General features: G+C 38.0%; 8 protein-coding genes, 1 non-coding gene and 1 pseudogene across 9 annotated transcripts in view; 3 read left to right on the top strand and 7 right to left on the bottom strand.

Annotated features, from left to right (window-relative positions):
- The window catches only part of LOC124395949 (extracellular calcium-sensing receptor-like), a 7486-nt gene extending 6618 nt beyond the window's left edge, over positions 1-868 (bottom strand). Inside the window, 1 exon segment of the mRNA XM_046864845.1 lies at positions 845-868. Coding sequence (XP_046720801.1) covers positions 845-868 — 24 coding nt within the window.
- Positions 869-1999: 1131 nt separating this feature from the next.
- Positions 2000-5291, bottom strand: LOC124395950 (extracellular calcium-sensing receptor-like). Its single transcript, XM_046864846.1, has 6 exons — positions 5140-5291; positions 4712-4997; positions 3780-4535; positions 3467-3694; positions 3050-3173; positions 2000-2904 (listed from the first exon to the last, which is right to left on the bottom strand). Exons 1-6 carry the CDS (start codon positions 5271-5273, stop codon positions 2000-2002), a joined length of 2433 nt encoding a protein of 810 aa, XP_046720802.1. The 5' UTR covers positions 5274-5291.
- A 7094-nt stretch (positions 5292-12385) lies between these two features.
- Positions 12386-19538, bottom strand: LOC124395858 (extracellular calcium-sensing receptor-like). The gene is made up of 6 exons (XM_046864736.1): positions 19399-19538; positions 18971-19256; positions 18090-18845; positions 17777-18004; positions 13444-13567; positions 12386-13299 (listed from the first exon to the last, which is right to left on the bottom strand). Exons 1-6 carry the CDS (start codon positions 19530-19532, stop codon positions 12386-12388), a joined length of 2442 nt encoding a protein of 813 aa, XP_046720692.1. The 5' UTR covers positions 19533-19538.
- Positions 19539-24461: 4923 nt separating this feature from the next.
- Positions 24462-29529, bottom strand: LOC124395951 (extracellular calcium-sensing receptor-like). The gene is given in 9 exon segments (XM_046864847.1): positions 24462-25375; positions 25540-25663; positions 25747-25974; positions 26066-26295; positions 26298-26750; positions 26753-26819; positions 27423-27711; positions 27836-27997; positions 29519-29529. Coding segments are annotated over 9 exon segments (2478 nt in total).
- A 575-nt stretch (positions 29530-30104) lies between these two features.
- LOC124395952 (extracellular calcium-sensing receptor-like) lies at positions 30105-36922 on the bottom strand. Its single transcript, XM_046864848.1, has 7 exons — positions 36797-36922; positions 33274-33323; positions 32885-33173; positions 31566-32318; positions 31253-31480; positions 30892-31012; positions 30105-30727 (listed from the first exon to the last, which is right to left on the bottom strand). The coding sequence occupies exons 1-7, from the start codon at positions 36920-36922 to the stop codon at positions 30105-30107; spliced, it is 2190 nt and encodes a 729-aa protein (XP_046720804.1).
- A 2521-nt stretch (positions 36923-39443) lies between these two features.
- On the bottom strand, positions 39444-44272 carry LOC124395953 (extracellular calcium-sensing receptor-like). Its single transcript, XM_046864849.1, is given in 8 exon segments — positions 39444-39748; positions 39751-40344; positions 40507-40630; positions 40730-40957; positions 41066-41821; positions 41925-42213; positions 42334-42495; positions 44268-44272. Coding segments are annotated over 8 exon segments (2463 nt in total).
- Positions 44273-45202: 930 nt separating this feature from the next.
- trnae-cuc lies at positions 45203-45274 on the top strand. Its single transcript has one exon. It is a non-coding gene; the product is annotated as a tRNA-Glu (tRNA).
- A 764-nt stretch (positions 45275-46038) lies between these two features.
- LOC124395759 (extracellular calcium-sensing receptor-like) lies at positions 46039-53609 on the bottom strand. Its single transcript, XM_046864572.1, has 6 exons — positions 53521-53609; positions 48805-49093; positions 47700-48455; positions 47389-47616; positions 47114-47237; positions 46039-46952 (listed from the first exon to the last, which is right to left on the bottom strand). The coding sequence occupies exons 2-6, from the start codon at positions 49057-49059 to the stop codon at positions 46039-46041; spliced, it is 2277 nt and encodes a 758-aa protein (XP_046720528.1). The 5' UTR covers positions 49060-49093; positions 53521-53609.
- Positions 53610-60821: 7212 nt separating this feature from the next.
- Positions 60822-64653, top strand: LOC124395954 (extracellular calcium-sensing receptor-like). The gene is made up of 6 exons (XM_046864850.1): positions 60822-60934; positions 61294-61579; positions 61702-62523; positions 62842-63063; positions 63233-63356; positions 63755-64653. Exons 1-6 carry the CDS (start codon positions 60879-60881, stop codon positions 64651-64653), a joined length of 2409 nt encoding a protein of 802 aa, XP_046720806.1. The 5' UTR covers positions 60822-60878.
- Positions 64654-68591: 3938 nt separating this feature from the next.
- The window catches only part of LOC124395955, a 4268-nt pseudogene continuing 1524 nt past the window's right edge, over positions 68592-71335 (top strand).

Here is a 71335-nt window from a genome sequence, read left to right on the forward strand (position 1 = left end):
ATGGATGTGGTGAGGGAAGACATGCAGGTAGTTGGTTGGAAAAAGGCAGATGTAGAGGACAGGGGAGTATGGAGACAGATGATCCGCTGTGGCAACCCCTAAGGGAAGAAGCCGGAAGATGAAGAAGAATGAGGCAGGCCATCTCATTGTTGTTGAAGATCAGGCCCACCACAACAGTGTTGTCAGCAAACTTGATGTTGGTGAATGAGTTGAAAGTGGATATACAGTCATGTGAGTACAGTAAGTACAGGAGGGTGCTCAGAACACAACCCTGGGGAGCGCCAGTGTTGAGGGTGAGGGTGGATGAGGTGTGTTTGGCCACCCGTACGGCTTGTGGGCTGTCTATCAGGAAGTTGGAGATCCATGACACAGCGGCAGGGTGAGTCCTAGAACCTCCAATTTAGGGGTGAGCTTGGAGGGATTTATGGTTTTGAATGCTGATCTGTAGTCCACAAACAGCATTTTTGCATAATTCCCTTGTCTGAAGTTCAGGTGGCGCATCGTAGTGTGAAGAGCAATGGTGCGGTTCTGGTTGTATGCGAACTGTAGAGGATCTAGTGTGTCTGGTAGTGATGAAGTCTCTGACCAGTTTTTAAAAGCACTTCATCACTACTGAGGTAAGGGGTACAGGGCAGTAGTCGTTGAGGCAGGCAGGCTGGGGTTTCTTCGGGACAGGACCAATGGTGGACTGTTTAAAGCATGAGGGAACAACAGACTGTTCCAGTTTCACAAAACTAGACTTGCGTTATGTCTACCACCTGGTACTCATAAAGCAGGGAGATGCATGGAAGAGTGCTTTCAACATCCCCATATGAGACTACAAATATCATGCAATGCGGCTTACCCTCACAAACTCCCTAGCAGTCATCCTCGCATGGATCAACAACCTTCTCAGGGACATGCTTAACACATTCATCTTCGTATATATAGATGACATTTTTATCTTTTCATGGTCCCTTCTGGAGCATGAAGAGCATGCCAGGAGAATCCTGACCCACCTTTTAGATAATGACGTGTTTGGAAAGCCCAAGAAGTGAGTGTTAAATGTTCCTTAAGTTTTGTGATTCATTATAGCCACAAGCAGCATTCAAATAGACCCACGGAAAGGGCAAGCTGTCGCTGAGTAGCCCACCCCAAACACATTCATGTACAATAGTTCCTTGGATTTGCAAACGTATATTATAAGTTTATTTCAGCTTCGTCGCTGCATCTCTGTCCCCACCTCAACAATCTACCTTTTGGTGGACACCCATGGCAAACGTGGCCTTCCCTGAAGTAAAATAACAGTTCAACTTGACTCTCAATCTGAATATACCAGATCCAGGCTTGCCTTTGGTGGTAAAGGTGTATGCTTCCGATGTTGGGGTGGGGGCTGTGCTGTCCCAAAGAGGGGCTGACAATAAGCTACACCCATGTGCCTTCCTCACCCACAAGCTCACCCCTACCGAGATGAACAATGAAGTGGGGATCAGACGCTGCTTGTGGTCAGGCAGCACCCAGCACCCTTTCCAGGTCTTTACAGACCATAAGAACTTTTAGTACCTTCTTTGATGGGTTTTAATTTACCCTCACATATCTTCGTGGGTCCAAAAACCTTAAGCCTAATGGATTTTAAGCATTGTTCTGCAATTAATTTTTTATTGACTTGTTTCTTTAATAAAATGTATGTCTCAAAATTATTATTAATATCATAAATTATCATAAATTATGTCAATAAATATAATTTAATACTAATTATAAACATTATTGTTATTTTTATTTTTTTCATAGACATAAATAAGACAGTTGTTTTTTTTTTTAAGTTTATTAAGTACTCATCCATATCCATATTATTTGTGATTACATTTATATATATATATATATATATATATATATATATATATATATATATATATATATATATAAACATTATTGACTTGATTACATTTGATATACTGTGTGTAAAAGTAACATCAGCAAAAAAAAATAAATAGATTAGAGCAATAAAGTTTAAAGGGATTTAGAAGCCCATTTTGCCCATCATATTTTTCTTGGTGTTTAGTTCAGGTTTAAACAGAATAATATAACATTTAGGAGTAAATATACAGAACAGTAGAGCAAAACTGGAGGCCAAAATGGCAAATATCTCCACAGCCACAGTGAATTTTCCAGGAGAGCTGACATAAGCTGGAATAAAGGTGATCCACACTGCACAGAATATGAGTATACTGAATGTGATGAATTTTGCTTCATTAAAATTATCTGGCAGCTTTCTAGCTAGAAAAGCCAAAACAAAACAAAAGAAAGCCAGAATTCCAATATACCCCAGCACGGCCCAGAAACCTATAGCTGAGCCCAAGTTACATTCTAATATGATCTTTTCCTTGTAGTAGTTCATGTTCTTGTAGGGAAAAGGAGGAGAAATTGTTAACCAAAGTACACAAATAAGGACCTGTATGAGAGTGAATGCAACTACACTGAGTCTCTGCTGTAGAGGCCCAAACCATTTCATGACATTGCTGCCTGGAAGTGTAGCTCTGAAGGCCATTAACACCACTACTGTTTTTCCCAGAACACAGGAGATACAGAGGACAAATGTGATCCCAAAAGCTGTGTGGCGCAACATACAGGACCACTCAGATGGTTGTCCAATGAATGTAATTGAACAGAGGAAACACAGAGTCAGTGAGAAGAGCAGCAAGAAGCTCAGCTCAGAGTTGTTAGCCTTAACAATTGGAGTGTCCTTTTCTTTTAGAAATAAAACAGCTACTAACACAGTCAATGAAGCTCCAAATAAAGAAAAGAGAATTATTATTATACTAATGAGCTCTGTAAATGAAAGAAACTCAACAACTTTCAACACACATTTATCTCTATTTGCATTAGACCAAAAGTCTCCTGGACACTGCTTACAGTTATTGGAATCTGCAAAGTAATCATAGTTATTATCATTAGGAAGGAAATATCTTATAACTGTATTTTTTTAATACCAGTTTTTAGAAACTGTAAGCTAAATAGTAATATGATGATACACATTGAATTATTAACAACTTGTAAAAGCTGAAATTACCTGTCTGGTTACTGATCTCTCCCTCTGCACATGGTATACAGTCGTAACAGCAGACAGGCCTTCCTTTCTGTGCAGCTTTCCTGGTTCCTGGAGAACAGCTTTCACTGCACACAGACCTTGGCTTCTAATGTGAACAATGTATTATGACTTTACGTTTTTACATTTGTGTAATCTGTCAAAACCCATGAATTTCTTAAGCCATTGTTTGTTTACTGCTGAAATCCAAGCAGCTCATTGGCAATGTACATTTTACATTGAAACACTACACTATAGCAATTTGGTGAGAATTTAATTGGGAATGTTTCATGTATATAGAACATTATGCTTATATTTAAATATAGATTGTAGTTAACAAATGTTTAAAAAAATAATAATTATATTTGTATGTTATTAAAAATCATGAAACAATGTATTTACCTCTCTTTTGTCTCCAGCCCAAACTATATCTTCAGTATTTAGAACAATTTGTTGTCCATGTGGCAGAGAGGCATCATAATAGCCTACAACCTTAAACTCCACTTCTCCATTTAACCCTCGTTGCCAGTTCACCACATCATACTTTGCAGCTGTTGCCCCAGTGCTGTCAAACCAAATCTGTTCTCCTACTTTAGTGGTAAAATTTACCTTTTTTAGAGACATCACAACCTTTAAATAGAAAAGTAAATACATATTTATATAAATGAAAATATAAAATGTACAATATTTGCTTTTCTTCTCTTCTTTGTGTTACCTGCCATGGTTGTATTGTTTTGTCTTTCTCACAACTCTGATTTTCTGTGCATTTCAACAGACTGTGTAGAGAATGTGCCACAGCATAAACTGCATTGTAAAGATTATTTACAAATCTCAATTCTAAAATATCCTTACTGTAGTTTTTATATTGAATCATTTCTTCATATTTGCTGCAGTTGATTTCAGATTGAAAATTGCTTCCCTCTGTTTGTAAGCATGGGACTGCTGTTTGCCAAAATCCATTGACAGCATAATCCACAAAACCACCAATGTTTAATTTTCCCACATCAAATCCAATGGCTCCAGCCAAAACATTATAACTTGCTGGTGTTGCCAGAGCAGCAGCAGAAATCCATCCTTCAACACCAATCATCTGGTAGCCAGTGACATTCTTTAGAATCAGCTGTTCTAGTAAAATACTCATCTCAAAATTAGGAACAAATACAATAATAACTTTAGCTGTGCCTTTCTGAATAATGTCAACCACTTTGATGATTTTGGCAGGATTTGCCCGATCAAACTTCTCTGTGTACTCAACACATATTCCCTCCTCTTTGGCTGCATTCAGAAAAATAGTCATTCCACTGTTTCCATAGTCATTATCACTGTACACAGCTCCTACCCAAGACCAGCCAAAGTGCTTGACCATATATGCCAATGCTCTACTCTTGTAATAGTCACTCGCTATGGTCCTGAAGAAATATGGGTACTCCTTTCTATTACTCAAACATTCACATGTGGCAGCATAACTTATCTGAGGAGAGAGTGACAGGTTAAAAAAAAAAAAAAAAAAAAAAAAAAAAAAAATATATATATATATATATATATATATATATATATATATATATATATAAAATAGTCATTGGCAATGTATCTTTTAGGTTTGCAATTTTCTGTTTGATTTGAATGATTCAAATAATTAATACTTACCACTGGAATCTTAAAAGGTTCTATAGTTTTTGTAAGTGCTATATTAGCAGTAGACTCTGACTCCCCTATGATGGCTTGTACCACAGTTTGTTCATGGCAGGTCTTATTTGTTATATCCTGACCATTAATAAAAGCTATGGCTGCCTTCATAGATAATAATCTTGAGAGACAAGCATCATAAATCTTGTAACCAACTGAGATATTTGGGAGCAAGGTGTTACTTCTGTTAATTTCTTCAACTGCAAAAGTCATCATCTGAACAAGCCGTAAAAAAAGAAGGGATAATCTACAAAATACACATACAAATCATGAAATTTTAAATTATCTTGTACTGAAACTGAAAAGTAATATAATTGAGATATTCAGATTATTATAAAGCAGAAAACTACATATTCTCCAAAATGACTAATGTATCAACTAGAACTTACTTAGTGCAGATTAAAGGTGGAGGTTTTTCAGTATATTGCAGTGACTGCATCTGTGTACCACGATGTAATGAAAACACAGCTCCAATTATCACATCTCCATCTTTAGATAACAAAGGATATTCTGGGTCTTCCATGATATGGCAATTGTCTCCCTTTGCCAGGCAAAGAGAAGAGAGTAGTAGAAGGAAAAACATTACAGATTCTGACCAGTGCTTTTTAGAATTAGCCCTGAACATAGAAAGTTTTCCTATATTTATAGACATGCTCTGTGTGTTCTCTGTATGACTATACATTATGGACAAATCAGAAAGGTTGTTCAGCTTTGTAGCTTTGTGATGTCATTATGGGACCTGAGGCTTCTTGTGAGTTTTTAGTCGTTTTTGTTTTAATTAATTTCATCAAAGACCACATACAGTAAATTATATACAGCCATTTTTGTTGGCTTGGGCCTGCTGGTCCTACATGTGCTGTCAAATAGTTTAGCCAATGTTGAATTTTTATGTTTCTTGCACATGATTACTGACTAGTAGTGTGATTGATTAAGCTCTTAGACCTACTTGACATTTAGACTATATACTGTGGATAAATTAAACATTTTAGGTAATTTATAATTGAATTAATATATATATATATATATATATATATATATATATATATATATATATATATATATATATATATATATATATATATATATATATATATATATTGTATGCCTGTCTGGTATTAAAATGCATAAAAAAATCAGTCAACTGCTTGGATGCATAAATGAGATAAATGCTCCAATTTATTTTGAAATATTAAAATTTATTTACACTGTCTTTTAATTTTGATATCCTTATTCTCTTTACAACAAACTTTACAAGTTTCCTTTGAGGGAATGTTTGTCCGTAGCCATTGCAGACTTTGAACTCACTGGGGTCTTAATATACAGTACTCCTCCGTTTATCGCAGTGATTACATTTCAAAACCGCCCCCGATAAACGAAAAAAACGAGATAAAGTACTTTTCTGTATTAACATTTTACTTCATAATTAATAATTATATTTTTATCAATAAATGTAGTTATTTCATAAAAATCCCTAAAAGAGCACAAGATTCAAACCACGATAACGCTGGGATTACCCTAATATGTAGACAGGGGAAAAAGAGAGCTCAGTTTAAAGAAAAAAGAGGTGGTATATATTTTATGGTCGACAACTCATGCTGTGATCAATGGAATGTATACTTTTCCAGGTGCTTTAACCTAGAATACCTCATAATTCTGTGTCATCCATACTATGAACTGAGAGAAGGCACAGGAGTCATCCATCAAATTATCAAAACAGGACAGGGGGCAGACTCCCATAACCACTGGGACACCAATGAAATGAGGCAACGGTTTCAACTATCTTGTGTTCAAATCACTGATGATCTTACATGGTCCACTCATACTGCAGCAGTAGTGATAAAAGCTCACCAGCATTTCTTCCTGATGGGCTGCATCACCATATGATATGGGAACAACACTCCCCTCAACTAAAAAGTGAGTAGTGCAGACAAGATCACAGCATTGTCATGTCACATCATTGGGTTTGAACTGTGGTTAACTGTACTTGAACTTTAGCTGGTTTAGCAGTTTCAGGGTTTGAAGTTTTTAAAGTCTGTGCAGTAAGACTGAAAATGATTGAAAAATAGTGATTACATGCTTGGCAGGGATTGAGAGGTTTGGCCTGCTGAATGTACTCCAGGTTCTTATACTAAGTGAGGACCTGAAATAGGTACCAAGCTGGCAGTGTGGCATGAGATGTTTCATTCCTTCAGGGAACCAGAGTTACATACATAACCTGGAGATGTACCTTTTTAGGAAATCAACCTGCAATGCTTTGGGAATGAGTGTCTAATACTTCCAGACTGACCAATCCCTAGTGTGTGGGGGCACAGGCCTAAGGACAGAAGGGCCAGGAGTGGTACTGAGGTCAAGTTTACAGAGCCTGTCTAAACAAGCCTGCAGCATTGCAAATGTCATGTAGAGACACTCCGGCGGACCAAGCCTTAGAGGCTGTCACACTCCGGGTCGAGTGTGCTCCGACCCCGAATGGAGTGGGTGACTAGAGGACTCGTGGGAGGATAAAATTGCATCAATAATCTGTGAGGTGCCTCTAAGAATAGAGCCTCGAACACAACGGTCAAGTTCCACGGAGGCACTCTAGGTCACACGGGGGCCTGAGCCTCCAGGTGCAGCGGAGAAAACGTGTTACTAGCAGGTCTCTGCCCAGTGATTTCCCCTACATGGGGGCATGATATGCTGAAATGGTGGACACGTTGACTTTGTGGGTGGACAAAGACAATCCTTTGCAGAACTGTTCCTAAAAGAATTAAAGCACTAAACCAACTAGGAAGTTAACTAGATCCAAACGGTGCAGATCGCACCATCCCCTGAACAGATGCCATCTTGCAGCATACAACCTCCTCGTTAAGCTCTTGTAGCCCTCTGGATTGGAGAATGGTCTCTACCACCTCGGTGGAAAGACCAGAATCTCAGAGCTGTATCCCCTCAGGGGCCACAGTCACAGCCTCCACAACTCTGGGTGGGGGTGAACTATTATAGCATTTCATCATCTATAATTTAATATCTCTTTTGAGCAATATCAACTTTATATAATTGACAGTAAAGCTCATAGAATCTTCATTACAAAAATATCTAAATTGTTTAAGTAGCCCACTTTTCTCAGGAACTGTTAAAATTTAGGTCATTTTCAGCTGTAAGTCCCAAAAGCTGTGGTGAAGGCCAACCGGTTAAAGTTAATCTCAAATTGGCTGTTGTAGGTGACACACATAAGGACATCAATTTACCAACCACAAACATATGGGCAAGTGGAGTATTTTAACCAGATGCTCAATTGGAAGCGTCAATGAGTGGTGAACAAAGAGGCAGGACCTAAATTCTAAAACTTATTCGATGACCTGGTGAACCTCTCCAGGCTTGACCCACTTAGTGCAACATGAAATAACGACTCTGCCAGGGGTGGAAGTGCACCAGTGACCATACAGGGTTCCGGAAGCCTGTCATATAGCTATTGAGGAAGAGGTAGAAAAAATGACTTAGGAAACAATTATAGGAGTCAGCCAGTGCCAGAAAACCCCAGCCAGTGCCAGGGTGCAGGGCCAGGGGCCAGATTATTCTGTCAGCAAGATGCAAGCATGGAGTTTAAGAATAACAGTCTTCAATTAAATGAAAGGCAGAGGGAAAAGCACAGGTCAAAATCAAAAGCCAGGATATGCGAAATCAAAATGCAAACAGTCCAAAAAATTAGACAGCCGGCAAACAGAGTAACATAGGCAGAGCAAAACCAAAAATCCCAAAAAAATGCAAACTAGAACAAGGAAGGCAGAACAGAACAGAGATTAGGTACAGGAACCAGAACAGGCAAGGTTTCAAGAGTACTCTTAGAGGCAAACAATCCGGTGAGATAATCTGGCGTGGGAAAAATGGAAGTTCCGACAAACCCGGAAGTATGCGCCGTGAAACTGGAAATGTGTGCCACTAAACTGGAAGGTCATGAGAATCAGCCCCTAGTCCAGCCCCATCAAGGTAGTGCCAAAGTTGGACGAGGGCCTCAGTTTATGTAATGACTTCCGCAAGCTCATCCAGGTTTGACAGCAACCCACCTTTTTGGGGAGATGGCCTGAAGGCCAGGAGCACTTGAGATGGGCCAGGTTAATCTCCACATTAGACTTTAAAAAAAATTATACTGGAAGGTGGCCCTGACCCCAGTGCTAATCCAAAGATGACATTTAGCACTTGGTTCCGTAAGAATCAAGATGGCGCCGATGAGGTTGGCTGCCGTCACGACTGCTCCGGCTAAGTTTTCTCTTTTTTTTTATTTTATATTTTTATTTACTTAGCTACAGTTTCATCTACACAAGATGGACACCATTAGATATGACAGAGAAACCTGGAGAGATGGTGCCAGGAGAACAACCTTCTCCTGAACGTCAGCAAGACTAAGGAGTTGATAGTGGACTTCAGCACGAAGCAGGAGCGGTCATACCAACCGCTAAACATCAATGGGACCCCAGTGGAGAGAGTGGACAGTTTCCGGTACCTAGGTGTTCTCATCACACAGGACCTCTCTTGGTCCTGTCACACCAACACCCTGGTGAAGAAATCCCGGCAGCGTCTTTACCATATGAGACGCTTAAGGGAGTTTAAACTACCCTCTCAGGTGCTAAAGACTTTTTACACTTGCACCATTGAGATTGAGCGTTTTGACGGGTAGCATCACTTCCTGGTTTGGGAACCACACCATGCAGGACAGACGAGCCCTCCAGAGGGTGGTGCGTTCAGCTGAACGTACCATCCACACCAAGCTCCCTAACCTGCAGGACATCTACAGCACGCGGTGCAGGACCAGGGCCAGGAAGATTGTGAAGGACCTCAGCCATCCCAACAATGGACTCTTTTTTTTGTTGCGTTCAGGGAAACGCTTTCACTCTCTGAAAGTGAACACAGAGAGAATGAGGAGGTCACGCAGGTCATTCAGAGTTTAAACCAGGAAACACCCAGGATCTAAAAACTAGCCCACTCTCTCCATCATCACACTTTTTCTCTGCACATATTTTTCTTTTCACACTACGACAGTTTAAACTCTGGACTGTCACTTTAGCTCTGGACTCGCACAGCACAGTGCACTTTATATTGTATACCACACCATACTGCACACGGACACTTTAAGGACAATTACATAAACCATGTTAAATTGTTTACTGATTTACTGTTTACTGCCACAAGCATATTTTGTATATACACATTTTTTCTCATATATATCTGCATATATTCCATATTTTATATAGTTTTATACTTAATTTATTCCCTCTCACAAAACTCACCATTCTCTCATAAAACTGACACCGGCCAAACAAAGGTATGCTGTGATGGAACGAGAAGCCCTGACTATTAGTTGGGCAGTGGAAGAGTTGCATGATTACCTAGCAGGAAGGGACTATTGGACTTCTCACTTCAGGTCCAACACTGATTGAGGTTCAGTCATGGCCCTCTCTTGAAGAAATAGACTCTGTGCCCAAAAGTAACTGATTTAGAGCTAAGGGGAAATTTGGCGATGACCGGTCAGTGAACCATTTACAAAAAAGAGCAGGCACTCCTAATGCAACTGCTGACAAAGTGTTCAATAGACACTGCCGATTCTTTACCACTGATGTGAAAAGGCCTGGGACACATAGCATGATGGTGGGGTGGCAAGATGACACAGCTTAAGACAGATAATGAGAGCAGCAGCTCCTGACTGTTTTTGAGTGGAGCGAAGCAGATAATGGGATGCTGTAAAGACATTGAGACAGAGGTTATTTATTTTATGTATTATTTATTATTATTTATTAGACATTGAGACATTTTTGTTCATTGCTGGCTCTCTCTCTTTCTTGCTTTATGCAGAACTTAACAATAAACTCACACCTCGCTGTCCCAGCCTGCTTATAACAGCCACCAACCTCATGAGCCACAACCTGAGCCACATGCTTAGCCAGCATGCCCCACTTCCTCTTCCGCCTATAGTCCACTTCGCACCCACACATGCACACTGTTCCTTTTCGCAAAATATTTAGTATTGCTGAGTCCCTAATTTCTCTGTTCAGTGTCTGTGTTCTACATATTGCTGATGTTTGCCAGAGTATAGGCTTTGCCATGCTTTCTAGGAAATGACAGAAGGCACCACAAAAACCACATACATAACTGCAGGCCATGATTACAGACACGCTCCTTAGTTTACGTAGCAGATGCTAACTTGAGCAAGGGAACGAAGGACAGTGATGTTACCATTAGATGGTGGAGGCCTGTAGTGAAGTCAAGTTCATTTTTATGGCGCTTTTCACAATGGATATTGTCTCAAAGCAGCTTTACAGAATTTAAGAATTATGGTGAATAAAAGACTGAATGAAAGTGACAGTTGCCTGCATCTCTGCATAGATTACTGTGCCCTCAACTGGATAACAATTTCTGGCTGGTACCCCCTGCCAGTCAAGGCCACTGCCTTTAAGCTTCTCCTGGAGGCCTAAATTTTCACAAAACTAGACTTGCGTTATGTTTACCACTTGGTGTGCATAAAGCAGGGAGATGCATGGAAGAGTGCTTGTAACATCCCAATATGGGACTACGAATATAAGGCAATGCTGTTTGCCCTCACAAACTCCCCAGCAGTCTTCCTCACACTGATCAACAATCTTCTCTGGGACATGCTTAACACATTCATCTTCGTATTTCTAGATTACATTTTTATCTTTTCATGGTCCCTTCTGGAGCATGAAGAGCATGTCAGGGTTAGGGTTAGGGTTAAGGTTAGTGAGAGTTAAATGTGCCTTAAGTTTTAGGATTCATCATAGCCACATACAGCATCTAAATGGACCCACAGAAAGTGCAAGCTGTCGCAGAGTGGCCCTCCCCAAACACATTCATGTTCAATAGTTCCTTGGATTTGCAAACTTTCATCATAAGTTTATTTGGAATTTCAGCTTCGTCGCTGCTTCCCTGTCCCGCCTCACTAATCCACCTTCCGGGGGACACCCGAGGCAAAGTTGCCTTCCTAGAAGTCAAATGACAGTTCACCTTGACTCCCATTCTGAATATTCCAAATCCAGATTTGCCTTTCGTGGTGAAGGTGTATGCTTCTGATGTTGGGGTGGGGGCTGTGCTGTCCCAAAGAGGGGCTGACAACAAGCTACACCAATGTGCCTTCCTCACACACAAGCTCACCCCTACCGAGATAACCAATAGAGTGGGGGATCAGAAGCTGCTTGTGGTCAAGCAGCAGCCAGCACCCTTTTCAGGTTTTTACAGACCATAAGAACTTTTAGTACCTTCTTTGATGGGTATTAATTTACCCTCACATATCTTTGTGGGTCCAAAAACCTTAAGCCCAAGGGATTTTAAGCATTGTTCTGCAATTAATTTTTTATTGACTTGTTTCTTTAATAAATTGTATGTCTTAAAATTATTATTAATATCATAAATTATTAATGTCAATAAATATCATTTAATACTGATTATAAACATTATTGTTATTCTTGTTTTTTTTTTCATAGACATAAATAAGACAGTTATTTTTTTAAGTTTATTCAGTACTCATCAATATCCATAATATTTGTGATTACATTTTATATATATATAAACATTCATGATTTGATTACACTTGATATACTGTGTGTAAAAGTAACATAAGCAAAAATAATAAATAGATTAGAGCAATAAAAATCAAAGGGATTTAGTTGCCATTTTGCCCATCATATTTTTCTTGGTGTTTAGTTCAGGTTTAAACAGAATAATATAACATTTAGGAGTAAATATACAGAACAGTAGAGCAAAACTAGAGGCCAAAATGGCAAAGATCTCCACAGCTACAGTGAATTTTCCAGGAGAGCTGACATAAGCTGGAATAAAGGTGATCCACACTGCACAGAATATGAGTATACTAAATGTGATGAATTTTGCTTCATTAAAATTATCTGGCAGCTTTCTAGCTAGAAAAGCCAAAACAAAACAAAAGAAAGCCAGAACTCCAATATACCCCAGCACGGCCCAGAAACCTATAGCTGAGCCCAAGTTACATTCTAATATAATCTTTTCCTTGTAGTAGTTCATGTTCTTGTAGGGAAAAGGAGGAGAAATTGTTAACCAAAGTATACAAATAAGGACCTGTATGAGAGTGAATGCAACTACACTGAGTCTCTGCTGTAGAGGCCCAAACCATTTCATGACATTACTATCTGGAAGTGTAGCTCTGAAAGCCATTAACACCACTACTGTTTTCCCTAGAACACAGGAGATACAGAGGACAAAAGTGATCCCAAAAGCTGTGTGGCGCAACATACAGGACCACTCAGAGGGTTGTCCAATGAAAGTAAGTGAACAGAGGAAACACAGAGTCAGTGAGAAGAGCAGCAGGAAGCTCAGCTCTGAATTGTTGGCCTTTACAATAGGAGTGTCCTTTTCTTTTAGAAATAAAACAGCTACTAACAGAGTCAATGAAGCTCCAAATAAAGAAAAGAGAATTATTATTATACTAATGAGTTCTGTAAATGAAAGAAACTCAACAACCTTTAACACACATTTATCTCTGTTTGCATTAGACCAAAAGTCTCCTGGACACTGCTTACAGTTAATGGAATCTGCAAAGTAATCATAGTTATTATCATTAGGAAGGAAATATCTTATAACTGTATTTTTTAATACCAGTTTTTAGAAACTGTAAGCTAAAAAGTAATAATATGATACACATTGAATTATTAACAGCTTGTAAAAGCTGAAGTTACCTGTCTGGTTACTGATCTCTCCCTCTGCACATGATATACAGTCGTAACAGCAGACAGGCCTTCCTTTCTGTGCAGCTTTTCTGGTTCCTGGAGAACAGCTTTCACTGCACACAGACCTTGGCTTCTAATGTCAAAATCAAATCAAAATCAAATCAAATCAAATTTTATTCATCACATACACATACATACAGGGTACGACATGCAGTGAAATGCTTTATACGACGGTCCTGCAAGAGGGAAATAGGGTGGGGAGAAAGAAAAAAAAAAGCAGATAAATAAAGTATAAAAACTATATAAAATAAAATATAAGATATAAAGGATATATAAAGATATGTATGTGAACAAAGAGAAAAATGTACAGTGGAACCCGGTTATGTCGATGTCCTAGGGGGTCGCCAAAAAGCATCGAGGTAACCTATGATCGAGAATGAGAATGTGCATGCACGTGTTTTTGAAGGTTTTTTTTACACAACAACGTTGCCGCGATTTGTTTAATGAAGGCTGCTATAAAAATACATACAGTACATGTTTATCTGTCAGGAATCCACCTGTCACACCCCCTTCGGCCCCCTTCAGCGTGTCAGGTGCTTTCTCGGCCGCTTTCTCTGAAGCTCCGGGCTTCAATCGCGCACAAATGGTGCTCGTTTAGCATCATCACCAGCTCCTATTTAAACTTCCACACTCTCACTGTCCGTTATTGTTGGTATATGGTGGTTCACGGCGGTCGTTGTTATCGCTCATGCGTATCCTGGTACGTGCCTCACACCGGCACTCTCTCAACGGCTGCGCTTTTCTTTCCAAAGCGCACCGCAGATTCCCCCCCGATCCTGCCGGTGTTTATTCTATGCTTTTGCTGCTCATCGCATAACATTTAACAACAAAAGGCATATGTGCATTAACTAACAGCAGAGATTCACCAGTATACAATACAACACCTGTAGCAGCTGTAAGCCTTGATTTTTCCACCACTTCCGCGTTCTTCTGCGGCTGCACCGAGATAACCGACGTTAAATGGCAAATTTTTCCCCCCTTGTGCTCGAGATATTAGGGTTCGGCGACATAAAAAAAGTCGACATAACCGATAAAAAATGCTTAGAAAAAGCAAGAATTTGGCGGTTCCACTTCAAAAACGTCGACTTAATAGGGTTGTCGAGATAACCGAGGGCGAGATAACCAGGTTTCACTGTATATACAAAGAAAATCCTTATGGCAGTAGACAGTGAAACAGTAAACAATGTGTACCAAAGTGTAAACAATAGACAATTTTAGTGGTGGGTTGTCCATAAAGTGTCCGTGTGCAGTATGGTGTGGTGTAAGGGTCCGTAAGTGTCCGTGTGCGTTTTAGAGTGTATATAAAGTGTCCGTGTGCAGAATGGTGTGGTGTAAAATAAATAAATATAAAGTGCACTTTGCTGTGCAAGTCCAGAGTTTAAAGTGTCTTGGTGCGAAAGGTGAGATCTGTACAGAGAAGAAGTGTGATGATGGAGAGAGTGGACCAGCTTTTAGATCCTGTGTGTTTCCTGGTCTAAACACCGAATGGCCTGCGGCATTCTCTCTGTGTTCGCTTTCAGGGAGTGGAAGCGTTTCCCTGAAAGCAACAAAGAGAAGAGTCCATTGCTCGGTGTGGATGGTACGTTCAGCTGAACGCACCACCTTCTGGAGGGCTCGCCTGTCCTGCATGCTGCTGTTCCTGAACCAGGAAGTGATGCTACCCGTCAGAACGCTCTCAATGTTGCTCTCGTCGTTGTTGTTGATCAGGCCCACCACAACAGTGTCGTCAGCAAACTTGATGATGGTGGTGGAGTTGGATGTGGATGTGGCCACACAGTCATATGTGTACAGCGAGTACAGCAGGGGGCTCAGAACACAACCCTGGGGAGCTCCAGTGCTTAGGGTGAGGGTGGATGAGGTGTGTTTTCCCACCCGTACGGCTTGTGGTCTGTCTGTCAGAAAGTTAGAGATCCATTGACACAGCGGCTGGCTGAGTCCCAGGACCTCCAACTTAGAGGTGAGTATGGAGGGAATTATGGTGTTAAACGCTGAACTGTAGTCCACATAATTCCCGTTTCTTTGGTCCAGGTGGCTCATCGTGGTGTGGAGGAGATGAGCAATGCCGTCCTCAGTAGATCGGTTCTGACGGTACGCAAACTGTAATGGGTCCAGTGTGTCTGGTAGTGATGCAGTGATGAAGTCTCTGACCAGTCTCTTAAAGCACTTCATCACTACTGAGGTCAAAGCTACAGGGTGGTAGTCATTGGGGCAGGCGGGCTGGGGTTTCTTCAGGACAGGAACAATGGTGGACTGTTTAAAACATGAGGGGACAACAGACTGTTCCAGAGAGAGGTTGAATATCTCGGTGAACACTGGTGCTAGCTGGTCAGCGCAGGCTTTCAAAACCCGACCTGTGATGCCATCTGGTCCTGCTGCCTTCCTGGTATTCACTCTCTTGAACGCTCTCCTCACGTCATGCTCTGAGATAGTGAACGCCTCTCCGGCTCTCTCGGCGTGCACGCTGGTTGTGCTGCTAGCGCCGCTAGCGTGGTTAGCTGCAGCCTCGAAATGAGCGTAAAAGGTGTTTAGCTCGTCTGCCAGAGAAGCGTCCGCATTCACCATTCTAGAGGATGGTGTTTTATAGTCCGTTATTGTCCTTAGTCTTTGCCACAGGCTCCTAGAGCCACCATGTTGAAACTGTGACTCTAGTTTCCTCCCGTAGCGCGCTTTGCATCTGCGAACACTGTAAGAGGCAGCCTTGTATGCATCCATGTCCCCGGTGGCGAGCCCCGTGTTGTAGGCAGCGGAGCGGGATCTTAGAGCGTCGCGGATGGTTTTATCCACCCATGGCTTCTGGTTGGGAAACGTTCTGATGGTGGTTTTCTGCACCGTATCATCCGCTAGTTTCCCGATGAATCCCACAACCGCTTCTGTAAACATGTTGACGTCATCAGAGCTGCGCTGGAACATGTCCCAGTCTGCGTCATCCAAAGCGCCCTGCAGAGCGGCCACCGATTGGTCAGTCCAGCGCGTGACCTCCCTCTGATCCGGAGCTTCCTGTTTCAGCCTTTGTTTGTAAACAAGCATGAGGAAGATGGCGGCATGGTCCGATTTCCCAAACGGTGGACGTGGTTGTGCCTTGTAGCTGTTCTTGAATGTTGTATAGCAGTGGTCCAGTGTTCTTTTGCCCCTGGTGGGGCAGGTGATGTGCTGATGAAAGTTGGGAGTGCACGCTTGAGGTTGGCACTGTTAAAATCTCCGACCACAATGAGCGCAGCGTCCCGATGCTGTATTTGGTGTTGCGTTAGTGACTAATGTAACTCCCATACTGCGGTGTCCGTGTCCGCTTGAGGTGGAATAAACGGCACTGAATATGACCGAACTGAATTCCCGAGGTAGATAAAAGGGCCGACATTTGATGGTCAGTAGTTCCAGGTTTGGTGTGCAGGAGCGTGAAAGAGGAACAATGCTCGCGCTGTCGCACCAATGGTTGTTCACCATCAGACACACTCCACCTCCTCTTGACTTCCCCGACTCCAGTGTTCTGTCCATGCGGGAAACCGAGCAAAACTCGGCCGCCTGGATGGCGTGGTCCGGTACCGCTGGGTTCAGCCATGTCTCGGTGAAGCAGAGAAGGTTGCAGTCCCGAATGTCTCTCTGGAACTTGACCCTTGCCCTGAGGTCGTCGAGCTTGTTCTCCAGTGACTGGACGTTGGCTAACAGGATACAAGGTAAGGGAGCGCGGTGTGCGCGTGCCCTCAGCCTGTTCCTGACGCGGGCTCATTTCCCTCGCAGACGCTGGTACGGGTCACATCCTTTGTTCTCCCTCAGGATCTCGCTCGGCCAGCATGGGTCCGGGTTTAAAAATGGCGAAAGGTGAGTGCATTGTACACCAATAGATATAAGATATCTTTGTCATATCTAATGATGTCCATCTTGTGTAGATGGAAGTGTAACTACTTAAATAAAAGAATAAAATAAACAAAAAAACAGAAAGTGTAGCCGGAGCAGTCGTGACAGCAGCCGACCTCACCGGCGCCATCTTGTGCATCATGTGAACAATATAAAACCTTTACGTTTTTACATTTGTGTAATCTGTCAAAACCCATGAATTTCTTAAGCCATTGTTTGTTTACTGCTGAAATCCAAGCAGCTCATTGGCAATGTACATTTTACATTGAAACACTACACTATAGCAATTTTTGGGGAATTTAATTGGGAATGTTTCATGTATATAGAACATTATGCTTATATTTAAATATAGATTGTAGTTAACAAATGTTTAAAAAAAAATTATAATTATATTTCTATGTTATTAAAAATCATGAAACAATGTATTTACCTCTCGTTTGTCTCCAGCCCAAACTATATCTTCAGTATTTAGAACAATTTGTTGTCCATTTGGCAGAGAGGCATCATAATAGCCTACAACCTTAAACACCACTTCTCCATTTAACCCTCGTTGCCAGTTCACCACATCATACTTTGCAGCTGTTGCTCCAGTGCTGTCAAACCAAATCTGTTCTCCTACTTTAGTGGTAAAATTTACCTTTTTTAGAGACATCACAACCTTTAAATAGAAAAGTAAATACATATTTATATAAATGAAAATATAAAATGTACAATATTTGCTTTTCTTCTCTTCTTTGTGTTACCTGCCATGGTTGTATTGTTTTGTCTTTCTCACAACTCTGATTTTCTGTGCATTTTAACAGACTGTGTAGAGAATGTGCCACAGCATAAACTGCATTGTAAAGATTATTTGCATATCTCAATTCTAAAATATCCTTACTGTAGTTTTTATATTGAATCATTTCTTCATATTTGCTGCAGTTGATTTCAGATTGAAAATTGCTTCCCTCTGTTTGTAAGCATGGGACTGCTGTTTGCCAAAATCCATTGACAGCATAATCCACAAAACCACCAATGTTCAATTTTCCCACATCAAATCCAATGGCTCCAGCCAAAACATTGTAACTTGCTGGTGTTGCCAGAGCAGCAGCAGAAATCCATCCTTCAACACCAATCATCTGGTAGCCAGTGACATTCTTTAGAATCAGCTGTTCTATTAAAATACTCATCTCAAAATTAGGAAGAAATACAATAATAACTTTAGCTGTGCCTTTCTGAATAATGTCAACCACTTTGATGATTTTGGCAGGATTTGCCCGATCAAACTTTTCTGTGTACTCAACACATATTCCCTCCTCTTTGGCTGCATTCAGAAAAATAGTAATTCCACTGTTTCCATAGTCATTATCACTGTGCACAGCTCCTACCCAAGACCAGCCAAAGTGCTTGACCATATATGCCAGTGCTCGACTCTGGTAGTAGTCACTCGCTATGGTCCTAAAGAAATATGGGTACTCCTTTCTATTACTCAAACATTCACATGTGGCAGCATAACTTATCTGAGCAGAGAGTGACAGGTTAAAAAAAATATATTTATATTATATATAAAATAGTAATTTGCAATGTATCTTTTGAGTTTCCACTTGTTTGTTTGATTCGAATGATTAAAATAATTAATACTTACCACTGGAATCTTAAAAGGTTCTATAGTTTTTGTAAGTGCTATATTAGCAGTAGACTCTGACTCCCCTATGATGGCTTGTACCACTGCTTGTTCATGGCAGGTCTTATTTGTTATATCCTGACCATTAATAAAAGCTATGGCTGCCTTCATAGATAATAATCTTGAGAGACAAGCATCATAAATCTTGTAACCAACTGAGATATTTGGGAGCAAGGTGTTACTTCTGTTAATTTCTTCAACTGCAAAAGCCATAATCTGAACAAGCCGTAAAAAAAGAAGGGATAATCTACAAAATACACATACAAATCATGAAATTTTAAATTATCTTGTACTGAAACTGAAAAGTAATATAATTGAGATATTCAGATTATTATAAAGCAGAAAACTACACATTCTCCAAAAGTACTAATGTATCAACTAGAACTTACTTAGTGCAGATTAAAGGTGGAGGTTTTTCAGTATATTGCAGTGACTGCATCTGTGTACCACGATGTAATGAAAACACAGCTCCAATTATTACATCTCCATCTTTAGATAACAAAGGATATTCTGGGTCTTCCATGATATGGCAATTGTCTCCTTTGCCAGGCAAAGAGAAGAGAGTAGTAGAAGGAAAAACATTACAGATTCTAACCAGTGCTTTTTAGAGTTAGTCCTGAACATAGAAAGTCTTCCTATATTTATAGACATGCTCTGTGTGTTCTCTGTATGACTATACATTATGGACAAATCAGAAAGGTTGTTCAGCTTTGTAGCTTTGTGATGTCATTTTGGGACCTGAGGCTACTTGTGGGTTTTAAGTTGTTTTTGTTTTAACTTATTCATCAAAGACCACATACAGTAAATTATATACAGCCATTTTTGTTGGCTTGGGCCTGCTGGTCCTACATGTGCTGTCAAATAGTTTAGCCAATGTTGAATTTTTATGTTTCTTGTACATGATTACTTACTAGTAGTGTGATTGATTAAGCTCTTAGACCTCTTTGACATCTAGACTAAATACTGTAAATAAATTAAGCATTTCATTCTTTGTTTAAACTTAATTTGTAATTGAATCAATCAATTATTGATATTTAATATTTTTTTATATTGTATGCCTGTGTGGTCTATTTTTATTGATTGCAATAAAAAAACAGTCATACTTAGTTAAGGGCAATGGTTTCTCAGTGGTTATAATGCTGGATTACTGTTTTAATGTAGTACTGCTACATTTTTTTGAAAAACCTTAAGCTCTAACTGCTTGGTTGTATAAATGAGATAAATGCTCCAATTTATTTTTTAAATTTAAATGTATTTACACTGTCTTTTATGTTTAAAATGCTCATTCTCTGTACAACAAACTTTGCAACCTTATAATGCAGCTTTCTTACCAGTAAGAGATAAGGGAATGTATATCCGTAGCCATTTCAGACTTTGAACTTACAGGGTTCTTCATATACAGTAATCCTTCATTTATCGCGGTGATTACATTCCAAAACCTCGACTGATAAACGAAAAAAACCCAAAAATGCTGTTTTACTTGTGTGAACTTGTGTTCAAATCACTGATGTTCTTACATGGTGCATTCATACTGCAGCAGGGGTGATAAAAGCTCACCAGCATTTCATTCTGATGGGCTGCATCACCATATGATATAGGAACAACCCTTCCCTCAACTACATAGAGAGTAGTGCGAACAGCCAGCACATTATTGGATAAGATCACAGCATTGTCATGTCACAGCATTGGGTTGGAACTGTGGTTAACTGTATGGGAGACTTAAACTTTAGCAGGTTTAGCAGTTTCAGGGTTTGAGGTTCTTAAGGTCTGTGCAGTAAGACAGTGTAAACTGAAAGTGATCAAAGAATAGGGATCACATGCTTGGCAGAGGTTAAGAGGTTTGGTCTGCTGAATGTACTCCAGGTTCTTATATTAAGTAAAGAAATAGGTACCAAGCCCTGTCGAGCAAGTGGCTTCATTCCTCAAACACCTGCTTGACGGCGAGCATTTCTCTGTATCTCACACTATGCTAATAAATGCAATAGGGCTGATGATGCACAGATGAAAGCAATGTTCTTCAGGTTATGTATGTAACCATGATTTCCCGAGGGAATGAGACACTGCATAATTAGTCCAATGGAAAGCGCTGTGTCACTGACATCACGACTACGAAGCATAAAAGCACATGGATTGTGCCCTTTCAGAAGGTAGTGCTGGTTTCACTGGAATGCTGGTAGTGTGGCATGGAGATGTCTCGTTTCCTCAGGGAACCAGGGTTACATACATAACCTGGAGATGTACCCTTTTCAGAAAATCAAGCTGCGTCAACAATGCTTTGGGAATGAGTGTCTAATACCACCAGACTGACCAATCCTTAGTGTGTGGGGCCACAGCTAGGCCTAAGGACATAAGGGCCAGGAGTGGTACTGAGGTCAAGGTTACAGAACCTGTCTGAATTAGCCAACAGCATTGCAGATGTCATGTAGAGACACTCCAGCGGACCAAGCCTTAGAGGCTGTCACACTCCGGGTCAAGTGTGCTCTGACCCAGAATGGAGTGGGTGACCAGAGGACTCTTGGGAGGATAATCCACCTGCTTAGTGTCTGCTTGTTCGCACAAAGGCCTCTCTCCTCGGAGGGCCATAGCAGATAAGCAGCTACTCTGAATTTCTTCACAAAGTCGTCCTGTGGATGTAAGTGTTCAGCGCTCACACCTGACACAGCCAGTTCAGCCTATCCTGGTCTGGGGCCTGAAAAAGAGGAGAATAGAATGCCTGGAGCCCTGGGATGACCGAGGGCACCTTAGGGATATACCCTATTCTAGGTAAAAAAAAAGCATTGGCTATGCCTGGAGTAAACTCCAGAAAAGAGGGGGCCACTGTAAGGGTCTTGGCTGTGAGGTACCTCCAAGATGCCTCGGCCAACGGCTTGAAGGGGGCCTCAGACAGATCCTCAAACACGACGGCCAAGTCCCATGCAGGCACTCTTGGACGTACCGGGGGCCTCAGCCTCTGGCTGCAGCTAAGAAAATGTGTCACTGCCCAGTGATTTCCCCTACATGGAGGCATGATATGCCAAAATGGCGGACTTTGAGGGTGGACAGAGTCAACCTTTGGCGAACTGTTCCTAAAGGAATTGCAGCACTAAACCAACTAGGTAGTTAACTGGATCCAAACTGTGCAAATCGCACCTTCCACTGAACAGATGCCTTTTGCAGGATACGATCTCCTCGTTATGCTCTCGTAGAGCTCGGATTGGAAAATGGTCTTTACCGCCTCAGTGGAGAGACCGGAATCTCAGAGCTGTACCCCTTTAAGGGCCACAGCCACAGCCTCCGCAACTGTGGGTGGGGGTAAACTTTTGTGCCCCCTGCTTGAGAGCAGGAGGATGCTCAAGAAGAGATACCAGGTCCACGAACCATGGTCTGCCCAGCCACTGCGGGGCCACCAGGAGGAGATGGACTCTTTTTCAGAACTCCCAGAAACAGCACAACGGGGGGAAAAGTGTAAAGTAGCCTCCGCCACCCCTGAGCCATGACGTCCAGCCCCAAGAGGGGCTGTAGAAATAAGGAGAAACAAATGGGACAGTGCGACATCTCTTGAGTAATGAACAGGTCTAATTGAGCCCTGCCAAATCTCTCCCAAATCTGCTCCACCACATGAGGGTGGAGCCGCTATTCCTGGGTGGATGAGACCTGAACTGAATCGTGTAGCCTCTGTCTACAGTATGCATGTCTCAATGGGTCCTGCGTACTGTCTACAGTACGCAGGACCCATTGAGACATGTCTTGCAGAGCTTTCCAGGCTGCCAGGTACTCTCTTAGTGGTATTATTCGTCTGGTACACCTGAGCCGGGGCTACACCCTGTTGCAGATCTAGGACCACCTACATTACCTTAGAAAGGTTATGAAGTAACTCATGAGGGCTTGGCTAATGGCAAGCACATGGAAGTACCACTTGTGTACAGACTGACTGAGGCACAGATCCTGGCATACCACATTGGCAGGGTCTTGCAGAAACCGCAAGAAAAAGGTATGCCCTGGTGGAACGAGAATCCTGGGCATTAGTTGGGCAGTGGAAGAGCTGCATTATTACCTAGCAGGTACAAAATATATACTGGCAAAAGACCACATCCCTCTCCAGCGGACTACAGGAATTCTCATTCCAGGTCCAACACTGATCCAGGGTCAGTCATGGCAAGGTCAATGCCCTCTCTTGAAGGCATAGAATCTGGGCCCAAAATTCACTGACAGTAGGTTTGGAGCAAAGGGGAACTTCTATGATGACAAGCCACTAAACCACATACAAAAAGAGCAGGCAATCCTAATGCAACTGCTGACAGGGTGCTCGATAGACAGTGCTGATTCAGCACCACTGTTGTGGAGATACCTGGGGCACATGGCAGGAGGGTGGGGTGGCAAGATGACACAGCTGGAGATAGATAATGAGAGCAGCAGCTCCTTACTGTTTTTGACTGAAGCAAAGCAGACAATAGGATGCTATAAAGACAGTGAGACAGAGAATTTCTGGCTTTTATTCATTGCTTGCTCTCTCTTTCTTGCTTTAGGCAGAAGCTCCCAACAAACCCACACCTCTTTGTCCCAGTTTGCTTATCTCAGCCACCGACCACAGTGCTCAGGGTTTATTATAAATATGTTGATTATAAATCTTAAAACAATACAAAACACAGGAGAGGGAGAACTAACATGAGCACTGGAATGTAAGATTGTGAGAAATATTCTTTGTACAGACTTTTACAGTCAGTTGATGTTATGGAACCAGGAGCTATTCAGCAACTCATAAAATAGCTCAACATTTGAGATCATCATAGATCCAACACTAGTTTCTCCATGCCAGAGCCTTTAAAGAAAAGGTTCTGAAATAAGGTTACAAATAATGTGTGTTATTACAATATACTGCATTCTGCATAGTGGGATTTAAAAGAAGGTGATTTATTTAACAGGGAGGTGTTATTTAAAGAAAGTGATTTTTGAGCTACCTGAACCCATTTGTATGGTGAACAAAACAGGAAGTAAAGTGTTATGTCATGTTGCTCCTTGTGTCCCGTTTTGTGCTTTCAGTTAACATAAAATGTGTTAGTAAAAGGGATTGGTACCTCAGTGGTTAAGAAAGTTTTGGGTTTAAGCCCCGGTATCGCCAAGCTGCCACTCTTGGGCCCTTGAGCCATATCATGGCTGACCCTGTGCTCTGACCCCAGCTTCTGAACAAGCTGGGATATGCGAAAAACAAATTTCACTCTGCTGTAATGTATATGTGACAAATAAAGGCTATTCCATTCTATTAAAATACATTTAACATTTTATAATCTTTTATAAGCAGAAATAAGACAAGATTTTTGTGGTAAGTTTATTAATTTCTCGTCTATATGTATATGTCATTAGATTTAAGGTATTTAAGGTAGATACATTTTATTTATTTGATTATATTTGACATTGTGTGTCCAAGTGAATAATTCATAATGTTTGTTTTTAGACTTCAGAATGAGGATTTGTTTTAAAGAGATTTAGATGCTGCTTTGCCCATCATATTTTTCTTGGTGTTTAGTTCAGGTTTAAACAGAATAATATAACATTTAGGAGTAAATATACAAAACAGTAGAGCAAAACTGGAGGCTAAAATGGCAAAGATCTCCACAGCTACAGTGAATTTTCCAGGAGAGCTGACATAAGCTGGAATAAAGGTGATCCACACTGCACAGAATATGAGTATACTGAATGTGATGAATTTTGCTTCATTAAAATTATCTGGCAGCTTTCTAGCTAGAAAAGCCAAAACAAAGCACAAGAAAGCCAGAACTCCAATATACCCCAGCATGGCCCAAAAACCTATAGCTGAGCCCAAGTTACATTCTAATATGATTTTTTCCTTGTAATAGTTCATGTTCATGTAGGGGACAGGAGGAGAAATTGTTAACCAAAGGACACTAATAAGGACCTGAATGAGAGTTAATGCAACTACACTGAGTCTCTGTTGTAGAGGACCAAATAATTTCATGACATTGCTACCTGGAAGTGTAGCTCTGAAGGCCACTAAAACAACTACTGTTTTCCCCAGAACACAGGAGATACAGAGTACAAATGTGATCCCAAAAGCTGTGTGGCGCAGCATACAGGACCACTCAGAGGGCCGTCCAATGAAAGTAAGTGAACAGAGGAAACACAGAGTCAGTGAGAAGAGAAGCAAGAAGCTTAGCTCAGAATTGTTGGCCTTAACAATAGGAGTGTCTCTTTCCATTAGAAATAAAATGGCTACTAACACAGTTAATGCAGCTCCAACTAATGAAAAAAGTATCAAAATTATCCCCATGACTTCTGTAAATAAAAGAAACTCTATAACCTTTACCACACATTTATCTCTTTCAGCATTTGACCAGTATTCTCCTGGACACTGCTCACAGTTATTTGAATCTGAAAAATATTAATGATTATTACTATTAGGAAGGAAAACAAACATTATTTAAAAATTTATTTATTAATGCCATTATTCAAAAACTGTATCTTAAATAGTAATAGGAGGATACACAATGTACAATTAGCAAATTGTCTTTGAAACTTGGTGATGATGAAGTTACCTGTCTGGTTACTGATCTCTCCCTCTGCACATGGTATACAGTCGTAACAGCAGACAGGCCTTCCTTTCTGTGCAGCTTTCCTGGTTCCTGAAGGACAGCTTTCACTGCACACAGACTTTGGCTTCTAATGTGAACAATATATTATGGCTACAAACTTTAAATTATTTTTGAATTTTTTTATTTATTTAGAATTAGCAATGTATGTACCTCTTTTTTCTCTCCAGCCCACACTATATCTTCAGTATTTAGGACAAACTGTTGTCCATATGGTAGAGAGGCATCATAATAGCCTACAACCTTAAACTCCACTTCTCCATTCAACCCTCGTTGCCAGTTCACCACATCATACTTTGCAGCTGTTGCTCCAGTGCTGTCAAACCAAATCTGTTCACCTATTTTATTGGTAAAATTGACCTTTTTTAGAGACATCACAACCTTTAAAAGAAAATACAAACAAATATTTAATGTATATCGCTGCCATATCACGCATGTACAGAGCCTGCTTTTCTTCTCTTCTTTGTGTTACCTGCCATGGTTGTATTGGTTTGTCTTTTACACAACTCTGATTTTTTGTGCATTTCAACAGACTGTGTAGAGAATGTGCCACAGCATAAACTGCATTATAAAGATTATTTCCATATCTTAATTCTAAAATATCCTTACTGTAGTTTTTATATTGAATCATTTCTTCATATTTGCTGCAGTTGATTTCAGATTGAAAATTGCTTCCCTCTGTATGTAAGCATGGACTGCTGTTTGCCAAAATCCATTGACAGCATAATCAGCAAAACCACCAATGTTCAATTTTCCCACATCAAATCCAATGGCTCCAGACAGAACATTATAACTTGCTGGTGTTACAAATTCAACAGCAGTAATCCATGCTTCAACACCAATCATCTGGTAGCCAGTGAGATTATTTATAATTAGCTGTTCTATTAAAATGTTCATATCAAAGTAAGCAAGAAATACAATAATTACTTTGGCTGTGCCTTTCTTAATAGTATCAGCCATGTTCATGATTTTAGCAGGATTTGCCCGATCAAACTTCTCTGTGTACTCAACACATATTCCCTCCTCTTTGGCTGCATTTAAAAAAATGGTCATTCCATTGTTTCCATAGTCATTATCACTGTACACAGCTCCTACCCAAGACCAGCCAAAGTGCTTGACCATATATGCCAGTGCTCTACTCTGGTAGTAGTCACTGCTATGGTCCTGAAGAAAGAGGGGTACTCCTTTCTGTTGCTTAAACATTCACATGTAGCAGCATGACTTATCTGAGGACAGAATAGCAAACATGAATAAGTACAGCCTGTTTTTGATGCATTTTAGATATAGCAAGAGAAATTTACACAGGAGCCTGTTAACAGATCAAAAATATTACAACTGTAAAACATTAAAGAACATTATTTTCTGTAAAAAACGATTATGCACTATAATTCCAGTATATACTCATTTATATGATGGCCTATTCAGTTTTTTTTTTCAAGTTAAAGTGCTGCTATTCTGTATATCTGCATATTTATAAAGAGTGGGTAAAACTGCACAGACTCTAACCGAAGTACAGGTTAAACCTGCGCCTGTTGCGTGCCAATGCCACCCCTGGCAACACTATGCCACTCATATAAATAATATACATTGCTGAACACTAAACATACACAAGCACATATGATGAAATATTAAACACAATTACGGTACTATAATTTACAATCCTGCTAAAATTGCGTCTAAAAATAAAATTAAGTAAAACTAAATATATAATGTTTATTAGTAGATGTTTCTCGATAATTGAAGATAAATATCTCTTGAATAATACAATTGTGTTTTGTAACTATTAAATATGTTCTCTTTAAATAATGATGAAAATCTTTGATACCTACCACTGGGATTGTAAAAGGTCCTGTAGTTTTTGTAAGCGCTATAGTAGGAGTAGACTCTGACTCCCCTATGATGGCTTGTACCACTGCTTGTTTGGAGCAGGCCTCCTTCGCTGTCCGGTCCTGACCATTCATAAAAGCCATGGCTGCTTTCATAGATAACAAGCTTGAAAGACAATTGTCATAAATCTTGTACCCAACTGAGATATTGGGGAGCAACGTGTTACTTCTGTTGATTTCTTCAATTGCAAAAATCATGATCTGAGCAAGTCGTAATTCACTGAGGTCAGTTCTAAAAATACACATAAAAATCATACAAAATGTAAAATTCTTATAAAACGAAGTAACAATGGAAAATTTCTAATGATTCTAATGCATTAAATTACACATCCTCCAAAATAACTACAGTGTCAAACCTAGTGCAGATTAAAGGTGGAGGTTTTTCAGTATATTGCAGTGACTGCGCCTGTGTATCACGATGTATTGAAAACACAGCTCCAATGATCACATCTCCATCTTTAGATAACAGAGGGTTTTCTGGGTTTTCCAGAATGTAGCAATTTTCTAATTTTGCTAAGCTAAGAGAAGGGAGTAATAGAAGGAATAACATTACAAATGATGACCAGTGCTTTTGTTGAATCAGTCCTAAAAGAGATTTATTTCTTCATATATTTATAGACATGCTGTTGGTGTTTTGGGTATGCCCATTCAGTATGGACTAATCAGAAAGGTGTTCAGCTTTGTGATTTTGTGATGTCATTAAGGGACATGATACTACTTGCATGTCTTAGTTATTTCTGGTTTTATTCATTTATCCATGACCAAATGAATTATATCAAGCTATTGTTGTTGGCTTGTGCCTGCTGGTCCTGGATGTTCTATCAAATAGTGCAGCAATGTTGTATGTTTTTTGTTTTTTTGCACATGTTTACTGACTAGTAAATATGATTATTAGGCATCAGAGTTATCAGACTATATATTCACAGTCTGCTGTATCTGTATGTACAGTACTCCCATATTGTCTGCATGCTCACATTCTCATATATTGCATTTATGTTTTGTGTTTCTCATGATTTAAGTTTTTGTCTTTTTTTGTTTGATTTTCCATTTCGATTTATTCATTTAGCTTCGTATGATTTGCTGCAATGAGTTCTTTAGCAAAATCTTTAGCCCCTTAACTGATCTGAAAGCAGTCACAGCAGTGGCTGAGCGTGTTTGTGGGGAGAGGGTGGTTGGCATGTGTGTGTGTGTGTGTGTGTGTGTGTGTGTGTGTGTGTGTCTGTGTGTGTGTTGTTATATTGTGACTTGACAAAGTTGAGCAGCAAGATGAAAAGGAATTAGTAAAAATAAAAATGTATTACCCAAATAAGGTCATACAACTTTAATTTAATAATAAATGAAATAAATACTTGCTAAGTAACTTGCTCTGGATAATAGTGTGTACCAAATGCTGTAGATGTAAGTGTATACTGCTAATAAAGTGTTAGCTAATTCTTTTTGGCCTTGCTGGCCACATGTTTACCTTAAGATGTGATTAAATGTAACCCCTTTCTTAATTTACAATCACCCGATTTGTGAGTGGGTCTTAATCTGGCTTGGGTTATATTAGACTAGAAGTTAAAAATCAGTTGAAATGCTAGAATTGTAAACATTAAATGCAGTTGGCCACATTGCACAACATTCTGCAGCTGAGGTGCACAATCTCCAGAACTCTGTTTTCTCTAATGTTTAGCATTTTGGAAATCATGAGCAATTAGCCTTTTCAAATGAGAAGATAAGAGTGTTTTTTTTTTTTGTTAAGATTGTTATGTAACGCAATAATGTTAGATCCAATGTGATAGTTGTTTTACCTTCATGTTGTTGATGATGATGATGATGATGATGATGATGATTATGATTACTAGTGGTAGTAATAGTGTTTCAGTTTTTAATGCTTAAATCGTCAATCTCAAAATTTCTTTAGTAAAAATATATAGTAAATGTTTGCATATTTAAACGTTTCTTTTAAATGATTTTTTTACCATAACCAGTGTGCAGGCTTGTCATTATATTCTTAACTTACAGTGTTATTAAAGCTACATATTAGATTGCATTCATACTTCCTAGCCATGCCACTCCCACTGTGTCCTATTACATGATCTTATGTGTGCTGCCACTCTTAAATTCTCCACTAAACCCCACCATTCTTTCATTTGATTCTTAATTTTCCAATGCAACTAACAGTGCAGAATAGTTTTCTAAACATTCATATGATGGCAATTTAAATGCTTTATGCTTTTATGGAGTCATGGATCCAAATAATGTAACGATTATTGGAGATTATTTTGCCTTTTTTGACAAGCTGGTGGTCACAAATTCCAGGCTTCGATGCCCTCTGCTGATCAAAAAACAAACATAAACAATACATTTTTAAAGTATTTGTGAAGTTGATGCTGTATTCTGTATTTATTTTGTTCTGGTGGTTGATTTATTTGTTTGTTCATTAACTTTTAAACAAGGTATTAAATATTGCCATCACCAATTTTTTATGCTAACAAAATTGTAAAATAAAAAAAAAAGTCAATACCCGTTTTTTAAATGCTGACTACAGTATAAACATGTATTTTACTATATACAAACGATCTATACAAAGACAGAGACGAAACATAATTGTGATTTTATTTTTTATTTTATTTTAAAGTTTAATCAGTTATCATCTATATCTATATCTATATCGGCCCAGAAACCTATAGCTGAGCCCAAGTTACACTCTAAAATGATCTTTTCCTTGTAGTAGTTCACGTTCATGTAGGGAAAAGGAGGAGAAATTGTTAACCAAAGTACACAAATAAGGACCTGAATGAGAGTTAATGCAACTACACTGAGTCTCTGCTGTAGAGGCCCAAACCATTTCATGACATTGCTGCCTGGAAGTGTAGCTCTAAAAGCTACTAAAACAACAACTGTTTTCCCCAGAACACAGGAGATACAGAGTACAAATGTGATCCCAAAAGCTGTGTGGCGCAGCATACAGGACCACTCAGAGGGCCGTCCAATGAAAGTAAGTGAACAGAGGAAACACAGAGTCAGTGAGAAGAGCAGCAGGAAGCTCAGCTCTGAATTGTTGGCCCTAACTATAGGAGTGTCCTTTTTTATTACAAATAAAATGCCTACTAATATAGTTAATGCAGCTCCAAACAAAGAAAAAAATACCAGTATAATCCCCATAACCTCTGTAAATGAGAGAAACTCTATAACCTTTAACACACATTTATCTCTTTCAGCATTTGACCAGTATTCTCCTGGACACTGCTCACAGTTATTTGAATCTGAAAAATAATCATTATTATTATTATTAGGAAAAAACACTGATTTATCTGACGGTTTTATTTATTAATATTATTCTTTAGTATCTGTATCCTAAACCATAAAACTAGGGTGCACAATGTGCAATTAATAAATTGTGGTTGAAACTTGGTGATGCTGAAGTTACCTGTCTGGTTACTGATCTCTCCCTCTGCACATGGAATACAGTCGTAACAGCAGACAGGCCTTCCTTTCTGTGCAGCTTTCCTGGTTCCTGGAGGACAGCTTTCACTGCACACAGACCTTGGCTTCTAATTTGAACAACACATCACCAGTGCAAACTTTCAAATATGTGGTTATATCTGAAATTTCCATAATTGTTTATTTTAAAAAAATTAAGGAAATTTGTACTTGAAATTCTTCATGTACATCCAATGGGCCAAAAACAACAGCTATTTATGTATATATTTATGGTCATACAAATCCTGTATAATTTTGAATGTTAATTTATTACAGTTTAGATCATTTCACAAATACAATGTATGTACCTCTCTTTTCTCTGCTGCCCACACTATATCTTCTGCAGTTAAGGCAAATTGTTGTCCACGTGGAAGTGAGCCATCATAATATCCCAAGACCTTAAGCTCCACTTCTCCACTAACCCCACGTTGCCAGTTCAACACATCATATTTTGCAGCGGTTGCCCCAGTGCTGTCAAACCAAATTTTTTCTCCTACCTTGGTGGTAAAATTTACCTTTTTTAGAGAATTAACAACCTTTCAAAGGTAAAGAAATCATATATTTATATTATGTCAATATCAGTCATGTAATATCCTGCTTTACATGTTTTCATTGTCTTACCTGCCATGGTTGTATTGTTACGTCTTTCTGACAACTCTGATTTTCTGTGCATTTCAACAGACTGTGTAGAGAATGTGCCACAGCATAAACGGCATTGTAGACATTATTTGCATATCTCAGTTCTGAAATATCATTAGTGTAGTTTTTAAATTGAATCATATCTTCATATTTACTGCAGCTGTTTTCAGTTTGAGAAGTGCTTCCCTCTGTATGTAAGCATGGGTGTGCTGTGTGCCAAAATTCATTGGCAGCATAATCAGCAAAACCACGAATCTTTAATTTTCCCACATCAAATCCAATGGCTCCAGACAAAACCCTAAAACTCGCTGGTGTTACAAGATCAACGGCGGAAATCCATGCAGTACCAATCATCTGGTAGCCAGTGAGATTATTAAGATTAAGCTGCTCTATTAGAAAGTTCACATCAAAATAGGAAAGAAATACAATGATTACTTTGGCTGTGCTTTTCTTAATAATATCAGCCACTTTAATCATTTTGGCAGGATTTGCTCGATCGAACTTTTCCGAGTACTCAACACATATTCCCTCTTCTTTGGCTGCATTCAGAAAAATGGCTATTCCATTGTTGCCATAGTCATTATCACTGTGTACAGCTCCCACCCAAGACCAGCCAAAGTGCTTGACCAGATAGGCCAATGCTCTACCCTGGTAGTAGTCACTTGGTATGGTCCTGAAGAAAGATGGGTATGCTCTTCTGTTGCTCAAGCATTCACATGAGGCAGAATGACTTACCTGAGAACAAAAACAAAGAAAAAAAATCACTGTTATGGTGCATTTGTTTCACATGTAACCAAACAGAAATAAAATTACAATCTCTGAAACAAAACATTTGGTGTATTTACATCATGCTCATCTAAATTATTACAACAACCGTTTTTTTTACTCCATTCTTGTCAGAGCCAGTCAAGGAAACACTTGGCTTGAGGTAAACAAACAAATGACGCTCTTTCACCTAGACACAAATAAATATAGCTATTCTTCCCATCTGCCTGCTTATAGACAGTTGGTGGAAACCGAGAACCCAGAGGACTCCCATGCAACATGGAGGGAACATGTGAAGCTCTGCCCAGACAGAAACTTGAGTACAGGTTTGAACGAAGGACCTGGGGGCTGATGAGACCCATACGAAAAACATGCATAGATCAAAAACCAGATAACTATGAGGGTTACACATGCAAAGGTAATTAAGTATAAAATATAATTTACCGACATGCTAGACTTATCATATATATTTCATGTGTGCTTTGTATTTAATAAATCAATGTATATATTTGATAATAAAAAGCAGTGTTTCTCACCACTGGGATCTTAAAAGGTCCTGTAGTTTTTGCAAGTGCCACAGTAGGAGAAGACTCTGACTCCCCTATAATGGCTTGTACTGCTGCTTGTCCAGAGCAGGACCCATCTGCTGTTATGTCCATTCCATTCATCAAAGCCATAGCTGCCTTCATAGATAACAAGCTGGAGAGACAATTGTCATAAATTGTGTAACCAATTGAGATATTTGGAAGCAAGCTGTTGTCCCTATTGATTTCATCAACTGCAAATATCATGGCCTGAGCAATCCGGAATTCACTGAGGTCAATTCTACAAATATACATATAAAACATTATGAAATTAGGATAACAATATGTAGAAACTATTATACAGAATAATACAAAAAACAAGGTTCCACTATACAACAAACCTATCACAGATTAAAGGTGGAGGTTTTTCAGTATATATCAAAGACTGGGTCTGTGTTGCACGATGTATTGAAAAAATAGCTCCAATTATAACATGTCCATCTTTGGAAAATAGAGGATTAACAGGGTTTTCCAAAATATTGCAATTTTCTCCTTTTGCCAGGCTTAGACCAAAAATAATTATTATAGAGATTAACATCACAAAGTGTGTCCAGTGTGTTTGCTGGATCACTCCTCACACTACACAGTCTTCATATATTTATAGATATGCTGTGAGTGTTCTGGGTATAACTATATAGCAAGGACAAATCAGAGGTGGTGAGCTTTGTGATGTCATTAAGAGTTAACCTTCTACCCCTTAATGCCCAGTTGCTTCTGGTTTAATTTATACACAATAGAAATTATAATAATTATACAAATAGTTTTCCTTATTATATCAGAAGTTATAGTTTTTCACTATTGACGGTATATATATATATATATATATATATAATGCATATTACATGTTTAAATGTAATTTGTTATGCAGAAAATCCTTTCAAAATCATTTTTGCTTTAGCAGATTAGCTGGGCATTACTTTCACACATCTCTTTCCAGGTTACACCACAGATTTTTCATACAATTATTTAAATTGTGAGAAACCTGTGGAGGTGTTTGGACTGGACTGTACTCTTGTACTGCAAACGCTGGCAGATTGAGCCGATTATCACAATACTGCACATCATTGTGAATAAACTGTCCAATTTTCAAGAATCCGATTAATCTGTTTCAACACTCTTTCATCTGTGGATAAAAACCACATTGTGAATTCATTTAATCCCCCCATAATTTGTAAAATGTATTTTTATGTGTTTGTGTCAAGAACACAGGGTCCTGGTCACTCAAGTTGATTTTCAGGATTCTGACTCTGGAGAAAACATGAAAGTTTCTGATAATTTCTATACATACAACTTTCTAATGACTTAAAGCAGGTTATATGGGGTAATGGGTGCAATGCTGCTTTTGGGGTGGACAACAAATTCAGTACTTCTCATTTGCGACATGCTACACAAACGTGAACATCAACGTAAATGCCTGCTCAATAGAAATGCAAGTTGAAAGCCATTACATTGCTGAGTGTTTTATCCTGGTCTAAATAACCTGCTATTAGTTTATGATGAGCATGTGGAGTAGAACATCCTTACAGCTTTTTGGGACCAACCACTTTCTTTAATCTTCTTAAGTGTTCTGTTGCAACCTATTCTGAATAACTGAAAGGCATAGGGGGAATAAATTAACATTAGGCTGAATTGGCTGTCAAACAATTCCTCTTACTTAGTCCTAGGTATGCCTCTGAATTTCATCATATAATTGTTCCAATGTGATATACCTGAAGGAATTCTCTGCCAAGTGTGAAGGGGAATGTTTCCACCTAATTTAAAGCTGACTTTGGTTGGCCTTAGCACCAACTTCCCTGCCAATGTTACAAATATTCATCACTATGTCTGCATTCTATTACTATCTGAAATCCTGCCTATTTTTTCTCATGAATTAGTGGAATGGTGAGACATGGACTAACTACTGCCTCTGTTTAATGTTTTCGTCCCTGAAATTAATAATGACTGGCACTAGTGAATGTTCATGTTCATTCGAAGGCACACATCACATCTTCATCAATCATCCATTTCCCAATGTATACAATGAATCTAGTATTAATGTACAGTGGTCTGGTTAAACCTCAAGGTCTAATGTGTACAGGCAGCTGCAGTGACCTAACTAGCAAAGGTGTCAACAACAGTGACCTCCGCTTGATCTCCGATGAACCCAAAGTGCTTCATGTATTTTGTCACTGCTATGCTGATATAAACTTCTTCATTACGATCTTTGTTGTCCTCATAATTTTTTCTTACATTAGCCTTCAGATCAGAAGGCCAAGACCTTATCCACTGAGCTATTACACCCCTACAATTGCCACTTGCCTGAAAATGTGTTTACCCACAATAAATACATATATGTATTTTATCGATCAAATTGATTTATAGCTATAATGTACATTTATTTTTATATTGCAAGGGAAGTTGTACAAACTAGTTCCTATTGCATCATCCCATCATTACTGCTTCACCTAAATTCAACACTGCCCTCCAACCCAAGTTCTTACCAGAAAAATGCTTTTTTCCAATATGTCCAATATATTACAATATGCTGTAATATTTATTATATGAAAGTACTGTAATTTAATTTAATTTTGATTATATCATGACATATTTGTGTATTTGTTTTTGTGTATTTATTTATTTATGTTTTGGTTTATGCATCGGGGCCTTTTAATATGAGAAAATATAACTCATCATAAAACATCATTCTATAGACAGAGATATGACACAACTGTGATTTTTATAAGTTAAATTTTTTTATTATCCATATACACATCAAGTGCGATTCGTGATTATGATGTGAACATCATGTCGTTTATTTGATCATATTCAACATTGGGTGTGCCAATGCAAGTTAATCAAACTTCAGGTAAAATGATAATTTCATGTTTGCAAATTGGAAAAATCTAATTCTTAGAGTGATTTGCATTATTGCCTGGAAATGTAGCCCTGAAGGCAATTAGCACAACTACTGGTTTCCCCAAAACACAGGAGATACTGAAGGTAAACGTAACTCCGAATGCTGTGTGACGCAGCATACAGGACCACTGAGATGATTGTCTAATAGAAGTAAGTGAACAGAGAAAACACAAGGAGAACAGCAGCAGGAAGCTCAACCCAGAGTAATTGGTCTTATCAATGGGAGCATATTTTTCTATTAGTAATAAAACAGCTAATGTTGCTCCAAATGAAGAAAACAATATCAGTATTATCCTAAAAACCTCTGTATGTGAAAAAAACACACATTTATCTCGGTCAGCATTAAACCAGTATTCTTCTGGACACTGCTCACAGTTAGATGGATCTGAAAAATAACCATAGTTGTTATTAGAAACAAAAGTCAACATTATCTTGTGATTTTATGTATTAATACAATTGTTCAGGGACCGTGTTTAAAAAAAAAAAAAAAAGTATAGAAAATTGCAAAATATACAATTAACGACTTGTAGTTAAAATGTAGTATTGCTGACGTTACCTGTGTGGTTACTGATCTCAGCATGTGGTATTAGGTCATAAGAACAGGCAGGTCTTCCTCTCTGTGCATCGCTCCTTGTTCTTGGAGAACAGCTCTCACTGCAGACGGTCCATAGAGTCTAATGTAAACAATATTTTGGGCACAATAAGTAATTTTTATAAAGATAGCAGATAATATCACTTGTTCAAGGCATAAGTGTTTACTATGTAATTAACGGTTCTATATCACAGTTTATGATCAGCTACTCAGCAGTATTATCAGCTTTGTTTTTAACCTTGGAAACAATATTTTTGTATAAAATCTTTCACACTGACAGGCAGATAAAACTTTTCTAAACAACGGTGCTTGCTAAAGTTTAATAAGACCTATTATTGTTATAAAGGGCTAACAATTGTGTGTATCAGTGCATGTACCTCTCTTTTGCCTCCAGTCCAGAAAACATCTTTAGCATTTAGGACAAACAGTTGTTCACTTGGCAAAGAGGCATCATGATAGACCACTGCCTTACAATGCAATTTTTCATCGTCTTTTGCAGCCATTGCACCGGGAGTGTCAAACTTAACAATTTCTCTTACATTGGCGATATAAATGACCCCTTTTAGAAAGGCACCAACCTTTAAATGGAAAACAACAAAAGCATTCACTACATGACAATGTCAGTCATAGGCATAGCTTACATTGCTTCTGTTGTATTACCTGCCATAGTTGTATTATTTTGTCTTTTCGGTGGATCTCAACACTCTGGTTTTCAGAGCTGTGCAGAGAATGTACAACAGCAGACTCTGCACTGCATATAGTTTTTGCATATCTCAATTCTGATATGTCTTCATTACATGGAATCAAATCATCATGCTTGTTGAAGTTATCTTCTTTATGAAAAATGTTGATCTCTGCATGCAAGCAAACAGTTTGGCAAAATTAAACTACAACATTATGCTTTACAAACTCAAGATTTCTGAACTACCAGAGCTAATATCATCTGCATTTATGTCCTTACCGTGAATCAACGTCATGGTTGCCTTCACAGGTTGCACCCCCGAACTGCAGTGGTCATATATCCTGTAGCAGTATGAGATATATGCGATTAAGCTGGTGCCTCTTTTAATTTCATCAATTGCAAAAGTCATAGTCTGAGCAAAGGCATAAATCTCTAAAGTTCAAACCACAAATATAAATAAAAGGCACAAGAAAATATAAGAAGAAATACAGTGGAAAAATCAATTACAGAGTTAATAAAAAATGACTACAAGGTCAAACAAACCTAATGAGGATTAAAGGAGGCTTTTCAGTGTGTGGCAACGACTGCATGTGTATACCACTGCATATTGAAATGACAACTCCAATTATCACATCTTCAGACAACAGATGATATTCTGGGTATTCCAGAATATGGCAAGTGTCTCGCTTTGCCACACTAAGATAAAAGAGAAGTATGAGAAATAACATCACAGATTTTGTCCAGTACTTTTGCTGTATTGGTCCTCACACATATACTCCTAAATATATATAGACATGCTCTGAGTCTTCAGGGTATGATTATTCTATTTGGACAAATCAGAGAGCTGATGTGCTTTGTGATATCATTAGGGGACAAATTATTATTCAGATTATTTAGAAACTCTTCTGAAGGCTATTCCCTGAATGATTGGCCTGCATGTGCTCTCAGTTTGTACGCCCAGTTCATTTGCGTTGGTGAGTGTGTTTCTATTTGTTTACTGACCATTAAGGGAATAGACGTCTTTGGTTATAGCTAAAAGCTGGTAGAGGCATCTATACAACAGTAATTCAATAAAAATGAAACTCTTTGAGGACTGGGGGAAATCCTGGAGATCAAATTATGGCAAAAAGGGCAATGTTTATACTTCCTCATCATGTGCTCTAATAGTTACACTAATTTAATAGACTGTTGCCGAAATGTAAGGGCAGGCCAACAATAATTATGCCAAAAACAGGCTTAAACAAAGGCTGATGAATGCTTGTGGGTGATGTTTGTTCTCAGCTACTTCTTGAAATTAATGGCTTTTTTGTTTCGAGGTGAAAAATATGTTTGCTGAAATAATAAAATAAGTTGATTTCACGTTTTTTTTTGCTAGATGTCGTGCCTTGTCCCATTGTCTTCAGAGCATTTCTTCACCATCCTGAGATTTTTATACTGACACTATTTTAATGTAATAAATATTGTGTACATACTATGTAAGTTAATACCTGTTGTCCTGGAATCTTATAAATTTATTGACAAACTGAGTAGTTTTTTTCAGTTCTTTGACCATGTCTGTTAGATTACTTCATCTATTCTTTGAATGAATGAATCAGTTTGATCATGAGAACTACTTGTTATGTATCACTTTGTTGTGAGCCGTATTATATTCACCTCTTGACATAATTTATATGTGGCAAATATTTACAATCATGGTGCTGACAACTATTTGAGAACTCTGATGTCATATTAAATGAGCATACACATTTTCAACCACATTTGAGTGATATAAAGAATTATATATATATTTTTTTTTCAAAGAACCATCATCTGTATGAGCATTTATAAATATCTATTAAGCTGCCAGCTGTAGTTGTTATTTTTCTAATTAGATTTGTAGAATTACCTATGTGGGGTCACTACATAGGATCAGATTTCTCACAGGAGTCTTCTAACGTACATCCTTAGCCAGTCCTTCACCAATTCTTACTGCATATTCCAATCAGTATATTCCATCCGTACATCCATACCAGAAGCAGAAGCACTGATACTTCTGGCATTTTTTTGTTATAACTCAGATTAAACAGTGAAAATTGTGTTTTTTTATAAGTAAACACAAATTACATTAAATATTTGAGCTTTACTTACAATCTGTGAACAATCTGTGCACTCTTTAAAATTCTGAGAGATGTTGGGTAAAAGTGATACAGAGATAGATAGATCTATGAAGAGAGAAAAGACACATTTGGATTTTTCTTAATGAAAAGTTTATTCTGTTCTCTTTTAAATCAGCTCTTATATTCATAATCCATGTGGAAATATTAGATGGATTTATATAGATTTTAATAGCATGTTTTTTATAATCATTTTGTTTTCCCCATCATATTTTTCTTGGTGTTCAGTTCAGGTTTAAACAGAATAATATAACATTTAGGAGTAAATATACAGAACAGCAGAGCAAAACTGGAGGCCAAAATGGCAAAGATCTCCACAGCTACAGTGAATTTTCCAGGAGAGCTGACATAAGCTGGAATAAAGGTGATCCACACTGCACAGAATATGAGTATACTGAATGTGATGAATTTTGCTTCATTAAAATTATCAGGCAGCTTTCTAGCTAGAAAAGCCAAAACAAAACACAAGAAAGCCAGAACTCCAATATACCCAGCACGGCCCAGAAACCTATAGCTGAGCCCAAGTTACATTCTAATATGATCTTTTCCTTGTAGTAGTTCATGTTCATGTAGGGGAGAGGAGGAGAAATTGTTAACCAAAGCACACAAATAAGGACCTGTATGAGAGTTAATGCAACTACACTGAGTCTCTGCTGTAGAGGCCCAAACCATTTCATGACATTGCTGCCTGGAAGCGTAGCTCTGAACGCCATTAACACAACCACAGTTTTCCCCAGAACACAGGAGATACAGAGTACAAATGTGATTCCAAAAGCTGTGTGGCGCAGCATACAGGACCACTCAGAGGGCCGTCCAATGAAAGTAAGTGAACAGAGGAAACACAGAGTCAGTGAGAAGAGAAGCAGGAAGCTCAGCTCAGAGTTGTTGGCCCTAACTATAGGAGTGTCCTTTTTTATTACAAATAAAATGGCTACTAATATAGTTAATGCAGCACCAAACAAAGAAAAAAGTACCAATATTATCCCCATAACCTCTGTAAAAGAAAGAAACTCTATAACCTTTAACACACATTTATCTCTTTCAGCATTAGACCAATATTCTCCTGGACACTGCTCACAGTTATTTGAATCTGCAAAATAATCATGTTATTCTTATTAGAAAAAAAATAAGTCGTTTGCATAGTTTCATGTATTGATACCATTTTTCAGGCAGTGTATCCTGAATAATAGGAGGAGGATGCAAAATGTACAACAAAAAAAATGCCTTTGAAACTTGTTAATAGTGAAGTTACCTGTCTGGTTACTGATCTCTCCCTCTGCACATGGTATACAGTCATAACAGCAGACAGGCCTTCCTTTCTGTGCAGCTTTCCTGGTTCCTGGAGGACAGCTTTCACTGCACACAGACCTTGGCTTCTATAGAAAAACAAATATTATGCGTATAATAACATTTTTAATTTAATATACTTATGCTTGTGTTCAGCTTTCAAATAGAATTGAACCAACTCTCTGTACCTCTTTTTTCTCTCCACCCCAAACTATATCTTGAGCGTTTAGGACAAACTGTTGTCCAGCTGGCAGAGACGCATCATAATAGCCTACAACCTTAAATTGCACTTCCCTGCCAAAACCTTTCTGCCAGTTGACCACATCATATTTTGCAGCTGTTGCCCCAGTGTTGTCGAACCAAATATTTTCTCCTGACTTAGTAGTAAAGTTTACTTTCTTCAGATATTCAACAACCTTTAAAAGAAAAAGATATTAATTGCATTAATTTTATGGGAACATTATACATTTACATATACATATACATTATACATATACATATGTTATGCTATTTTGTTAGACTACCTGCCATGATTGTATTGCTTTGTCTTTTACACACTTCTGGTTTTCTGTGCATCTCAATAGGCCGTGTAGAGAATATGCCACTGCATAAATCGCACTGTAAATGTTATTTGCATATCTCAATTCCGATATATCTTCATTGTAGTTTTTAAAGGGAAGGATTTCCTCATATCTGCTGCAACTGCTGTCAGTTTGAGAAATGTTTCCTATTGTGTCCAAACAAGGGAAATCTGTTTGCCAAAACTCTTTAATTACATAGTCAGCAAATCCATGAATGTTTAATTTTCCCACATCTAATCCAATGGATCCAATCAATACATTGTAACTTGCAGGTGTTGCTAGATTAATCGCAGTAATCCATGACTCTACACCAATCATCTGGTATCCAGTGACATTCCTCAGAATGAGATGGTCTATCAGAACATTCATATCAGCTTGAGCAATAAATATAATGACGACCCTGGCTGTGCCTTTTTTAATAATATCCACCACTTTTACAATTTTGCCAGTATCTGACCGGTCAAACTTCTCTGTGTACTCAACACATATTCCCTCCTCTTTGGCTGCATTCAGAAATATGGCCATTCCATTGTTGCCATAGTCATTATCACTGTTTACAGCTCCCACCCAAGACCAGCCAAAGTGCTTGATCAAATATGCCAGTGCTCTACTCTGGTAATAGTCACTTGCGATGGTCCTGAAGAAAGAAGGGTACTCTTTTCTGTTGCTCAAACATTCACATGTGGCCCCATGGCTTATCTGGGGGGAAAAAGAAACATTTTTTGAAAGTACATTTCTACAAAGTTGAATATGTTATTGGAAAACTATTACAGCACAGGATACAACAGTAACTTATTCATACCACTGGGATCTGAAAAGGTCCTGTAGTTTTTGTGAGTACTATAGTAGGTGAAGACTCTGACTCCCCGATGATGGCTTGTACTGCTGCTTCTCCAGTGCAGGCCCCATTTGCTGTTGTGTCCATACCATTCATCAGAGCCATGGCTGCTTTCATAGATAACAATCTTGATCCACAATTGTCATATATCCTGTAGCCAATAGAAATATTTGGGAGCAAACTGTTGCTTCTGTTGATTTCCTCAATAACAAACGTCATAGTCTGAGCAAATCGCAATTCTCTAAGATTAAATCTGTTAAAACAAATAAAAGAAACATTTGTAATGTTTTAATTGGAAACACATTTTTAAATCCTAAATGGTAAATATAATATTCAGTCCTTAAAAAACTTCAGACGTCTAATTTTAACAAACCTGGTGCAAATTAAAGCTTCAGGTTTTTCAGTGTATGGTAGTAAAGAAAGCATTATACCACTGTGTATTGAAAATAAACCTCCGATTATCACATCCCCATCTTTAGCTAGCAGAGGATGTGCTGGGCTGTCCAGAATATAGCAATTTTCCCCTTTTGCCAGGCTGAAAGAAAAAAACAATACAGACAAAAACATCACTAGGTTCATTCACTGGTTTTCTGCAGCACAAATGCACAACAGATATCATATTCATATATTTATAAACGTACTCAGCCCTCTGCTGAATATAAGTGCAATTTAGACAAATCAGAGAGCTTTAGCTTTGTGACGTCAACTTTGTTTAGCTTCTAAACTCCCAGGATTTGCTGGCAAGTCAAAGCATGCATTTTCCCACGCTTGTAACTACATAGGTTTCTAATAGTTAATCCTAATACTAATACTAATAATAATAATAGTTATCATTAGTTCATTATAAATATAATGACAAGCACAGGCGTCGTAATTTGAGGCAGGAGTGGATGCAAGTGCAGATCATATATCGTTTTAGGTCCAAGCAATGAAACAGAACACAAAACTATCAGAAAGAAAATCTAAAAAAAAAAAATAATTTGCATGACCTAATTACAGGAAGCAATGAGTTCAAATTGGAGAAGAAATGATTGTGAAACATACATCAGGTGCAAAAACAAATGTTACTTGGTGCAGAAGATTGTGGAAAATGTAAACTGTCTCCTGGCCTAATTCTGAAACGTTTCCTTCGCATAAGTACAGAAAGTCCTTTCAACAGGTGGTGAAGTACTGGACAGCCCCAAGTGATATCACCTGCTCTGTGTGGGTCTCTGGTAGCAATAGCCACTGCTACGTTCTTGGGAGGAACAAAGTTAAAGGTAGAGCATGAGTATGGAGCAATGCACTCCCTGAGGCCAGAGGGATGGCAGATGATTTCCCTTACAGATGGGGAGTGATGTTGTTTGCAAGCCAGAAGAGAGAGTGATGAACACTGTGAAGCATTTGCTTGGCAAACTGACAACTTCAGCTGAGCATGAAGGCAGAGCGATATCTTCAAGCAAGCAGGAAGACGAAACAATGCCCTCAGCTGAGCAGGGTGGCAGAGTGATATATTGTATGAAGTGGGGTCAGGAGGCATAGTAGCATACAAGGAAAAGCAAGGGTATGGATTGTAACTCATGGCAAAGCCAGGATCTGCCCTGACACCTTCTGCATTGAAGAGAGAAAGAACAATGTTCTCAGCACAGCAAGCAGGCAAAGCAATGTTTTTGCAGAGCAAGAAGGTAGAGCAGAGTCCTCAGCATGGCAGGGAGTTAGAGTGACATCCTCTGCAGGCCAGGGAGGAAAAGTACTCTACCCTCCTCATCAGTGCAAGAGGAGAAGGCAACATTCTTAATCCCAGTTTCCATTGGCTTGGCTTTACTTACAATCGAGTCAGACAAGAAAACACATCAAAAGAAAGACAGAAGGTTCAGTGAACAGTGAGTACAAATACAAGTGCCAATGACTATGACATGTAAAGCAGTGAAAAAAAGAAAAAGTTTCCCCGGTTTTACTAAATCATTCATCTCCAGCTTGGATGGGAGTCACTGCTCCAATATGTGGCTGGCCAAAAGGATGTAGTGGTTTTGCATTCAGGTTCTACAGACAGACTTGCAATCTTCTGCCTGAAAACTGGATTGATTATCTGTCTGTTAGAATAGCTGTGTTCAAGTCGATCAGTCTGTCCCCAGAGAAGCATCACTAATATTTTACATCAGTGTTGTTAGAGGGCTGGGACCAGCCAGTAAGATTTGTCCAGAAACATCTTAATTGCTGGACCCAGTGCAATCAGTGAAGATCAACAAACAGTTTTCTTGACACACTTAGCCAAATACAATTCATAACTGCTCCACCAGAGGGCACCCTTCCCTGGGTTTTACAAACCTCATTGCTCATATACCTATATCTATCTATCTATCTATCTATCTATCTATCTATCTATCTATCTATCTATCTATCTATCTATCTATCTATCTATCTATCTATCTATCTATCTATATTTTTTTTAATTAATTAATTTATTTATTTTTTGTTACAAATTATGTTTTTACACTCAGAAGCATTACAGTTTTCCTTTTCAACAATTGCTGCTTCTGCCTTGACACAGCTCTATATAGTGTTTCTTTGTATTGAATATTCTGTTTGTTTAGATGTGTATGACCTAAACCCAAATAATTTATATTTCTATATTCTTAATTTTTCTGTAAAGAGATTTAAATTTGCTATACTGATGTTAATAATTTCTTGTATATGAATGAAAACATCTCATCTCACTCCTCTTCATTGCAATATATAGTATAAAGCATGAAGTAGACGAGTAGGAAAAGGCCACAGGATTATGGCATCAGCATGAGAGACACACTGAGCTAAATGGTCATGTGCTGTGCATTTGTTTTGTTTAGTGAATCTGCGTGCTGCAAACTTTGAAGACAAGCGACTGTGTAAGAGTCGTAAGACAAACCGTTAACTTTCTATATTCTTACGACACCTACGAAATCTTTTTTAAAGAAACATTACCTCATTTGAACATTCGTAAAAACCAGTGCACACAGCCACCATGGCTTAAATGTTGGGCAAATTAGAGTTTATTTGTATCCCCATAAATAATGAATAAAGGAGACTATGATCTGATATAATGCATTTGTACCCGCAGGCATGCAGGCAGTATATTTGTTCAAATAGAGTATTTTTCTTCTCATTTAATTTTGCATAGCATCATATAACCTTTTGCCACAATTGTGCATGTCAGTGCTAATCCCAGCAGACAATTAACACTATTTCCTTTTTTTTTCAGATTGTTTTGTTTCTGATTCCGGGGTTCCCTGGTGGTCTAGTGGTTAGGATGCGGCGCTCTCACCGCTGTGGCCCGGGTTCGATCCCCGGTCAGGGAACCAACCCCAGCCATTAAGTTTGCACAAGCCTTAGTGCTAGTCCCAAGCCCGGAAAAATGGGGAGGGTTGCGTTAGGAAGGGCATCCAGCGTAGAAACATGTGGCAAATCAAACACGCGGATGATCCGCTGTGGCGACCCCTAATGGGAGAAGCCGAAAGAAAGACGTAGTTTTGTTTCTGATTCCAGTGTTTTCAGGGTCACGTATTTGATGAAATGTTAGTGCCTCCTCACAGGAATTCTCATTCTCAAATCATTTTATTTGATCAACAGTACATATTAATCAAGTACTAACATATCACTCTACGAAGCCCTGGTATACTCTGACCCCCTTTGATAATATTACATGCTCTCACTGGTAATGCTGATTAACCGTGTTTCTCTATAGGTGCAGGGAATAAATTAGCAAATGGATCAAAAACTGTGGCATTGCAATATCAAAATATTTCCTCTGGAATACTTGCTTTTATGCTTAAGACACACATGTCTGTAGTTGAATGCAGGATTCCTTTGTGTTAACATAAATAAGATGAAATGTGATTTTTTTTTTATCTAGAAATGTTATGGTTTTTGTTTGCGTGTTTGTTTGTTATCAGTAGTATTTTCACATATCATCAGTATCACCAGATGTCAAGGTTATTTCTATAGCGCTTTTCACAATGGACATTGTCTTAAAGCAGCTTTACAGAAATAATGAATAAGAATGGAGACATTATATATATGAAAAAGAAAAAATGATGCTTGTAGATTTTAATATTTTTTTTATTTATAGGGATTTAGATGCCATTTTGCCCATCATATTTTTCTTGGTGTTTAGTTCAGGTTTAAACAGAATAATATAACATTTAGGAGTAAATATACAGAACAGCAGAGCAAAACTGGAGGCCAAAATGGCAAAGATCTCCACAGCTACAGTGAATTTTCCAGGAGAGCTGACATAAGCTGGAATAAAGGTGATCCACACTGCACAGAATATGAGTATACTGAATGTGATGAATTTTGCTTCATTAAAATTATCAGGCAGCTTTCTAGCTAGAAAAGCCAAAACAAAGCATAAGAAAGCCAGAACTCCAATATAACCCAGCACGGCCCAGAAACCTATAGCTGAGCCCAAGTTACATTCTAATATGATCTTTTCCTTGAAGTAGTTCATGTTCATGTAGGGGAAAGGAGGAGAAATTGTTAACCAAAGTACACAAATAAGGACCTGTATAATTGTAAAAGCAACTACACTGAGTCTCTGCTGTAGAGGCCCAAACCATTTCATGACATTGCTGCCTGGAAGTGTAGCTCTGAAGGCCATTAACACCACTACAGTTTTCCCCAGAACACAGGAGATACAGAGTACAAATGTGATCCCAAAAGCTGTGTGGCGCAGCATACAGGACCACTTAGAGGGCCGTCCAATAAATGTAAGTGAACAGAGGAAACACAGAGTCAGTGAGAAGAGCAGCAGGAAGCTCAGCTCAGAATTGTTGGCCCTAACTATAGGAGTGTCCTTTTTTAGTAGAAATAAAACAGCCACTAACACAGTCAATGCAGCTCCAAGTAGTGAAAAAAATATCAGTATTATCCCCATAACCTCTGTAAATGAGAGAAACTCTATAACTTTTAACACACATTTATCTCTTTCAGCATTAGACCAATATTCTCCTGGACACTGCTCACAGTTATTTGAATCTGAAAAATAATCGTGATTGTCATTAGGAAGGAGAAAACGTTTTTTTTGACGTTTTATTTGCTGATGCTTTTTTTCAGGAACTGAATCCTGAATAATAGGAGAAAGAAACAAATTGTATGACTAACAAATTGTCTTTGAATTTTTGTAATGTTAAAGTTACCTGTGTGGTTACTGATCTCTCCCTCTGCACATGGCATACAATCATAACAGCAGACAGGCCTTCCTTTCTGTGCAGCTTTCCTGGTTCCTGGAGGACAGCTTTCACTGCACACAGACCTCGGCTTCTAATGTTAGCAATATAATATAGGTGCAGTTAACTCTATTGAAATGCAATTTATAGCTTTAATAGTAGATTCTTTATGGCAGATTTGTAGCACAAATTCTCAACGTATTATTGACTATATTTAATGAAAACTTAACCAGCGTTGCCTGTACCTCTGTTTTTCCTCCAGCCCAACTTATATTGTTAGAATTTAGGACAAATTGTTGTCCACTTGGCAGAGAGGCATCATAATACCCCACAACCATAAACTGCACTTCTCCATCAAAGCCTCGTTGCCAGTTTACTACGTCATATTTTGCAGCGGTTGCCCCAGTGCTGTCAAACCAAATCTGTTCTCCTGCTTTGGTTATAAAGTTTACTTTTTTTAGTGAATCAACAACCTTGGAAGAAAAAAAAAGCAATTGCAATCATTGATTGATGTGTAATATCTTACTTGGGTTGTTTTTTTTTTTTATTTTATTACCTGCATTGATGGTATTGTCTTCCCATTTCCACACTTCTGGTTTTCTGTGCATCTCAATAGGCCGTGTAGAGAATGTGCCACCGCATAAATTGCACTGTAAATGTTATTTGCGTATCTCAATTCTGATATATCTTCATTGTAGTTTTTAAAGGGAAGGATTTCTTCATATTTGCTACAGTTGTTTTCAGTATGAGAAATCTCTCCCTTTGGGTTCAAACAAGGGAAATCTGTTTGCCAAAACTCTTTTACAACATAGTCAGCAAAACCAGCAATGTTCAATTTTCCCACATCGAATCCTAGTGATCCAATCAGTACATTGTAACTTGTTGGCGTTACTAGATTAACTGCAGTAATCCATGCCTCGACACCAATCATCTGGTAGCCAGTGACGTTCTTCAGAATAAGTTCTTCTACTAAAACATTCATCTCAACGTGACCAAGAAATACAATAATTACTTTAGCTGTGCCTTTTGTAATGGTGTCGACCACTTTCATTAGTTTGGCAGGATCTGACCGATCAAACTTCTCTGAGTACTCAACACATATTCCCTCTTCTTTGGCTGCATTCAGAAAAATGGCCATTCCGTTGTTTCCATAGTCATTATCACTGTTTACAGCTCCCACCCAAGACCAGCCAAAGTGCTTCACCAAGTATACCAAAGCTCTACTCTGGTAGTAATCACTCGCTATGGTCCTGAAGAAAGAGGGGTACTCTTTTCTGTCGCTCAAACATTCACATGTGGCCCCATGGCTTATCTGAGTAAAGAGAGATCATTTAGTGAAAATGCATTTTGCAGAATATAAATATAAATTCCAAAAGCATACTTTAACTAGAACCTATGCATCATTTATATCTGTTATTGTGTAAGAGAAAAAAGTGAGAAAAAAATTACCTAAAGAACAACAATATATAAGACTATTCTTAATAATGGTAATGCTAAGAGGCATTAATAGACACATATGCTAAATGTTTGCAAAAATATACTTTATATTTCTACCTTTTTGGATTTGGGAAATAAATGAACTCAGAAATATGGTTACTTGGCACAACTTTTACTCTCCCAGAGTTTATTTACAATTAGTAATTACAATATTTGATTCTTACCACTGGTATTTGAAAAGGTCCTGTTGTTTTTGTGAGTACTACAGTAGGAGAAGATTCAGATTCCCCAATGATGGCTTGCACTGCTGCTTGTACAGAGCAGGCCTCTTCTCCCATTATATCCTGACCATTCATCAACGCCATGGCTGCTTTCATAGATAATAAACTTGAGCCACAATTGTCATAAATCATGTAACCAATTGTGATATTTGGGAGCAAGTTGTTGTTCCTGTTGATTTCCTCAATTACAAAAGTCATGGTCTGAGCAAATCGAAATTCTCTAAGGTTGAAGCTGTGGGAAAAAAGTTAAAAGAAAACAATAGAATTAAAATTCATTTTTGAGTAAAATCTAAAATACACAGTTTTTTTCTTTCGCTACCAAATTAATAACTTGAATGTTGCAACCGTAACAAACCTAGTGCAGATTAAAGGTTCAGGTTTTTCAGTGTATGAAAGTGATGGAAGTTTTGCATCACCATGTATTGAAAATAAACCTCCGATTATCACGTCTCCATCTTTGAATAGCAGAGGATATGCTGGGTTGTCCAGAATATGGCAGTTTTTCCCATTTGCCTGGCCGAAATAAAGGAACAGTACAAAGAAAAACATCACAAACTTAGTCCACAGCCTTATCTTAATAAATCTCCAACAGATGTAGCAGTCATATTTTTATAGACTTGTAGAACTGTTTGCAATATGACCAATATATCTGGACAAATCAGAAACCCTAAGCCTTGTGATGTCATTATGATATTGTGTTGCAAAGATTCTGCAGGTTTTATTACTCTTTTTTCAATTCAGATTATTTTTCACTGCTAATGTAGATTTGTGGACAAATTGCATATTAATGGCTGACAAATGATTGAGTTTGTCAACAAATAGTTTATTGAACTGTTCAATAAACACTGTTCTTGAAAGACCTGTCTAACCCATTACTCTAAAGTCCACCATAGGTTTAAATTTGTTTGGAGATGTGGAGATTGTGAAGACCAGGAATATCAGGATTTTTTTTTTCGTGCCATTGTTTATTTAGGTTTGTATTTTAGAGTTTTTAATATTGTCTATTAATAAAAGTGCTATATATAAAAAACTGAATTTAATTAAAAATGTTTTATTATTATATAAAGGGTATACATTAGAATAACTTTTATGATTTGCAGTCTTCTCTAAGACGACAAGTGAAGTCAAACTATACATGCAAAATGTAAAAAAATGATAAGTGTATTGACACAGCAGGAAGGTGATAGGGGTATAAAACCATGTAAAAAAAAAAAGGAAGTAGAATTAGTATTATTTTTCTAAAAGCCTGGTAGACCTCTGAAGACCTCTAGCTTGAGGTCTACAAGACAATCCTTCTGCAGAGCTCCCTTTAGAGGTCAATGTGGTTGTCTGTCTCAAAGAGCTTTACAGTAGGCAGAGGCCAACACAATAGCCTTCTTAGTGAAGCTCCCTCTAGTGGCTAACAAGTCAACCTCCCCTTAAGATATTATGCCAGAAGCCCACAGTGTTCCCCTGCAGAGGTTCCTCCAACGGCCAACAAGATGGCCTCTCCTGCCATAGGCAGATATGGTGGTCTCCCAACCCCTGTTTACGCCTGAGGTTGACAATACAGCTTATCAAGCTGACCCACTGAGTTTGTCCCAGCTCTGCTTTCAGACCCCAATGACCCTGTGCCCAAATCACTGCCTTACACTACATTACACCATGTATTAGGTATCTCAAATCCCATTCGCTATAATTCTTGGTCAGTCTACTTCAGGCCTGGGGATATCAATAACACAGACATGCATGAAACATATGCAAAGATTATTGGCAGAAAGACCTCCTTGATTACTGATGAGAATATGGAGATACATATCAATACTGTTCTTGTACTGTTTTTGGTACATTCATAAGAATTCATCATAAAGATATGACAGTTGCAACATGACAATATGCAAGGCAAGATAAAAGGAAAGAAGTCTCACAAACTAGTTAGGAACAGCAAACTGCTCCTGGTGTAATTGAATCGGAATATTACCTAATAGAAAGTAATGCAGCCAATATCTGCCTAAAGACCCGGGGATATGTGTTTATGCTTTTTTCTTTTGGCTTTATGTCATGTTTCCACTGATGTTTTTGGTTCTGTCCTTTACGTAACCGTAATGCCATGTTTTGAGTAGTGGGCAAGTATAAAACTAAGGATTTCTGAAATTAGATGAATGAAGATTTTTAGGTTGTGATAAGATTGCATGGAGTAGCTTTCATGGCTTTTAGTCTGTTATATTTGTTGTTAGGCCTTCATCACAGAGTGACCAAAACACACATTCCTATATAAGGGTCATAAAAATGCAACTATGAAAATGAAAGTATCATCTATTGTGTTCCTTTTACAATTGTTTCTGTAATTATGTTCAATTATATACATTTTATCTTTCTTATTACCAATGATTGCAAAAGCATTTGTAATATGACCCAGACCCAGACCTGATTTGACTGGACATTGCATCATGCACTGTTTTTGCTGTGTCACTGTTGTTCAGAGAAAATGTCATTCCCTACAGATGCAGAACGAAGCACTGATCATGTTGCAGATAGCAGGGGGTTAATTAATGTGATTGTTATTTGCGATTGTAATGTTTGCTGGGCCAATATTAGACTGTTTTCCAAGAGAGTGGAAATGATTCTGTTTTGTCAACTAGTTCTCAAGTTCAAACATGTCACCTGATAATTCCCTATAGACTTTCTTTGTTTCTGTCACATGCTCCCATCTGCACTACCTCCCTAAAGTCCTGCGTCTAAAGCACAATAACCTTTATTCATGTTTCTCTGGTTTTATACAGAAATTAATAGGTAAAAGTCAAATATTCTAATATTAAACATTGTGTAAATTAAATAGTTAAGCTTCATACTGATGATTTGTATGTAAGATCAATTCTAAGGTGTCATATTTCGAACAATACTGATAAATAGCAGTTTCTTGAGGCAATAGACAGTAAATTAAATACCTGGCATCTCAATGATGAACAGAATGAAGCAATAAATAATAAACAAGCCCTTAAATAAACAACTTTTTTTTATTTTTACATAAAATATATCCCTATCTGCATAAGGTGTGTAAGGCCCACATACAACTTTCAGGTTTATATCTGCCATAATTTCTACATTTTCATTGACCTTTGCTGAGCCTATACAAGCCCTCAAATAGTATTTGCAATTTCTCTTTGATTCATTTATAGATACATAACTTTTAGAATTTAGAACTTCTAAATTTAGAATTGTATTGTAATTCTCAATTGTTTATTTGAATTCAGATTTTACTTGTCACATACCCACTAATACAGAGTACAACATGTAGTGAAATGCTTTTTACAACTATCCAACATGTAAACATGAAAACTAGAAATAGAATATTAAAATAAAATAAAATGATAAAGTGTATTGAAAGTATAACGTTTATATATATAAATATATATAGATAGTTATTTATTTATATACTCACACACACACACACACACACACACACACACACACACACACACACACACAAAATCTCTATATATATATTTATTTATTTATTAATAAGAAATAATATATTTAATTATTATAAATATTCTAAATAATAATATAATATATATATAAGTTTTCCCTATTAAGTGTGTCAGGCCCACATCAGTGAAGCAGGTATATTATCTCTTGTTGCTAGAAACAAAGGCCCTATTTCAAGGCCCATAATATATTTGACTACCATTTAATACTGGCAGTGGTCCATGTGCTCCAGTTTTGATAAGGTTGACTTTGAGAGCCTCTGGCCAAAATATTGATCTAACTGCCCATCTCTGGCTACTTTAACATGGGACCAGGTTCATTTTGTTTTGGACCATTTGTGTCTGAGGCAATGAAATATCACAAGAAATTCTGTTCTGTGACTAATTAAATCCTCAAACCTGTAAAAAAAAATATGACAGGTTTCTGTGCATATGGTATATTTAAATATTAAAAGGAATAGATTCATCTGTATAGATTATATAGGGTTTGTGCAAGATCTAATGATTCATAATACTAGATGAATATAGTTTGGTGACACATTTTAAGTATCAGGACTTAAAAGTGAAGTTCAACCTTCATGATTAAGAGCACTAAATAACCTCATTAATGCCATCTTTAAGAATTTCTTATATAATTGTGATTCGCTCAGAAAAGTGTGCACATACTGGGCCATGATATAAATGAGTGAAGGCTACCCTGTTATTAGGACTAGATATTATTACATTTTTTTTATTCATTTTTAAGTACCAAATGCAATTTGTGTTTAATTTTGTACTGATTTTTTTCCTTTTCTTATATGGTGCACAATATTATGAATATGAGATGTTTATAATAAAAGATATGCTAATTTTGGGGAATTCTGTTGTTGGATCCTAAATGTAAATGCAGCAAATTAATAATAAAGGCTGACCACATAGAAGTTGAAAATTATAACATTATTTAATAAAATGTTATGGATATAAACTTTTTTAAGCTCAATTCAATACCAATGCTTTTCCAACTTGTTTTAACCTGCCCTGATGAAACGGCTGTTTATTTTTCTAATCATGTTTTGACCGAAAAGAATAATCCTTTGTGTATCACCTGTTATCTTTAGCACTATGCTAATCACACAGAGCAGCTAATTAATTTTAAAACGACATCCATAATGACACAAGGCCTTGTTTGATTTACTGAGTTGGAAACAGTTACCTGTTGGCACATGTCTAACAAGTTGCACCACACCTGACACCTCCCCTCAGGACAGGGCAGAATTGATCAGTAGAAGATGCCACTTTTCTGCTGAAACTCCCTCAGCAGTTTCCTATTTCAATTAAAACATGTCCTTAGGCAAGTATTAATTAAAAACAGAAACAAAGGCAGAAAACAGGAGTCTTGTTTGGCTTCAGCTCAGTAACAACAGAACTCATCTCTCAGGATTTGACTGATTTGTTTTTGTCAGTCTGGAACTGTCACTTGTACCCTAAAGACAAAAAGCTATATTTTCTTTGGTTCATGCTAATTAAATTGAATGCAAAAACAAATTTGAAAAACATTAACACTCTTGCATCAGTCGTGCATCAAATAAATTTACTGCTTCATGATGACCTTTTGATAAAGTACAAGAATATGCTTTGCTCAATATATATAATCTACTGGTTTAGATTAATAGAATAAAATAAAATTATATGTTAGATCATTAACCACAGCAATTCTTTCTGTGGATCACTTTATGTAAACGGATCACTGTGCAATGTGGACATAATAGTTTTCCAATAGTTAACAGTTGTCCATCATTATCGGCTAAAGCTTTTAACAATGGTCATTGTCCCAAAGCAACCTAGTGAACCATTGTTGATTTATTCATTGATAGAGACTTCAAACACTGTTGTACATCGCTCTGGATAAGGGCATCTGCTACGTGCATAAAGCAGCTTTACAGAGATAAAGAGGTTATACAGTTGGAAAGTTATAGTGCTTCGAAGTTTCAGGGATATAAAATCATAACAAAGATATCTGACATAATTGATATTACTTATAACAAACTAGTGTGAGAGCAAGCAATTTTACCGAAACAAATGAAAGCTCTACATTTCATGTTTTTGCATTATTGATATACAGTATGCATGTCCCATATTAGTCAGAAATGAAGAAGAAATGGATATAAATGAATGCTGCTTTCTGCTGTACACTATGTGTGACTGTTAAACCTAAGCAGGAAGCTGGAATTAGAAATGTACTGAACATACAGTACACACATCTCTGGGCTACTGAACATAAGATTGGGGGTTCAAACCCTGGTATTGCCAAGCTGCCACTCTTTGGGGCGTTGAGCAAGACCCTTAGCCCTTTGTGCTCCAGAGGTGCAGTATCATAACTGACCCTGTGATCTGTCCCCAGCTTCCAAACATCACTGGAATATGAGGGGAAAGAATTTCACTGTGCTGTAAAGTACATGTGACAAGCATAAATCACCTTTCTTTCTTTCTTTCTTTCTTTCTTTCTTTCTTTCTTTCTTTCTTTCTTTCTTTCTTTCTTTCTTTCTTATGAAAACATTCATTAAAAATGTTACAAGGTAATATGTCATATTTAGGTCACTTTTTTACTGAAACAGAAAATTCATATAATAATAATAATAATAATAATAATAATAATAATATCAAAGTTAAACATAAAATATCAGACTAATGTTTATTATCTAATGCACATCATTAGACAAGCTTCTACCCATTATGGGGAATAAACATTAAGGCCCTCTACTGCTATAACATTGCCAGCAAACTTAATACAGGTGATTAGCAAGATGTACACTATGGATCACACAATTATCATTACAATTAATAAAATAATAATAATAATAACAAAAGCAACACGATTTCTCACTTCTCACTGCCTGAGTTAGTAGTTATAATAGCAATACCATTCCTTTTACAAAAATAGATTTGTTCATTTACAAACTGCAAAGTATTTTCTCAATTCTTAAATCTATGAACACACAATTCACTGATTTCTTTTACCTTTTTTGTCCCACATTCATGATTATTGCATAGTATTGTATATTTTGCTTGTAGATCACCTGACCCTGCTCTGTTTTTTTTTTTTTTTTTACTATTGTGTTTTTTTCCTCACTTCTTTTTTTTTTGTATTATTCTTCCTTGGACATAATAAAGAACTCTTTTACCTGCATTTCTATTCATCTGCATCTTCATTATGTGATAAATAATAATGTTTATATATAATAGTACAACTCCAATTATTAAAGTATTGACACTGTGTTAAATGTAAATAAAGCAGAATGTAATTATATGCAAATCTCATAAACCGATATTGTTTTCAGTCTAGAACATAGCAAACATATCAACTGTTTAAAATGAGGAATTCTCCATTTTTAGGAAAATATATGGTAATTTTTAATTTAATAGCTGCAACAGTCTCAGGAAAACTTTGGGAAGTGGCAACAAAATGCTGTAAAAGAAAGTGCTACTAATAAAAACAGCTGGAAACACATTTTGTAACTAATTAGCGTAATTGGCAACAGATCAGTAACATGATTGGGTATAAAAAGGAATATTAGAGAGGTAGAGACTCTCATAAGTAAAGATGGGTTCAGGTTCTCCAATCTTTATCAATCATTACATTTTTTTACACAAATATCTGTACTTTCTACATCTTACATTTGCAAACCAGGTTTATTACTTTAGCTTCAATCTATTTGGTGACATTATCAATATTTTTCTTCTCGTCGTGTGCCAAAGGCTAACCTACAAAGCAAACAACAAGCAAGTCAGAAGACAGCAAGATGAGACAGATGGGGTCAGTGATGTAAACATGACTGAGAAAAGAGAGATTTCTGATCACCTGATCATCATTATCTTTTCTCTGCTTGTGTTCTATATGTTGGATGTTCAGCCTGAATACATTCATTAGGTAACACATTTTTTATTAGTTTTGTATTCATATATTAATATGATGTGAGGTTAATTTACCAGCGTGACACTAAAACAAAAAGTAGTGATGACTACATTTTACTGAAGTACATGTCAGATCACAAACTTCTTTAACTTGAGTGAAAAAGTGTAGTCAGTACTTCAACTTTTACCAGAATCTTTTAAAACATGAGTATCTGTACTTCTACTTAAGTGAAGGATGTGTGTACTTTCACCAGCTCTAGTATTGTTGCATTACTACCTATGTGCTGGCCGAAAGGCTCCATCAATGCTTAAAGGTATACACAGGTTTCAGAGCAACATATGCTTCCAACCAGTTAACATCTTTTCACGGAAGGCCTCGCATATTACAGCAAGACAATGCTAAACCGAATACTGCATCTATCACAGCCGCATGGCTTAGTAGTAGAAGAGTTTGGGTGCTAAACTTACCTGCCTGCAGTCCACGTGCATTATGAAAAATACAACAAAAAAAAGACCCAGGACTGTTAAGAAGCTAGAATCCTGAATTAAACACGATTGGGACAACATTTTTCTGCCCAGGGCCTTGATCTATAGAAACTGTTGTTAAAAGAAGAGGTGATGCAACACAATGGTAAGACATGTTGCAACAATGGGTTTATTTTCCAAGAAATCTGACTAGCATGCAACAGAGTACAATGTACTGTGCATACTTTCAGTTCTTTTTTTTTTTTAGCTGCAGTAGATCTTCTGTAGTATATCTAGTGTTCTTTGTATTCTATCTGACATATGCAGGCAAAAGAAATGACACACACACACACACACACACACACACACACACACACACACACACACACACACACACACAAACACATGTTTTGGGTCACATGGTTTTGGCTTCACAGCTTGTAACTGAAAGACCATGAAACAGAGTACTTGCAGATGCTACTGGTGCTAGTAAAACATTTTTGTCATTTCAGAAATATGTAGAAGGAAGTTGTTCAGCAGCCAGTGTCTAGTGTCTAGTGTACTTCAGAGCCTTCAGAGCAAGAATGTTTATAGTTTGGATTTATACTGATAAATGACACCTTTCATTACTGACATGATTTAAAGCAGGGATTAGAATTTAGCTTTCAAACATGCAGCACTTGATTTCAGGTGTATTTGTACTTCTTAAAATGTGTTCTAAGTTTGTCAAACCTATAAAGAGTACTTGAAAACCATACTTGAGTAGAAGTATAGATACCTTACTGCAAACATACTCCATTAAAATTTAAAAGTCACTAATTCCAATATGACTTAAAGTAAAGTCTTTGAGTATCTGATTTGAACAGTACTTGTCGTATTGAACGTAGACTCAAAGATGTACTAGTCCCTGACACCAAGACACATGTTAGTGAAAACCAAAAAAACAGTTGATTTGATGCTGCATTTACCATCAACACAACAACCTCTTTAACGTGCCAGAATAAAACAAAGATCAAACAAGTCGGGCAAAAAAGGACAAAGATGAAAGGCAATTTTCACTTAATAAATAAAATTACAGTGCTATGTCACAAAGTAGAAGAACTATTAGTATTCAATGGACAAGTCAAATAAAATTATATCATTTTATATAAAGTTAAACCAAAAACTTCACCCCAAGCTGCTTCTCAAAGTTTTCGGGATTTCATCGTGATGTTTTGGGCTAAAAATAATGCAAGTAGGGGAGTGTTGAGCCATAATTAGATCTTCAGCAGAGGTGGGAGGGTTTTCAAAGCACCCATGTCCTCAACAGCACATGCCAGATATCCATCAAACAGTGTTGGGGCTTTAGTGGCTTAAAGAAATTCTCTTCCTCTGATGAGGTGGTATCACGTTTAAGATGTGAGGCCTCCTTTATATTTGCCTTATGAAATGTGTCAAGCAGGCATTCATTGTCATTTCAACCATATACAGTGCAGTACACAGTAAAATGAAATAACGTTCCCCCAGGACCAAGGAGCTTCATCAGACAACATAAATTAACAAAGAATGAACAAGGAACTACGTACAACTCGAAACTACACAACTAACAACATAAAATGCGCATGTGCAACATTTAGTGCAAACAAAATGGAACAACACAATCTAACGACAGTGACTGTTGCAACAATACACATTTATTCATGTTTCTCCAATCATTTAAAAGTTTCAAAACCAGTTTTATGTAAAGCTCTTATGCACTTATTTCGTTTAATTTGTTTATCTCAGTATTCCAAAGTTCCAAAGATTATACATATTGATAGATGTGGTATAGAATTTTGCCAAATTCTTTTAGTTCATGTAATTTTGCAGTGATGTTACAAAGTAGAACATACAATTCTTTAAATGAAATTAATTCTAAAAAAAAAAAATTTTATCATAAAATTTAGTAATATTCACTAAAGCTAAAAAGTAGGCAAAAAATGACTTAAGCACAGTAATAAAGAACATTAACTTTACACTTTACACCACTGAGGGTCATTTTGGGAGGTCTAAAAACCGGCTTCTATTTATTTACTGTATGTATACACACACAAACACACACACATAGCATTCAGTATTTCAAAATTATATGTACAGTATATTTTGCCAAAAAAAAAAATCTAAGCTAAAAAAAAAAATCTAAATACATTAACAAATAAACAAATGCAACATACTTTGCAAGTTATAACAGTGTGGGTTGATCCTGCATTCTGCTACCTTGCACTATCTGCATGGATACTGATCCTTTGAGAGCTCATCATGTCTGGAGGTACATATACATCTCCTGATGATATTAGAGAGGCCTAAGTAAGGAAAAGAGCCTGAAGCTATTATGTCATTATTCTCAATCTGTCTGCATTAAGAGGCCTACAGGGCTTACAAATGTGAAATCATCCCAAAAGTCACTAAACAGCTTGTAATGAGGTCTTAATCTGAATACCTTAATACTCTAATGAGAAAGCCTTGGGCTAGGCAGAGCCTGACAAGCACAGAATACATTCATTACTACTAAAAGTAGAAAACCCACTATTTCTGGACAGGTGGGATTTGAAGTTCCTTCATTCATAAATATTTAGTTGTATAGTTTAGTTTATTTAAATTTTTTTATCCAACTGATGTAATTCTTACAGAAGTCCTAAGCTATACATTATAATATTTTGTTCTTTTTTGTTTTCACATGATCGCGACTTTTTCCGCCATAACAAAAGTGTGTAAATTTTTATCATGACTCAATTTTCTCGTGATCTTGACATAGACAAAAGCTTGACTATAGCTCTGTGTCTGTCAGTGATTGACGACTTAAGAAAAAAAAAATTGAAAAAGAACTGATCACGTAGAAACTCTTTGTTATGGCGCGATCACCAGAAAAACGAGTCGTGATAACGAGAAAATGACTTTTTGTTTTATGTTGAGATCACAAGAAAGTTATTGAGAACTTGAGAAAATGACAGAAAATGTCCAGAAAATTCCTGGTTTAAACCAGGAAACACCCAGGATCTAAAAACTGGCCTACTCTCTCCATCATCACACTTCCTCTCTACACATATCTCACCTTTCGCACCACCACACTTTAAACTCTGGTCTTGCACAGCACAGTGCACTTTATATTTTATTTTATTTTATTTTATTTATACCACACCATACCGTACACGGACACTTTATGGTCATTGGTATACCACACCATACTGCACATGGACACTTTTTGGACACTTTACACCACACCATACCGCACACGGACACTTACGGATTTTTTTACACCACACCATACCGCACACAGACACTCTATGGACAATCTAAACAACCAAAATTGTCTATTGTTTACTGTTTATTGTTTACTGTTTACTGTTCCACTGTATGCCATAAGCATCTTTTTTTTTGTATATACATCTTTTTCTTTTGTCTCACATACATATATCTTTATATATCTTTAATATCTTTATATTCTTATATTTTATTTTATATAGTTTTTTTATACTTTATTTATCTGCCTTCTTTTTCTTTTTCCCCCCATCCTATTCCCTCATGCCGGACCCTCGTAATAAGCATTTCACTGCATGTCGTACCCTGTATGTATGTGTATGTGATGAATAAAAATACTATTTTAAAATACAAATACAGTATCTAGGTCAATTTATATGACAAGATTAATTTCAGGACATTTCTGTCTTTGAAAAGATTGCCCGGGACAGTCCATGTTCACCCAACATGCATTTTGGTTAGAAGCATGACCCATAAAGATCTAAACTGTTATTGTATTGTGCATGAATTATGAGTCGTGATTCTCTTTCCACTGAATGGTTTCTCTCAGGAGGATTTGCGGCCTAATGTTGCATAAGAAGCTTTCATGGACGGCATAAAAGTGAGCATGAGCGATTTATTATCACGTGTTTCAAGTTGCACGTCGTGTCCACTGTTGTAGCAGAATGGCACATACTAAATGCTCTACTATGGAGTACAGCGAACGTGTCATGTAGCTCGATTAGCTGTGTACACCGAGCCGGAATGCATCTCATGGGTTTTTGTGAATGTGCGCTTGTGGCATTTCTCTCTTCTGTGATCTCTTCGCAGCTCCTCCAGCAGCAAGCCTGTCGACTCATCTCTGGCCCTTCGCACCTTCCCGTGGTGGCTAGAGAAGGGAATATCACACTGGGGGGCTTGTTTTCTCTGCATGATACGATGATGGAGGCACGGTTCTCTTTCAAAGCTCAGCCTGAATCTGCTCAGTGCGTCGGGTCAGTCATTCACTCTCTGATACACAAGCGTTTTGCCTGGATCTACTATTTTTTTTTTTTGCGTTATATTAATATTTCTTTTATTATATATATATTTATTTGCTTATTTTACATGCAGGTTTTAAGATGTATCAGCATTTTCCTTTTTTTCTTTGTATTTGTGCATTATTTAATCACTTGTAAAAATATTTTATTATTTAACTTGTTTCTGCAACTTTGTCTTAACTTACTGGATACAGCTAGATAATATTCTGATGTATATAATCAGGCAAGGCATGGATCTGTGTATTATTTGCAATAGGCATAAATACGTATCCCATTTTGTGGAACAATTAAGAGCTCAGCTTCTTTGTCTCTAGGTTTAATTTCCGGACGTTTCGGTGGATGCAGACAATGATTTTTGCCATAGAAAAGATCAACAGGGACAATCATCTGTTGCCAAACATTACTCTTGGCTACAAGATCTATGACTCGTGTAGTACCCCTCGCCATGCGCTTCTCACCGCCATGGAACTAATGGGGGGGAGAGAGGAAGGGAGTGGAGATGCATTCTGTCAGGGCAAGGTGCCTATTGTCATTGGTGATGGAGGATCCACGCTTTCTATGGTGGTTGCACACTTTCTAGGTGTTTTTGAACTGCCACAGGTGAGGATAGGTGTATAGTTACACAAATGTTGAATAATTTTGCATAAAGCTGCATTCATATGTGCAATTTTATTACGTTCATTTCCACTCCACTCTGGTCTTCTTTCTTTTCCTCTCTGAAGCTCAGCTATTTCTCTAGCTGTGCATGTCTGAGTGATAAGAAGCTATTTCCGGCTTTTCTAAGGACCATGCCGAGTGACTACTTCCAGGTGAATGCCTTAACTCAGCTGGTACAACACTTTGGCTGGACTTGGGTGGGAACAGTAGCTGGAGATGATGCATACGGCCGTGGAGGAGCCCAGATCTTCATCGACAAGGTGTCCAAACTGGGTGCCTGCATTGCTTTTTATGAGATCATTCCCAAAAACCATGCCCCGGCAGAAATGGCACGGATTGTGGAGCGCATAAGTGTCTCGGGGGCTAGAGTGGTGTTGGTCTTTGCTTTGGAGCAGGATGCAAAAGCTCTCTTTACTGAGGCTCTCAAACACAATCTGACTGGGATCCAGTGGCTGGCCAGCGAGGCTTGGATCACAGCTGCAATCCTCACCACACCAGAATTTCAGTCTATCCTGCAGGGCTCAATGGGTTTTGGCATTCGCAGAGCTGAAATCCCCGATTTGCAGCCTTTCCTGCTGCGCCTGCACCCCTCCAAATTCCCAGATGATCCTTTTGTTTTGCAGTTTTGGGAGGAGATGTTTGGCTGCACTCCTCAGATTGCCATCAGTGGGACCATTGCAAACAAGCCCCCTTGTAATGGCTCAGAGATATTAGCTGATGTAAAAAGCATATACTCAGATGTGTCTCAGTTGAGAATCTCCTATAATGTTTATAAAGGAGTGTATGCCATTGCTCATGCTCTGGAAGCAATGCTGAAATGTGTACCAGAGACAGGACCTTTCCCTGGGGGTGTTTGCCCTGACACCCAAACCATAAAGCCATGGCAGGTTAAAACAAACTATCTATCTATCTATCTATCTATCTATCTATCTATCTATCTATCTATCTATCTATCTATCTATCTATCTATCTATCTATCTATCTATCTATCTATCTATCTATCTATCTATCTAATGTAGGTTTGTTTTCTTACATAATCCTACATAAAATAACAACATAAAAAAATAAATATACATTAACTATGGTTCAGATATTAGCAGTAGGTAAATTTTTTCCCAAAGTCTCTCTAGCTATATATTTATTTTCTGAGCTCATTCCCACTCTATAAACCTCGCTGTCTTTCTTTTAATCTCTTTGCATCTCAGCTCCTGCACTATCTAAAAAAAGTGGACTTTACTAATGAGTATGGCGAAGAAACGAAGTTTGATGGAAACGGTGATGCTGTGGCCATGTATGACCTGATCAACTTCCAGCTCTCAGAGACTGGGGAGGTCCAGTATGCCACTGTGGGCACATTTGATGAAACCAAGAGCACTAAATTGCTGATAGAGGAAAAGCTAATCATCTGGAATGGTAACCAGAGACAAGTAAGCCTGTGTCTTAAACCTCATCACATCTTACCTTTTTATATTTTCACATGCATTTTTTTTTTCTGGATCAGTTGCGAAGACAATACTTGATAAATACATATTAAATGTTAGCTCTAAAAAATAAGGCATTTATATCTTTTTAGTTGGCCTCCTCTTTGCTCTGCAGGTCCCTGTGTCTGTCTGCAGTAACAGTTGTCCCCCAGGCACCAGGAAAGCCATTAGGCCTAGTTTCCCTGTCTGCTGCTTTGACTGCATTATCTGTGCAGCTGGGGAGGTTAGCAATCAGACAGGTACATTTCCTGCACTTGTCATTTTAAAAAGAAATACAATGTATCCACACTTACATATTATGCTGCATTTGAGTACTTTTTTCAAGAATCTGAAACATTTTATTAGATTTCAAATTTTAGTTAACAAAAATTAATAAATATATACATATATACATGAATAAATGAAAACATTAAATAAACAATTGATGCATCATGAAATGGCACAAAAGATAGATAGATAGATAGATAGATAGATAGATAGATAGATAGATAGATAGATAGATAGATAGATAGACAGACAGACAGACAGACAGACAGACAGACAGACAGACAGACAGACAGACAAACACAATATAATCACTTTTGATGATTCATTTTCTGTATTTGTTTTCTTTTATTTTAACGCTTATATACATAAGATGCCATAGAGTGTGTGACGTGTGGACCTGAGTTCTGGTCCAACCTAAAGAGAAATGCGTGTATACCGAAGCTGGTGGAGTTCCTGTCCTATGGAGACACGATGGGCATGGCACTGCTGGCTGTGGCGTTGCTGGGCTCCTGCACCACACTTGCTGTTGGCCTTGTTTTCGCCTTCAAACGCCACACACCTCTTGTCAGGGCTAACAACTCAGAGCTCAGCTTTCTTATCCTTAGCTCTCTTTGGTTGTGCTTCCTTTGCGCCCTGGCCTTCATTGGACAGCCTACTTCCTGGTCATGCCAGTTACGTCACACAGCTTTTGGCATTGCCTTCTGTCTCTGCCTGTCATGTATTTTAGGAAAGACAATGGTGGTCTTGATGGCATTCAAAGCCACTCTACCAGGTAGCAATGTCATGAAATGGTTCCGACCACCACAACTACGAGCTCTGATCTTCCTGTGTACAGCAGTGCAGGTTGGGATTTGTGGTGCTTGGCTGGGCCTGGCACCTCCGGTCCCACGGAGACTAATGACCCGGGAGTCAGCGCAGATCATCCTGCTGTGTGACATGGGCTCAACGCTCGCCTTCTCTCTGGTTCTGGGCTACATCGGTTTGCTGGCTGCAATCTGCTTCTTGCTGGCTTTTTTTGCCCGGAAACTACCAGACAATTTCAACGAGGCCAAATTCATCACTTTCAGCATGTTGATTTTTTGTGCTGTTTGGATTGCCTTTGTGCCGGCGTACGTCAGCTCTCCTGGAAAGTACACAGTAGCTGTAGAGGTGTTCGCCATCCTGGCTTCCAGTTACGGCCTTTTGCTGTGTATCTTCGCACCAAAGTGTTACATCATTCTGCTCAGGCCGGAGAAGAACACGAAGAAGCACCTCATAGGAAAACCATAGTAGAGAAAAAAATCTAGGATTGCAATCTTGTGCTTTTGGTTTAATTTGCGGAATGTCTATTTAAAATATAATAAAAAAGAAATGCTTGCAATATAAAATTTTTCTTTAACTGATATGTATGAAAATGAGGTAGTTTTTTTTGTTTAAGGAGGTGAGATAAGACCACAAGACTAAATACTGAAGTCATGTTATGAAATAATTAAGATATGCGATATATATTGAGGTCAGGAGAAAATATTTATAACCACGATATAAAAGCCAAACTGAAGCCACACACTGAAACACAATATATTGAGGGCATTAGATAATAATAATAATAATAATAATAATAATAATAATAATAATAATAATAATACATATTTAATGGCACCTTGCTCTTAATTGCTTGTTCTAACTAAATAATTTAAAGGATATTAAAAGACCTCAATATAAGAATTTGAATATTATAATTATAACCACTAGGTCAACTCCTGATAAATGACTCAAAAATGTATAATTGCATTACATACACGTGTATTTATATTCAGTGACCACTAAAAGGGGCTTCTGAAAGGAGTCCAGATAAAAATTGTGGCTTAAATAAGTGCATGTATATGAAGTCAAAGCTGATAATAATACTGATAATGAGACTGATAATAAATTCATACACTCATACACTGTTGTTGTGGTTGTATTCTATATACTAAGATCAAACCACACAGAAACACTCTCTCTCTCACTCACACACACACACACACACACACACACACACACACACACACACACACATACACACATTTTTCCGTTCTGAATCAGATTAGAGATGGTCTGTCCCTGAGGAAGTCATAAACATGTCCCATGTCCCCAGCAATTAAAGCCCAGCTGCATCAAAAATCCAATAAGCACATTTTCACACACTGATAGCTGAGTGAATAACTGAATATATTTTATTAGTAGATTTTTAATGCATGTAGTAAAACTTTATACATTTGTTCATAAATGAATAAATAAAATGTTAAACGTCACCATGAAGTGGAAATAAGAAAATTAAAGCATGACTGAGTTTATATTACAATAATACATATTACATAATACATATTCATATTACAGTCATTGAAAAAAACTACCATCACAAAAAGAAGTAGAAGAGAAAAAAAAAAGATTTATTACATAAAGTCCGAAATAAACATAAATCTGAGATCACACCTTAATAATTCAGAACTCATAGATATAATATAGACTACACAAACAAAAAGGCTAAACAATATAAGGAATTAAACAAGATAGAATAACATCTATTTACATGCTAATAATTGTGTTATAATATCATTTCAACAGTAAAAGACCTGGGTGTTATTTTAGACAGCAACTTATCTTTTAAAAATCATCTCAACATAGTTACAAAAACAGCCTTCTTTCACCTTAGAAAAATTTCTAAGTTAAGAAATATGTTGTCTATATCCGATGCAGAGAAGCTCATCCATGCGTTTATGACCTCCAGAATAGACTACTGTAATGCGTTACTAGGTGGATGTCCTGCATCATTAATAAACAAGCTTCAGTTAGTTCAGAATGCGGCAGCAAGAGTTCTTACAAGGTCAAGAAAATATGATCACATAACTCCAATCTTATCATCTCTACACTGGCTTCCTGTTAAGTTTCGAATAGACTACAAACTACTGCTACTTACTTATAAAGCACTAAATGGTTTGGCTCCCATGTATCTCTCCAGTCTTTCAACACGCTACAATCCGTCACGCTCCCTAAGATCTCAAAACTCTGGGCTTCTAGTAGTTCCTAGAATAGCAAAGTCCACTAAAGGTGGTAGAGCATTTTCACATTTAGCTCCTAAACTCTGGAATAGTTTTGTTGACAGTGTTCGGGGCTCAGACACACTCTCCCAGTTTAAGTGCAGATTAAAAACATATCTTTTTAGCAAAGCCTACACATAACATACGTCTCACATCATAACCTTGTGCTCCAGAACATCTGATCACATGCACATTATCAACTTGTGCTGTTAATATCATGAACAGCAGCTACGCTAATTCCTCTCCACTGCTTCTCTTTCTCTCCCCATCCCGAGGCTTCCTGAGGTTTGGCCAGCTCCAGTCACGTCCCACCTCATGAGGATTATGGACCTTTGAAGAAGTAGATGGCGAACTCGTAAACATCCCGAACCATCTAGAGACTTATCAGTGCCAATTGGATCCCGCTACATGTGTGATTTTGACATTGGACCTCCTGAAGTGTTTAAAGGCTCTGGCATGGAGAAGCTGATGCTGGATCTGTGATGATCACAAATGTTGAGCTCATAAAACTAGAGCTACAAACCATATAGACTGTATAAGACTGCAGAAAGAACATTATTTATAATCTTATACTCCAGTGCTCATGTTAGTTCTCACTCTCCAGTGTTCTGTATTGTTGAAAGATTTATGATCAAACTCTTGATGTCACCCAAATGAGGATGGGTTCCCCTTTTGAGTCTGGTTCCTCTCAAGGTTTCTTCCTCATAACATCTAAGGAGGTTTTTCCTTGCCACAGTCGCCACGGCTTGCTCATCAGGGATAAATGCACACCATTTACCTTGACTGTTGATTTCTGTAAAGCTGCTTTGAGACAATGTCTGTTGTGAAAAGCGCTATAGAAATAAACTTGACTTGACTTAGAAAATAATTGTTATAATAATGTTGTGACTTAACCATGAATTTGATATCAAAACACAACCCCCTCCAATGACTATTATCTGACCTCAGTGTTGGAATTCAGACACAAACGATTTGGAAGAGTGTTAACAGAGATTTTTGCAGCCTTGAAAATCTGTGATAGTGGACGTAGTAGTTCAGGAAATGTCTGTTAATCCTCTATACAAATCTCAAACTTGGAATCAGACCAAAGGACAGTTTTTTACTAATGTAATGTCCATTTTTTGTGTTTCTAGGCCCAAGAAAGTCTCTTCTTCTGTTGTTCTTCTAAAGTAATTGGTTCTTTGACACAATTCGACCAGGCCTGACTCCCGCAGTCTCCTCTGGTCAGTGGGTGTTAAAATATGTCTTCCATTAATTTCCAAGAACCATGTATATAAAGTATTTATGTACAGTAAAGTTTCTAAGGCTGGGAATTCTTATACACTTATCCTTTGGCTGCACTTAGGGATATATTTAAAGTTTTTTATTATTTTTGGATTGTCTGTCTTTTTTGAAATAAATGATAAAGTAGCACTAATAAGGCTATTGATTCTGTACTCACCGTTTCCTCTGCACAAGACAACTGATGTTCTATAGAACAGCAAGAAATTTCACAAATGAACTCCTGACAAGCCAAAAATTATTCCAGGTGACTTCCTCGTGAGTTTGATGAGGGAATGATATGTTGAGTTTTGCAAGCTGTCACTTAAGGTAGATAATTTGGACAATCTAAAATTGTTTATATATTCTGTTTTTTAAGCAAATTTCTGTTAAGTACATTAGTCCAGATGTGTTATTTCATTTGGATGTTTGGAAGTCTTTAGTATTTATTAAATAAAGAAAAACTACTGAAGGAGAACATGTGTGTACTGTATATAAATATATGTTGTATTTCACTAGTTGTTGTTTGACATCTAGGAACCAAAAGCACTTCTCGTTCCTTAACAATGTGTGTGTGTGTGTGTGTGTGTGTGTGTGTATACCGGTGTATGATCTTGCGCATGCGTGGCTTTGCCTGTGTGTATGTCACCCCTTTTGTCCCTACAGAGAGGCTTTTCTATAATCCGCATCTATAAAGTTCTTTAGTTTTAATGTCATCTCAGGAGTGTACAGTCTGAGTGCTGAGTAAGGATGATGGTGTTCCAGGTCATAGCCTTGCTGCTGTCTCTCCTCGGGCCCAGACACACTTCCTCTGAGGAAGAATGTCAGCCCTGGCAGGACCTGGACTCTGCAGTGGTCCATAAAGATGGTCAGGTGATTCTGGCTGCTATGTTCCCCATCCATTCTAAGAGTGTGGAGCAGGAACTGAACTTCAGGAGTATACCAGATAAGAGGAAATGCAAAGGGTAAAATGTTTGTGAAAAAAATCACTTTTGTGCTTCTGAGGATGTTGTTTTTATCCAGTGATGATTGTTAGGTCATGTTGTATCGGTAATAGTGTTTCTTTCACATCATGGGACAAAGTATGTATTTTAGCCTAAGTAATCCTAACTAACTTTTGTTTTGTTGTTGTGTGTGTGTTTGTGTTGCTCGTTTCTTTAGGTTAAACCTGCGTGCCTTACGCTGGTCTCAGTCCATGATCTTTTTCATTGATGAAATTAATCGAATCCTGCATTGCTGCCCAACATCACTCTGGGCTACAGAATCTATGACACATGTTGGACAGTGGCTCTGTCTGCAAGAACCGCCTTGTCTGTGATCTCGCAGCCCCTGAAGAGGAACAGCACAGGGGCATGTTCATCCCCTACCATCCCTCTTCTCATAGGGGACTCAGGATCCAGCGCATCCATATCTGTCTCCAGGCTGCTTAATCCGATCATTGTCCCAATGGTGAGCTGTATTTTAAGAGTACACTGTGTATGAATGTGCACATCGATGCCTATCTTCATTCTGGATCACCCCACCAAAGGAATAAACAATATAATGTATTAGATTTCCGTAGATGCAATAATTGTTATTTAATGATATAATAATTGGTATTTGTAAAAATTAATTGGGGAAATAACCACGTGTTTTAAGGGGAAACCTCATCATCTGTTTGAAAACATCTCACTTTTTTTCTCACTATATTTATTTTTCTTGTTTCTTTTTAACATCATTGTTCAAACACACGTTTAATCCATGAAAATGGAAAAATGGAAAATTCATATTTTACTTATAATCACATTTTCTTTTTTTATGCAAATCACGTATGGTGCATTTCGTCATAATGTGTCAGAATGTGAAAAGACAGACGTGTTCAAAATCAGGCAAAAATGCATAAATCATTGAAAAAAACACGATCAAATTGTCTAAAACTGCTGATTATTTATATCTGAAATTCATATAACCATTCTGCCTTTTTATGAGAAATTAACAGAGCTAATTTAGAAAAAAAAATTTATGAGAATTACTTCTCTCAATGTCGACCAGGCCAGGCAATATATTTCTCGCATCACCCTGACCCTGTTTCTTGTCTCTGTTTGAATTCCCAGATCAGTTACTTTGCCTCTTGTGCATGCCTGAGTGACAAAATGCAGTACCCCTATTTTTTCCGTACAATCCCTAGTGACTCTTACCAAGCCAGCGCCATGGCTCGTCTCGTCAAGCACTTTGGCTGGACGTGGGTGGGCACGTTTGGTGCGGACGATGATTACGGACGGACTGGCATTGACATGTTTACAGCTGAGGTAACCCATCTTGGTGCATGTGTTGCCTTTCGAGGCATCATTCCCAAAGCCCCCACTCAGCAACAGATCCAGGATATTGTAAAACTGATGAAAGACTCTACTGCACGTGTGTTTGTGAGCTTTGCCACTGAGGAAGACATACAGCCTGTGTTGGAAGAAATGGTAAGGCAGAATATAACAGGAAGATTGTGGGTAGCCAGTGAGGCCTGGGTAACCTCCACCCTCATATCCATTAAATATCCTTTTCTCAGCGGCACTATTGGCTTCGCGATACGCCGAGCTGAGATCCCCGGTCTCAAAGACTTCCTACAAAGCCTGCGACCATTCACCGAGCCTTATAATCCGTCTGCACGAGAATTCTGGGAAACAGAGTTTCAGTGCTCCTTCAACACAAGTCTTCCTGTCGACTCTATGGCTGATCAGGTCCAGTATAACCACACGTGTACCGGAGAAGAGCGGATTCAGGACACTGAGACAATCTATAATGATGTTTCCCAGCTCAGAGTCACCTATAACTTATATAAAGCTGTGTTTGCTGCAGCACATGCTCTGCACAACTTGCTTATCTGCCAGACACAGGAAAGCAGTACCGTTAAGCAAGTCTGTCCAGATATCTACAGTCTACACCCCTGGCAGGTATTTCTAGACTCCCTAAAGGGCACAATGATTTAGAATTGTACAGTAAAGAACGCTCACCTCTATGAAATCCTGTCCAGATTTTTAATAAGCATACTTTGTCACTAGGTAATAAAGTACCTCAAGGAGGTGAACTTTACCACCGAGTTCGGTGACTCTGTGTACTTTGATAAATATGGAGACCCTGCAGGAACTTATGACATCGTTAACTGGCAGAAGGATCCCAGTGGTGGGCCGATGCACTTTGCTACGGTCGGACGCTTCGACTCGTCTCTTCCGCCCGAACAGCAACTACTCATCTACCAGGATGCCATTGTGTGGCCAGGTGGCTCCAAGGAGGTAAAAACTATTCGGTTTTGGGAAATATCCAAATCTCGCAGGAATCAATGCTGCCGGCTAGAATGATTCTTCCTCTTAAACCTTTTGTCTCAATTCTTTTCTACATTTCTCTCTGCCTCTCAGATGCCCGTTTCAGTGTGCTCAGCCAGCTGCCAGCCAGGCTACAGGAAAGCCCCACGTAAGGGAGAACCCATTTGCTGCTATGATTGCGTACCCTGTGCAGAGGGTAGCATCAGCAATGGCTTAGGTATGTCACTAAATCAGAGCCTCCAGAACTTATATTTATGTCACAATAAAATTACATTAATGCAACATTCAAAAGATTCAAGAGTATTTTTTTTTAACTTCTCTATTTATGGATGTGAAACA

This window comes from Silurus meridionalis, chromosome 13, assembly GCF_014805685.1.
Source record: "Silurus meridionalis isolate SWU-2019-XX chromosome 13, ASM1480568v1, whole genome shotgun sequence".
NCBI lineage: Eukaryota > Metazoa > Chordata > Actinopteri > Siluriformes > Siluridae > Silurus > Silurus meridionalis.

Coding starts and splice junctions, on each gene's coding strand:
- LOC124395950 (XM_046864846.1), bottom strand. CDS start 5,273: ATGGAAGACCCAGAATATCCTTTGTTATCTAAAGATGGAGATGTGATA. Junction 4,998..5,139: donor CCACCTTTAATCTGCACTAA/GTAAGTTCTAGT, acceptor TGTATTTTGTAG/ATTATCCCTTCTTTTTTTAC. Junction 4,536..4,711: donor AACCTTTTAAGATTCCAGTG/GTAAGTATTAAT, acceptor CTCTCTCCTCAG/ATAAGTTATGCTGCCACATG.
- LOC124395858 (XM_046864736.1), bottom strand. CDS start 19,532: ATGGAAGACCCAGAATATCCTTTGTTATCTAAAGATGGAGATGTAATA. Junction 18,846..18,970: donor AACCTTTTAAGATTCCAGTG/GTAAGTATTAAT, acceptor CTCTCTGCTCAG/ATAAGTTATGCTGCCACATG. Junction 13,300..13,443: donor AGAGATCAGTAACCAGACAG/GTAACTTCAGCT, acceptor ATTACTTTGCAG/ATTCCATTAACTGTAAGCAG.
- LOC124395952 (XM_046864848.1), bottom strand. CDS start 36,922: ATGGCTGCAAAAGACGATGAAAAATTGCATTGTAAGGCAGTGGTCTAT. Junction 33,324..36,796: donor GGACTGGAGGCAAAAGAGAG/GTACATGCACTG, acceptor CGTGCAACACAG/ACCCAGTCTTTGATATATAC. Junction 31,013..31,252: donor GGGCAGCAGAGAAAAGAGAG/GTACATACATTG, acceptor TCAAATTAGAAG/CCAAGGTCTGTGTGCAGTGA.
- LOC124395759 (XM_046864572.1), bottom strand. CDS start 49,059: ATGACTTTTGTAATTGAGGAAATCAACAGGAACAACAACTTGCTCCCA. Junction 47,617..47,699: donor AGACAATACCATCAATGCAG/GTAATAAAATAA, acceptor TTTTCTTCCAAG/GTTGTTGATTCACTAAAAAA. Junction 46,953..47,113: donor AGAGATCAGTAACCACACAG/GTAACTTTAACA, acceptor ATTATTTTTCAG/ATTCAAATAACTGTGAGCAG.
- LOC124395954 (XM_046864850.1), top strand. CDS start 60,879: ATGATGGAGGCACGGTTCTCTTTCAAAGCTCAGCCTGAATCTGCTCAG. Junction 60,935..61,293: donor GAATCTGCTCAGTGCGTCGG/GTCAGTCATTCA, acceptor CTTTGTCTCTAG/GTTTAATTTCCGGACGTTTC. Junction 63,064..63,232: donor GGAATGGTAACCAGAGACAA/GTAAGCCTGTGT, acceptor TTTGCTCTGCAG/GTCCCTGTGTCTGTCTGCAG.